This window comes from Crinia signifera, chromosome 8, assembly GCF_055691185.1.
Source record: "Crinia signifera chromosome 8, ASM5569118v1, whole genome shotgun sequence".
In the NCBI taxonomy this organism is placed as follows: domain Eukaryota; kingdom Metazoa; phylum Chordata; class Amphibia; order Anura; family Myobatrachidae; genus Crinia; species Crinia signifera.
This window is the reverse complement of record NC_139224.1, coordinates 55,915,398-55,975,092: the sequence shown is the minus strand read 5'-3', so window position 1 is coordinate 55,975,092 and position 59,695 is coordinate 55,915,398. Positions and strand designations below refer to the sequence as shown.

Genomic DNA, 59,695 nt, shown 5'->3' with positions numbered 1-59,695 from the left:
ATTATTTGCGGCAAAATCCCCAAAATCATGCGTTTTCGGGGTTTAGTCGCAAATAATAAGTATCCCTGTAATGTATCAAAGGGGGACAGCAGCAGAGATCTCCGATCCCTGCAGCTATCCCCCTGCAGCGCCGCCAGAACGCATCCCCCATAGGTTTCTATGGGGGATGCAAAGCTGCCCGATGTATCAACATTGGGCAGTCCAGCTTCACACCCCTAGGCTATCACCATTCTGATATGCCGATAGCCCATTGTGGCCTATGGCTACATATTGCAATGCCCTGTTGGGCAGTGCGAAAGGAGGGGGTCAGCGCATAAGCGCGCATGTTCAGACCCCTTTGCCTTCCGGGTAGGGTATCGCAGGGACGGGCTCCTTTTGGAGCCCTTTCACTGCAGTCCCCGGGATGATACATCACAGGGATATCATCGCATTTTACAATGCGATCCTGGCCGAAAATATTCTGCCCAGATCACATTGTAAATACAATCCATGATAATTGCGACCCACAGTGTACATGTGCTCTGGCATTGCGGATTTTGCGGTATAAATGGCAGCAATTTATATTAATGCATCCAACCCATTGGTAGATGATGGAGGCCCCCCCCCCCCCTTAACACACCAGAGTACTGGTATCACAGGGGGGCTATGTCACGGCACCGCAATGCCAGCAACATATGTTTGTTCATATGCACTGGTATCGCGGTGCTTCAGCTGCGAAAAGTGGCGATGTATATAAATACATCCCGCCCTCAGATTTTATAAAAGATAATTATAGATGTAAATATGTATATATCTCCATATGTTATCCACCACTCGCAGTGTAAATGCTATTAACCTGCTCCAGGTGCCCTCCAAGGGCCTGTCTGTGGCCAATATGCTGGGGAAATTAGCGGCACTCAGGAGTCCTCTGGAAAGTGTTAATAAAGGAATTGTAAGGGCGCCCATACACGAGACGATTTTGGTCCGATTTTGGCCAGATCCGATGGAGCCAAATCTCCCTGGGAGCTGCAGGAGTGAAGCTCCCATACATTAGGTCCGACTTGTCTGTTCAGACAAGTCGGCTAATGTATGGGCACCGTAACGCTTTACAGAAGACTGCTGAGTGCTGCTAATTTGCTCAGTGTGTGTATTTATATATATATATATATATATATATGTAGCGGGTGTGGGGGGCGGCGGCACTCGGCGGTAAAGAATAGTGACTCAACAACAGGGTAGGTGAGCCAACATTCAAAAGCCACATTGGACTTTTTTATCAAGGCAAAAGTGAGTAGGTACCTTGATAATAAAAGCCATATGATCCATATATGAGTCACTATTCTTTACCGCCGAGTGCCGCCGCCCCCCACACCCGCTACATATGCAGACCTTTCACCAGGTACACACAGGAAGGCAGCAGCCTAACCGATCTCTGCACCCCAGCCATCTGGATTGAGCCGCTAACCCACTTCATATATATATATATATATATATATATATGCATATATATATATATATATACATACATCCTCAAAACTATTGTAATTAAAAAAAAATATATACATATATATATATATATATATATATATATATATATCTATCTATGTGGTTGCCCGCACTTGTGCAATGTATATTCCCAGCATGTGTGCCGCACTCCAAAGTTACTTCACTGTCAAGTGTGGCACACACGCTGGGAATATCTATATGTGTATATATATATATATATATATATATATATATAGATAGATACATATATATATATATATAAATATATATATATATATATATAGACACACATATACATATATAAATATGTCTCTATATATATATATCTATTATATATAGATATATATTTATGTCTACATATCTCTCCCTATATATATATATTAATATATATTTATATATATGTATATATATGTATATATATCAATATATATATATATATATATATATATATATATATATATATAGATATATATAAAACACTCACACAACACCAACTAGGGAATATACTTTAAGTTTCAAGACTACACAGTCTATCGCCAGTCTGGGGTGGCGAAAATCACTGTTAACTTGCCCCCTCACGGATGCTCTTGTTACATAAGAGCCCGCGATCTGTGCACTCTTTTATATGGGAGTGACGTGACGAGCATCAATTCTCGCGCTATTTCCCGCGACGAGAAAGATGCGAGTTTTTTTAAACAAAACTTTATTCTTACATACGCGAACAAGAAGCCGCGGCGGAAAATGGCAAACTCCGCCGCGGCAAAGGTTAGTACATCCCGCCCTGTATCTGTCTCTCTCTCTGTTTCTCTCTCTCTCTCTCACAACTTATGTTTGTCTTTGATTCTACATACAGCATCCCGTTCTGCCACCTCAAGGACTCACACCACATCCTCATCCCCTGCCTTTGATGTGACACATGGGGATTTCTTTGATGTGGACATAGGTAAATTGTTGTCCTCTTGAGTGTGGTTGGATGAAAGTGTATATATGTTTGTGTATTTTTGTATCTTATCCAGTGGTCGAAGTGGGGCGGTATACGGGGGTATGGCATACCCCCACTTTAATCTGAAGATAAAAAAAAAAGTTTTTTTTCCCCCTCAGGATGCTCTCTGATCACTCAGCAGCACATATTGTGCTTTTGTAATACCCCTGTACAACGGGGCAGTCTGGCAGGGGACGTTGATGGACAGGGGGGTGTCCGAAGGTGCGCACTATATTCACTCTTTACTTTTCCATACCCCCACTTCAAAATTTCCACTTCGACCACTGATCTTATCTATATATATATATATATATATATATATATATATATATATATACAGGTTGAGTATCCCGTATCCGAGTATCCGTTATCCGGCTTATTCCGAAAACCAATCATTCCTGAAAGTGATTCCCACAATTTTTTTTGGCTTACAACTCACTGGGGACATTTGTAACAGCACTACTGAGGGAATGATATGTAACTAGCACTGTATATGTGCAAGACAATGATTGCTTGCCATTCAAATTCAATATCTGAGATAGTACACAAATAGTGAATCATGTTTTGTAACCTTTTATTTTGAACAAATAAAATCTATTTGCGTGTATTTTCTGTGGTATTACAATTTATTTGTGTGTATTGTATGTGTTTATACAGCATACATGCAAGATACTTCAAAATAGATTATTGACAAATTAAACAATTCCGAAAGACGGAATAATCCATTATCCAAAATTCTCCTTGTCCCCAGCATTTTGGGTACGGGATACTCAACCTGTGTGTATGTGTGTGTGTGTGTGTATATGTATGTATGTATGTATGTATGTGTATGTGTGTGTGTGTGTGTGTGTGTGTATATATATATATATAGATATATATGTGTTGTTTTATTTTTGTAAAACACATGTATGACAATTGCTATTAATTATGCACAGTATCAGGGCCTGCTGCTGGTCGTGGCCATTTCACCAACACATCCGCAACGTCAACGGTGTCGGTGGCCCCTCAGGACACTGATGGTGGTCTAAATACAGGTACATTAAGAAACAGATTTTTGTACAACCAAATGACATGTGGTAACACCGGTATTTTGGGATGATTGATGTTTTGCTATGTTTTTTGCCAATGTAGCAACTGCATGTGAGCCAGACTCGTCCCCTATGCTTGGACCAATGATAATACGGCCACCTGTCCTCACCCCACAACGCCAATGCACTCAACAAGAGTACTCCCACCAAGGTAACAATATATAATGGTGCACATACCACATCACATGACCAGCTCCAGGAGAAACACAATGCTTAATTCCTGCACTCCCATCTCATGTATGTTTAAAAGTGTGTCCCAGTCCAAAACTAATGATCTCCCTACTTCAGCACAGGTGATGGGAGGAGGGAGGGAGCAGCGTGGCAGGGCATGGGAGAACAGCACTGATTTATCGGGTGCTGACCTCCTGCCCAGCGATCGTTGGGGGAAGGTGCTGGTCGCAGGAGCATGCTCCTCTGACCAGCGACCATGAACGGCTGGCCGCGGGAGCACACTCCCAGGCATCTATCAGCAGCTGCACATGAAAACACTGGCAATCAGGTTGCTGGCCGAACATTTTGCCAGCAATTTCATACATAATTGCACCCGTGTGTACGCAACATCAATGTTGAAGTTTTTATTGAACAGCACTTACATCAAACATACCATCTGTAAGTGTGTACAGAACTTATAACACTTTGCTGAAAATAACATAATCTCTGCTCATGGCATAGGGTTAACACCTTTCCCCTTTAATTCCGGACACATATTAATTACACAGGTTCTGTGGAAGTTTAAAACCAGGTGAAATGGAGTCTTGAAGTCACCCAGCCACAGAACCTGTGTAATTAATATGTGTCCTGAATTAAAGGGGAAAGGTGTTAACCCTAGCTCATGGCCTTCACTACTAATTACTGGTTGTTATCACCTAATTTGACACACCCTTGTTTGGCCAGCTCATCAGTGCAGCAGATTACATCATTTATTCATTAGTGTGAAAGTCCAGAAGGTTACTGCTTTTCATCGTGGTTTTAGCCATTAGCCATACAGTGTTGTCAACATTATACCCACTACCTGTAGTTTTTCAGTAACATGTGACCTGCTAATTGAATGTGTATTAATGCTGTGCATCACTGTTATTGGTTTTGAAATCACAGCTTCAATCACATACACTGTGAGTGCTTCATGTGCTCTTTTGCTGCGGCAGCCTTATAAGTGGACATACATGTATATTCTGCTCACAGCAAACCAAAATGTCCCAATCCAAATTGGATAACCCATGTGCAGCGCCGGTGGGGCAGATGTAACATGGATAGCAAGTTGATCACATTTCTATGTTTTAAAACTCCAGTGCAGCCTAAATAATGTGCTTATTTTAAAGAACACAGCACTTGAGATTTCTGCTTCCACATACCCCAGGCAAATTTATCTGTCTCTGCACATGTTACATCTGGCCCAGCTGCACTGCACATGCTTTTAGCCATGTTGTTGTAAAATTTGAACTACCAGCATAACAGAATAATAGGCATACTGCAACGGTAATGCTGTGTACACACGGGGGCAATAGGGTCTGAAATGGCTGGCAATATGGTCGCAGGTGATATACTTTACATCATAGGCTTAATTATGAGTGAAGATTTGAGCACACACCTAAGTTGCCTTACATAATTGATGTATTGGAAAGTGGTCTTGCTAGTGTTAGACTAGAAAATGCAAATGGACTAATAGTAATGATATATGCATCCATTTTTGTAGGTGCTGACGAGCCTGATGTGAGTGCATCAAGAGAAGAGGCGGAACAAATGTGGCCATTGCGTGAAAACACCCCATCTCCCCCACCCAGGCGAATGCCACATAGCCCCCAGCTGACTTTCAGCCCCGAACCGCAAGCTGGTGGTCCTGCTGCAGATTTTTTCAACAATTGGGCTGCCCACCAAGCCCGATGTGAGGCAACCTTTAAGGTGCAAGCAGCACATCTAGAGAGGTTACATTTGGAAACCGGACGCATTGCCAGAACACAAGCACTTCTGCATAAAGACAATCGCACCCTGTTAAAGTGTGTGACGGCAATGCGGGTCGAACAGATGACATTCCAAAATAACACAGAAAAAGGGGGGTGTTAATCGCACAGGTCATAAATCTTTGGTGAATTCTTAGATGGCCCCTTGCATTGGATATTTATTTAGAACATATACCATTACCAAAAGGGTGTGCTACCACTGGACATTAATTGGTTAAAGCAGAACATGATGATTTTTGAAGAGACAAAAAAGCAACTGGAGAATGTCTCTATGTGGTGCACCAAGGAAAAAGAATAAAATGTAACTTTTAATTGGATACTTGATAAAATTTAAGCGAAATAAAAGACACAATACATATAATACATATACACATACACATACATGGACATTGAAATAAAAAGGATAATTAAATCCTCACAACGTGGGACCCCCCCTGTCCCATGCAAGTTTTATAATAAACTTTATTATTTATAAATGTGTTTATTATGATCTGAGGTTCAACTGGTTAATTCAGATACTACCAGTATACACGTGTTAGTGCACAGTTCTTCCTTTATGTAGGCGGTATTATTCTGGTGACAATCACCTAAATGATACTGTTACTGGTGGCTACGTTAGTTGATTTAAATTCAACATTTAATTTTGGGCAAACATAGCAAACAAATTTTGCCAATAAATTGCCCGAATTGGTTGGTGTGTATGACACCCTCAAGAATACACGTGCTGGTACACACTTCTACCTCTATATGGGCGGTGTTGCTATGGTGATAATCACCTATATTATATAGTTGCTAATAGCTGCGTTTATTGATTTAAATTCAAAGCTCAGTATACGCAAACATAGCAGGCAATATTTGCCAGTAAATTGCCCAGATTGGCTAGTGTGTATAGCAGTATTTCATGAGCACGTGGTAATAGTAGCCACAGGTAGCCACGAGTACGGCACCCAGTTTTAATATGTGGGGCCGTGAGTTTTAACAGTATATTGTGCTGCGGCGTAGTTAGCTCGCCGGGAGACAGATAGAAGCTGTGTGGACGTCACATACAGCGTGTGTCTGCCGGGCAGACTCGTAGTGCGGAAAAGCCGCTACCTATACCGCTGAGGAAAGAAAGCAGATCAAAATGCATTCAAGTGGGGTAAGGGGAGCAGGGGGAGAAGCCACGAAGTGTACAGTCGGCGTACGCTTCGCCTAGCAGCTTCGTCAGGGTCCTGACGAAGCTGCTAGGCGAAGCGTACGCCGACTGTACACTTCGTGGCTTCTCCCCCTGCTCCCCTTACCCCACTTGAATGCATTTTGATCTGCTTTCTTTCCTCAGCGGTATAGGTAGCGGCTTTTCCGCACTACGAGTCTGCCCGGCAGACACACGCTGTATGTGACGTCCACACAGCTTCTATCTGTCTCCCGGCGAGCTAACTACGCCGCAGCACAATATACTGTTAAAACTCACGGCCCCACATATTAAAACTGGGTGCCGTACTCGTGGCTACCTGTGGCTACTATTACCACGTGCTCATGAAATACTGCTATACACACTAGCCAATCTGGGCAATTTACTGGCAAATATTGCCTGCTATGTTTGCGTATACTGAGCTTTGAATTTAAATCAATAAACGCAGCTATTAGCAACTATATAATATAGGTGATTATCACCATAGCAACACCGCCCATATAGAGGTAGAAGTGTGTACCAGCACGTGTATTCTTGAGGGTGTCATACACACCAACCAATTCGGGCAATTTATTGGCAAAATTTGTTTGCTATGTTTGCCCAAAATTAAATGTTGAATTTAAATCAACTAACGTAGCCACCAGTAACAGTATCATTTAGGTGATTGTCACCAGAATAATACCGCCTACATAAAGGAAGAACTGTGCACTAACACGTGTATACTGGTAGTATCTGAATTAACCAGTTGAACCTCAGATCATAATAAACACATTTATAAATAATAAAGTTTATTATAAAACTTGCATGGGACAGGGGGGTCCCACGTTGTGAGGATTTAATTATCCTTTTTATTTCAATGTCCATGTATGTGTATGTGTATATGTATTATATGTATTGTGTCTTTTATTTCGCTTAAATTTTATCAAGTATCCAATTAAAAGTTACATTTTATTCTTTTTCCTTGGTGCACCACATAGAGACATTCTCCAGTTGCTTTTTTGTCTCTTCAAAAATCATCATGTTCTGCGACATTCCAAAATAGAATGGTCTCGCTGATGGAGTCCCTATGCCAGCAACACAGTAGCCATACCAGGCTCTTTGAAGACATATCTGGGTCATTACGTGAACGAAATATTATGGCGGCCCAACAAAGCACCACATCGCAGAGCACCACATCGCAGAGCACCACATCGCAGAGCACCAGCGCTATGCCCCTGTCTACTCCCCTCCCTTCACCAACACGCCGGTCAAGCCGGCAAACTCAGAAACAAACACAAAATGTAAAGGGGGCAAGGCCTTCAAAGCGGGGGGGTAAATAATGTTGCTTGTGTACATTTTTGCATGATGTTAATGCAAGAGTAAATTTTTTTTGGTTACCACATGTTCTGCTTGGTATTACCTTTTATTGACCCACAGCACATCATCTGACATAAGGTTGAAATATTTATTGCACTACACAACCGTATGGACATCTCTTCACAGTACACATAGGAAAAAACTACAATGTATGTGGTCACCCACATACACACACAACCAAAAATCTGTGGGACCAGAAGTGGTGGGCTTTTTTAGATGTAACCATGCCAGATGCCTCACTTGTGATTACGTTTGCAATAAGAGACAGACTGTTGAGGCCTCAGTCTCAAAGAAACCTTTTGAAATAGAATCGTTCATCAATTGTGCCACAAGCTATGTGGTGTACCTTTTAATATGTCCCTGTCAGAAATATTATGTTGGACGGACCACACGCCAATTGAAGAATAGAGTAACAGAACACAGGAGAAATATCCTTAATAAGCAAATGAATCACAGTGTGCCTAGGCACTACTTTGAAATGCATAACAGCAACCCTAAAGGAATGCAGGTGATTGGGCTTGAGCAGGTCAAAGTAACGAATCGTGGCGGGGACCGCTTTAGGACCCTGTGCAGACAAGAGGCAGCATGGATTCTTAAACTGCAGTCACTTAGGCCTCAGGGCTTAAATGACAACATAGATTTGGAATTCATTTAAGTCAAAAAAATCAAGAAGAACAACCTTTTAAGCTGATTCTTCCTGCACCGTAGAGTACATTCAAGGTTAAGTCTGCTTTACCCAATCGTATCCCCTCCTCTCTCTTTTTCTTCCTTTTTTCCTATACTCCATTACCCCCATGAAATGATTTCCTATGAGAGCAATCGGCTAAACAGACCCAATGGTGTTCTGTATATGTGCCTTGCTCCCATGGGAAACCCCATTATTCCTGTTCTAAAATATATGCTACAAGGTTCTTTATATATGGGATTCAGAAGTACTGTTTCCCTTGTGCTCATATGCACACATATGTATTAAAATAGAAATTCTCCTTTTCCCGAAGATTCCATTTATTCCCAAATACTACATATTGTTGAATAGTAACATCATTAGTGATATTGATATTATGCACAGATATCATCCTGTAGTTATCACTGAATAACGAATACTGAATCTATTTGAAGAAAAACTGTTTGAAAGTTAATAACACTATTATTAATATCACTATTTTCCTATGTAAAGCTTAAATGGCCCTATAACTGATTAACTATTGATTCTTCCCTATTGGTATGTTTTTTTATTAACTCTGATTATTTATAGGTTCTCTGTATACCTGTTTATTGACCATCGCTGATTGATCAAGCAATTTCCCCTCTACATTCTTGTATCAAGCATTATTATCACTATTCGCAATATTGGGTCATCTTGGATGGTTTGCTGGCGATAATAGCTATGCACCTGTTCCTTGATATTTTCCAGTCGATTGGGCTATCATGAATTCCTAATTGTAGGAATTTAATGATATTTTATTATTTGTACATACGGATGTGAGGGCAATGGTTATAGCCACACAAGAAAACGTTATGGCTATTGAATTCAGAAACAGCGATATATGCCCTCCACACAAACGCCATACAGGCGCTGCGACTAGGCTTAATGGTCATGATAAGATATTATATGCCCGTATAGCACACTATCCAGAAATGTGCCTGTTACGTGTCCACCCAGTCATGTGTCGACCATATCATGTGTATCAACCAGCCAGCATGAGTCTATCCGCTGTAGCAATACGAGTTTTTTTCCTTTTATTATACATGTGTTTTTTATGTAGATTAATTACATGCAGCTATTAGGTTTTTATTTTATTTTATTTTATTTGTTTTTTAATATGCAATGCTTAATGAAATTAAAACGGAAACGAAAGAGAAATGTTTATATTCCCATAAGAATATACCACAAAATGGGAAACTACAAGTGAGACCTACAGGGTTGTGCAGGTGTCTAATCAACGAGGGACACCTGGGTTAATTAATGAGACCAGCATTTAAAGCCGGTCAGGAAGGATGCCTCCATATTCCGGTTGAGAAAGCCGCCCTGTGTGCGGAGAAACGCGTTCCGAAGGACACTAAAGGAAGACACCCCGCTGCCGACTCACATCTATCTGTAGAGCTGACTCTGTTCCATCCATCAGCGGCAGACGCATACCGCCCATACGGACGAAGTGACAGAGTGCCGTGCAAAGCCAATTCAGCCTGGTAACCTGCATTTAAAGGAGGCGGCTGCTGTCAGGATATTCCCTAACACTGACTGAGGGAATCAGTCGAGACAACTGAGCGGCATCAAGGGGTGAGCTAGCGCTGTGGCGCAGATTTAAACAAATATTGACTGTACTTATGGTGTATTGTGCCGTGCAAACAGCATACAGTGGGGGCAGGACGGACACTGTCAAACAGTCATCTGACAGAAGTCCTTGCCCTCCACGTGCACGGGCACCCACAAAACAGCGCTACACGCTACAGAACCCTATGTACCCTACAGTTCTGAACTGTCAATCTGGACGTTTACAGCTATAAATTGTGCATTGTGCCGTGCAAACAGCACACAGTGGAGGCAGGACGGACACTGTCAAATAGTCATCCGACAGAAGTCCTTGCCCTCCACGTGCACGGGCACCCACAAAACAGCGCTACATGCTACAGAACCCCATGTACCCTACAGTTCTGAACTGTCAGTCTGGACGTTTACAGCTATAAACCAGGAGTCACACTGGGACTCAATTTCATTGCTTTTTGAGAACTAATCCCCGACCTCTGGTCGTTAACATTTCTCAGAGTTAGGTATAAATGGTGCACCATTGATGTGTTTTTAAATGCATTGTATGTTTTTTCGTTATTAATTATCAGTTTCTTTATTGTGTTGTTTTTAATAAAATTTTCTATTTCTTGTTCACCCTTGAGCGCCCCGCATATTTCTTTGAACCAAAAATCTGTGTTTGCAGATGTAACATTTACATCATCAACATTCCTGAGGAAGCCGAAGAAAATGGACATGTGTATTGACACCATAGAACACCTATTAGGAATAAAAAAAATACATTAACACATGTAAAAAACCAACACACATATAAATATAGCATTCACTTAAGCCGCGTACAGACGGGGGAGATAGATAGCTCAGCCATATATTGCTAGCAATATATGGCAGCACACTATTTTGCTCGGTTTCTCCTTTTCATCATGGACCAGAGATGGTCGATGATGAAAGGGAATCTCTGGTGGAAAATGCCGCAGCCGTCATCAGCTGGTTGCAAGAGCAAGGTCCTGCCACCAGCGATGTTTATTTTGTGGGAAACCCACCTGGCAAATGATCGCCGGGGCACACACCCATCACTGCCAATATGGTTGGCTGCAAACCCATTTCAAGATATTTCTGGCCCTATTGCCCCCGTGTGTACACAGCTTTACTTCTACACAGTATAGTGCATGCAAACACATCTCGCAATATAGCCATGTCATCATTATGTGAACTATTTGGACATTGTAGACACAAATCTGTTAGGCCAGCTCTTTATAACAATTCGCCCTAGCTGTGTGTGAAGAATCCCGGGAGGCTGCAGGAGAGAAAGACAGGTAGGTGTAACATGCAAACTACTTCATGGTGATGATGCCTGTGAAAGATGACAACAATTAGCATGGCATTTCACCATTGCAATGTACAATCCAGACCCACATTAGTTAACACTTTGACATATAGGAAGGACATAATGTACACACATGATTTGGGCAAAACTTACCATCCACATGTAGCCAAGCAGAAGTGAGGCAGACATCCATGGCAACAGCAGCACAGAAATCCGCACCCAAGCTGTGTGTGAAGGTGGTTGTGATCAACATCAGCATATGATGTTGGTTCATGCATGATGCTTTCAGCAGTGAACAATGTACACCAAAATGGAAAAAAAATGAAAAATAAATCTTCAAAAACTCATGTCAACCTTTTTCATTGTCGACCATAGCCATGTCAGTGTTTTGCAGTTGCCATTTAATCCTGGGGCTGCTGCGAATTGCGGGGGGGGGTGCCGTGAATCGCGGGAGGGGGGTGGCAGGGGGGGTGCCGCCAATCGTGCAAGGGGGGATTGCGGGGGGGTTCTTTTTGCCGCGAATCACGGGAGGGAGGTCGCGGGGGGGTGTTTTTTCCGCAAATGGGGGGGGGGGGTCACAGGGGAGGGTTTGCTGCGATTCGTGGGAGGGGGGGGTCGCGGGGTGGTGGTTATGCCGCGAATTGCGGGAGGGGTCGTGGGGGGGTTCTTTTTGCAGCGAATCGCGGGAGGGGGGGTCGCGGGGGGTGTTTTTGCTGTGAATCGCGGTAGGGGGGGTCACGGGGGAGCGGGTGTTTTTGCCGCGAATCACGGGAGGGGGGGGGCGCGCGGGGGGGGGAGGTTTTGCCGCAAATCGCGGGAGGGGGGCGCTCATCTGGTGGCTGTGGAGTAGCAGTGCTGGGCAACATGGGAAGGCAGTGGGTGTCTGGCACTGTCTGTGGGCTCACTGGACTGGTTCTCTGTCACATACCTCCCAACATGACCCTCTCCAGGAGGGACACAATGCTCTGTTTCTAGACTTCCCCTTAATGTATGATTGCCATCACCTGTTTTAAACAGGTTAATTTCTCAGAAAGGTGTTCAGCACAGATGAAGGCAATCACACATTAAGAGGAAAGTCCAGGAACAGAGCGTTATAGACACAGACACCCACTTTGAGTGACAGATGTAGCCAAATATATAGGAGATATATCGAGAGAGAGAGAGAGAGAGAGAGAGAGAGAGAGAGAGAGAACCAGAGACTGAGAGAGAGCCAGAGACATTTTCAAATGTATATATGCATACACACACACACACATTGCCAGAGAGATAAACACACATGTGTAATCAATTCCCTATATATCACAGACTACAGTTTATACACTATTAGACACTTACCCAGTAGCCAGCCCTCTGCCATTGATCCGGCTTCAAACTCATCAAAGAGGACTGACTGGCCGAGGATGTAGGAGTCATGACATGAGCCAGGGTAGCCTGCAAACACACTCATGATCTTAAGATTTGCATCACAGACCACCTGCACGTTGGTACTTGTGCTTCCATGTCGATTATAATAGGAACGGGCAGTATCCCGAGGTGGTCTCAGCTGAATGTGGGTGCAGTCAATTGCACCAAGCACATTTGGCATGCGTGCAATCCGATGGAATGCTACCCTAACATCATGCCACTCTGTCTCCTGGCTTGGGAAGCAGATTGAGGCATCTATATGTGGCTGAAGGGCTTCAAGCACCTGGGTCAGGTACCTGGACAGTGTGGGCTGAGACATGCCAATGCCTTGGGCAGTGACATGTTGAAAACTACCAGACGCCAGAAAGTACAACACAGCCAGCAGTTTGTGCAGGCCTGAGACAGCGCATGAGCGTCCTGTCACAGGATCTAGCTCCAGTCTAATGAGGCCATACAGACGGAGAATGTTGGTACGATTAAGCCGGAACATCTGTATAACCACATCATCCGGCAATGCGTCAAAACATAAACGCAGCCTAAATAAACGAGGCCGACGCAGCCTCTGTGATACCTGCTGGACCTGCTGGTCATGCTCAGTTTCATGATGCCGGCGTCTTCTTCCTTGACACAGCCAAGACATCAGCTGTCTCAAAGCCCACACTGAAGCACCCTGAAATAGCATATAGTCTGCCATGCTATAAGTCAGGAAGTGTTTGTAGGTGGATATTAGGCTTTTATAAGGCACACATTTGTGATTACAAAGGTCTGTGATGTGTTGTTAAAATGATAACACATGTGTTCCATTGAACCAGGTGAAATACACTTCAAAATACACCTTGTCAAGGAGGGTGTATTTTGTTTCACAATTTTTTTTTACGATTCGTAGTGGTTTACGAATACGAATTTTCAAAATCACGAATACGAATTTTTAGTACATGATGAAAAGACGGCTTGGCAATGCAAAAATCATTCGTATTCTATCGATGGTGTAGACTTTTCGTACACATGCGTAGTCGTATTTTTAAATACGAATACGAACGCGATATTACAAGTTTACGCCTAGAAACATTTCACGATTCTACGATTTTTCCACTTGTTAACTTGGCATTTCACGAATACGACAGAAATTCACGCCATTTTGCCTACGAATACGACTTTTTACATTTTTAAAATACGAATCCATTTTGGTAAATGTCCCCCTAAATGGCTTCACCCAAACCACTAACCATGAGTGAAAGAAAAATGTGTGTGTTATCATTCATATTCTCTGACAAACGGCCAGAAAATCACAAATTCTGATAGGGTATGTAAACTTATGAGCACAATTGTAGTACCAGTAGAAATAATGCACACAACCTTTTATAAGGGGGATCATTTATTACTAGTATAAAATATATGTAATGTATAAATAAAAATATATATATACACAGCAATAACGCGGTAAGGGGGTGTGACCTAATACCGGTATACTGGACAAGCATACAAGCACACACAAAACATAAAACATAATAAATAAAATCCCTCAATGAGGTAAAAAGTACTGCTTTTCCTGACGAAGCCTGGGAATAGTATACCGGTATTAGGTCACACTCCCTTACCGCATTATTGCTGTGTATATATATATTTGCAAGTGTGTCCAAGTTAAAATACTAAGTTTTACTGCAGAAAAAACAAGCTACAGTATAACCATTTTATGAAAAAATGGATCCGATATGGCTGTCATACATTTTACAATTTAATACTGTAAATATGGCCCTAGTACCTCTGGTATCCGGACTCATGACAGATTGACTCTAGTTCGACAGTCATAATTTCAACCACTATTGGTTGACAGTCAAAAGGTTGACGGGGTCAAAGGTCGACATGGTCAAAAGGTATACGTGGTCAAAAGGTCAACATGCATTTTATAACAAAATTTGGGCCGACATGTGTCGGCAGGCGGTATTTCATACTGTACCATACACTACGGCATGGAGGGAGAATATAATAGTGTACCAATCGCAGAGAGGCATGCGAGGTGACACGGTACACTTACATAGCGTCCATGTTGACATAGACACAAAGAAAACATGAAAAACTCATGTCGATCTTTTGGCTCTGTAGTCCTTTTGACTGTCGACACTCGGACCCATTGGCCTTTTGACCGTCGACCTTCGGACCCATTGGCCTTTTGAATGTCGACCTTTGGAACCTGTCGACGTTTTGACTGTCAATCATTAGTGGTCGACCATATGACTGTAGACCTATACATTGTAGATCTAATATACCAAACCATACCTCCATACTTGGTGTTTTTGGGAGAAGTACAATAAAAAAGTTAGGTACAGCCTAGTGCTTCACAGGAGCTATCAGGGGCTGGCTGGCAACTTTTAGCCTGGGGGGATAACATAAGAGAGTGGCCCTGGAGTGATAGAGGGCAGGATGCACCAAGCAGTAATGGTACATCCTGCCGCCCATCGTCACAATGCTCATCGCATATGTACTGACATATGTGATAAGCAACACAAAAGGCAACTCTCCTGATAAGAGCTGCCCATTGCGATCTCCGACATTACTTGGACTTACGGGTTTCTTACATGATAGGCCCCTGCACATGCGTATAGACCCAGGCGGCCACAGGGCTTCCTGGGAGGGATCCATTTTGAATCCTGTGGGAGGAGCCCACTCGAAAGGGAAATGCACATGTGGGAGAGAGAGGGGAAAGAGATAGCCAGAGAGAACACAGTGGAGGGGGAGATAGCAAGAGTGAGATAGTGAGAGAGAGCACAGGGGAGAATGCAATAGCAAGAGACAGAGTGCAGGAGAGAGATAGCACAGGGAGGGAGTGATTGCATGAGAGGGGAGAGAGAAATAGAGAGAAAAAGCACAGGGTGGAAGATAGTGAGAGAGACAACGGGGAAAGAGTGAAAGAGACAGCAGGGGAGAGAATGAGAGACCACAGGAGAGAAAGTAAAAGAGACAGCAGGGAAGAGAGAGAGACAGACCGCAGGGGAGTTTGTGAAAGAGACCACTAGATATATAGTTAAAGAGACAGCACGGGAGAGAGAGAGAGACCACAGGGGAGTTAGTGAGAGACAGCAGGAGAGATAGTGAAAGAGACAGCAGAGTGGGAGAGAGAGAGAGAGACCACAGGGGAGTATTAGTGAGAGACAGCAGGGAAGATGGAGACAGTTGTAGGGACCGCAGGGGAGATATTGAAAAAGACTGCAGCAGAGGAAAGGTAGAGATAGACCAGGGGTCAGGGACTACCTTGCTATGATGATCCCAAGTTGAGGCCGTCCAGCCTTCTCCATCCTGTGCGGTGTAGGAGGAAGCAGGGAACGGAGATAAGTACAGTCAGACAGGAAGAGAGTTGGGGGCGGGGCTACTGCAGAGCCCGGCCAGGACGCTGAGCTGGGGGCCTTAGGAGGGAACTTATCTGGCTGTCAGAAGGTGAACTGAACTGTACTTGTCTGACAGTCGATGCTGCTGCTGGGTGCACTTGTTTGGAATTTGTGAGCCCTGCTCTGACACACAGAGCTGAGCACAGGCTTACACAACGGAGACACACAGTATGGTCAGGCTGCCTATGCGCGGCCGTATCACAGCTTGGTAATAACTGGCTTCCGTAGGCCGTAGCCCTGAAGATCCACAGTTACCAGCAGTCTGTAATACGGCCGCACATTGGCAGCCTTAACACACTGCATAGCCCTGCATGGTGGATTATGCCTCCGGCTGCTGACGGTGACAGTCCGATCGCAGCCGCAGGTAAAGAAACCGCTGGACCACCAGGGTACTTATTATTAAAGAGGTGGCCCACTGGCCCTTTACAACAGATGGCAGAGTGGCCCGGGGGGCATATGGCATCCTGCCCCCCGGCCCAGCCCGCCCCTGGGAGCTATGCACCCCCCATGTTTCATGTGGTTCTGCCTTTCCCACCTCTGCTGTGTCAGTCTAGGGGGGCATACACACGTAGAGATGTGTGATAAGCAATTTTGCTAAGCTATTTAGGGTAGGCGATATCGCCTGGATATGACTTGGTGACTTCTTATTTTTTACAGTATGATAATGAACAGAGGAAAGCAGTAGTACATTGGTGATATCTAGCATCCCCATGCAAAGTATAGGGAAGTTACTCAATTACCATTGTATAAATCACTGGTTTAATGGCCTAATTCAGAACATATGCAGAGCGGGTCTGGAAATATATCGCTCACAGCTTCCTTTTAGTTGGCACTATAATGGAAACCAGCATGATTCTTGTAAATGGAGTAGTGTTAACCCAAGTTTTGCAGGTGTGATCGGTCCATGGTCTGCATCTTTGGAAAGAGACTTACTGGACCTGGGTGTCCAGATCCGATGGGCAGAATGACCAAGCTCCGGTTTATGCAGACTAAATGGGAAAAAAAGAGTGGTATGCAGCGCTCATTTAATGATGACACAAATATATTGTACAATACAAATTTATTAATGCTAAAATATATGTAAAAAAGGGAATATTGACGTTAAAAACACTTAATGGCAATTGTGAGAAATAAAACCAATGAATGGACCTGCCAAGAAGGGGATAATTGATATAACCTGCTCTGGTCTTTCAGATTAGTCCCAGCATGATTGGAGAGAGATATGATGTAGGAGTCCAATTGTATTGATCCTTAAGCGCTGCTGGAGGTGTCCCGGTCCTGGGTAGGAATGGTGCAAACTGGTAGGGATACTCTCTAAAGTGCGGCTGTGCTTGTTTAAGGTGGTATGCTCCAATCTACGATCTCCAAAAAGTGGCAGAGGTATCCCAGTCTGTAAGGACTGGATGGATATGGGGATCCTCTGTAAAGTGCATTCGTGCTTGGGATGGAAGTAAGTCCCAATTGGGGATGGGTGAGAAGTAAGTCCAGATAATTGAGCAGGAAAACAAGGTGGGCAGGTCTCAGTCAGGTCCCTGGATTTAAAACACCAACGCGTTTCACTGTACTAGGACAGCTTTATCAAGGTGACTGCCATGCATTCAAGTCCAGGTATAAATACCCTACCCAATTAATGTTGGTTCACCTCATTGGTGAAGGAGGGTATCCCTTAAATAAACAATATACAATAAAAAATAAGATGAAAAACTCGGAGACAGACACTAACATAAACAATTCATGACGCAATCAAATTTCATTTGAATAAATAGTTGTGGAAGACAGTATTATTAGCAGTTAGAAAAACGTAAACATGACCCCCATAACCTGACATAGGAATCACTTCCGGGTCAAAATGGTTAAATAAAAGTAAATACTAAATATATGTTGATATAGGTACATAGAATGTAGTATGAAATTAGCCAAATCCAAGTAGAGAGCAGTCAAAACATTCCATTAGTGGTACAACACAATATTTAATAAACAAGTACTTAGAACAAGCGCCCAGTCCGGAAATGTTGCTCTGGAACGCATATTACAGAATAGACCAATCGGATTGTGTCACTTCCGTCTGGTGACCCGCATAATGCGGAAGTGTTTCACGCATTGTGATTACATGATCGCCCGATCAAATGACTTCGGGCAGTGGATTGTATGGGCGTGGATTGTATGGGCGATCAGACTCAACCTCGACCCGCGGTCCAGCGGGGGGGGGGGGGGGTTGTGATGCCCATAACAAGTATCCACGGGCGTCTTTCCACTGCCCGAAGTCATTTGATCGGGCGTTCATGTATTCACAATGCGTGAAACACTTCCGCATTATGCGGGTCACCAGACGGAAGTGACAGGATCCGATTGGTCTATTCTGTAATATGCGTTCCAGAGCAACATTTCCGGACTGGGCGCTTGTTCTAAGTACTTGTTTATTAAATATTGTGTTGTACCACTAATAGAATGTTTTGACTGCTCTCTACTTGGATTTGGCTAATTTCATACTACATTCTATGTACCTATATCAACATATATTGAGTATTTACGTTATTTAACCATTTTGACCCGGAAGTGATTCCTATGTCAGGTTATGGGGGTCATGTTTACGTTTTTCTAACTGCTAATAATACTGTCTTCCACAACTATTTATTCAAATGAAATTTGATTGCGTCATGAATTGTTTATGTTAGTGTCTGTCTCCGAGTTTTTCATCTTATTTTTTATTGTATATTGTTTATTTAAGGGATACCCTCCTCCACCAATGAGGTGAACCAACATTAATTGGGTAGGGTATTTATACCTGGACTTGAATGCATGGCAGTCACCTTGATAAAGCTGTCCTAGTACAGTGAAATGCGTTGGTGTTTCAAATCCAGGGACCTGACTGAGACCTGCCCACCTTGTTTTCCTGCTCAATTATCTGGACTTACTTCTCACCCATCCCCAATTGGGACTTACTTCCATCCCAAGCACGAATGTACTTTACAGAGGATCCCCATATCCATCCAGTCCTCACAGACTGGGATACCTCTGCCACTTTTTGGAGATCGTAGATTGGAGCATACCACCTTAAACAAGCACAGCCGCACTTTAGAGAGGATCCCTACCAGTTTGCACCATTCCTACCCAGGACCGGGACACCTCCAGAAGCGCTTAAGGATCAATACAATTGGACTCCTACATCATATCTCTCTCCAATCATGCTGGGACTAATCTGAGAGACCAGAGCAGGTTATATCAATTATCCCCTTCTTGGCAGGTCCATTCATCGGTTTTATTTCTCACAATTGCCATTAAGTGTTTTTAACGTCAATATTCCCTTTTTTACATATATTTTAGCATTAATAAATTTGTATTGTACAATATATTTGTGTCATCATTAAATGAGCGCTGCATACCCCTCTTTTTTTCCCATTTCTTTGAAGGGATCTGACTAATCCCCCCTGCAGCAGCTCACTTTGAGAAAACAGCCTTGACAAGCGCTCTATACAGTTTACTGTCCTTTCCTTTATGCAGACTAAACACTGCCAGAAAACATAACGAATCACAACAAATGCTGGCAATGGTCCCCTGAGGCTGCATCCTCAAATGCAGCACTCAGATCTTGCAAATGCATGAAGGAGGTGTCTAGCACCTATGGATGCCTTCTGCTTCATTAACATTTGCCTTAGTGGGTAACAGTGGGTATCAGGGGGAAAGGACACTGGGGTTGGGGCTACTAGGATAGCGGTAGTGAAATACTGATGCTAATAGGATACCCAACTAAGTCTATGGTTTAACAGTACTATGGGCCTTATTTCACTCTTTCTGACAAAATCCTTCTTAGATGGACAAAACCATGTGCACTGCAGGTGGGGCAGATGTTACTTGTGCAGAGAGAGTTAAATAACTCACTCAACTCTTTTCTCTGCACATTTTACATTTGCCCCCCTGCAGTGCACATGGTTTTGTCCATCTAAGAAGGATTTTGTCAGAAAGAGAGAACTAGAATAAGGCCCTATGTTGCAAACAACACATGAATTTAACCACTGTTTTTATGCGTTGCAGTATTTTGGAAGAGAGAGAGGGAGCCATCTGTGGAACTGGTTTACTGTTAAGTTCAAGTCAAAACAAAGAGCAAAAAAGGAGCAATTTGCACTAAAAAAGTTAGTGGTTTTACATGTCAATAATAATAATACAAACAGCTTCCAAATATGAACAGTGGCCTTCAACTATGAATCAATAAAAAGCAGTTCAAATGTCAATATGTTCTTACGTGTGTACCCAAAGTTTAGATTATCTCTTGTCAATGTAATGTTTATAGTTATTGGTGAAGCGTTGACCTTAATGTTAACAACAAATATTCTTCTGATGCTCCTGCAGGCAGCCTAGAACTTTATAGCAAGGGCTTTATTACTTTGACTTGTGACTCTCAGTGTAAGCGATTTTGTGTCGATAGATAGGGGTGAGCGCCACGCGACAGGCCAGTCTCCTGGACAATTGAACCACATAAGACATCAAAATAAGGACCACCACAGCAAACCCAATCAAATAAAGATCCCGAACAAAGAACCGTCTACACTGAATAGGCCATGGTCTTTGGCACCCAAAGATTTCATTCCCAGTCAAGTTTTGGAAGGGCCTCATTGATGCTGATGTCGGGGTTGCGCACCTCACATTTGCAAGGTTTATCTGCACAGGTTGGGACTCAAGCCAGTTTTTCAGATAGAGAATTTTACAGTCACAATCCCAAGGATTTCCAGACACATCAACTTCCTGTAGACTGACCAAGTGATCAAAGGCTCCTGCAGGAACAGAGGTCATCAAGTTGTGTTGCAAATAAAGCCTAATAGTGTTCTCTGGGAGTTCCGGCACTACTGTAAGGTGTTGCGAACTACAGTTGACTATAAGCCCCTTTGTGTTCATTGCAGAGCAGCTGCAAGAGGATGGACATACATCTATGCTGCAGTTACAAAGTTGAACCATCAGAAGGAGCCTCGGAATAATTGCCATCTTTTTGTTGCTGATTTATGCCTAAAGGAAAAAAATAAATATAAAAGGTGTATATTGTTTGTCTTTTATACATATATTTAATACAAATGCAAAATAATAAGCATACCAAGATACAATATAATCATATAGCCCTCATGGAATTCCACAGTGACTGCTAATATCCTTATATTTCACACTTTTCAGTAGATTATTGATTTTGAACTTTTGGTCTTTGAGATTTCAACATGTCATGTACCATAAAAGCACTATTCATGCTGTAGCCAAAAATAAAATGGACATTCTATTGTAAGCTACATAGATAGCTTTCGTTTGATCATGGGTGCCTCATTTCTATCCTTTTCATTAGCGTTACCTGTCTATTTGTAGAGACATACTGTATGTACAAGTATGTAAATCTAACTCTCTGCACATGTTACATCTGCCCCACGTGCAGTGCAGCATAGTTTTGTCCATCTGCAAAAATTACAGCCTTTCCATCAGGTCTGAATGAAGCAGGATATGTCTGTTTCGTCCTGCGTTACCGCTATGAATTCATAGTGACTGCTGCCGAGGATAATCCACAATAGGTTCAGAACCCACCATGAAGACTGGATTTGTGATGGACTTCCTATCCAAATGGATGAATCTGCATCTTGTGAATGTGCAGTTCCTTCTTTCACCTTTTGTAGTAGACTCTTAGATAATGCAAACAATGTTTTGTTTTCCCTTGTGTGTGTTAAGTGTCGGACGGGAATGAAGGACCCACTGGAAGAATGCAGCAGTAAAGGCCCATGCTTAGGGTTGTGGAAAGCCTCCAGATGAGGTGTGACCAGGCAACACAGAGGGCGGTATTCAATGAGGCTGATTCCCCATGTTTTTATGGCGATTTTGTGCTGTAAGGCAAATTTTTGACTAAAACAGTGAATTACCCTATTCAATGACCAGATGGCGAATACATTTCAAGGTTTTTTTCGCCATGATTCACAGAGTAGCAATCCCTATCTTTTTATGGTGAAGTGGAATGTGAACTTTTAAAATAAAGTGTTTTGTTTTTTACATTTGGTGTCAAAAAATCAGGAATTTTATTCTGAGGAGGGGCATGCTATTTTTATTCATGTGCTGTAAGCACATGAATATATATTTAATTTAAAAAATATATATATATTTTTTTACACAGACCAGCCAGCAGGGGGCCGGAGCCGAGCCGCTCATTAGATATTCATATATTCACTGCACCCGATCATTACATATGCATGATCGGGTGTAGTGAATATACCCGGTCCCCTGCTGGCACCCCCGGGGGGCAGCCTGAGCTGCCTGGCACCCGGGGAGCCCACCTCTCCCCCACAAACGTTCTGGGGCAGGCAGGGTGACTTCCATCTCCCTGCCTGCCGCCATCCTCGGGCTCCCTGCGGCATCGCGTTAAAAAAGTGAGCCCCTGACTCGTTGAATACTGGAGCCGGCGAGGCTCCGGAACGCAGCGAGCAGTGGCGAATGTGCAGCGAATCCTAAACAGGATTCGCTGCACGTCGTCAGTATTCTCATTGAATACTGCCCAGAGACTTAACTAGCCATTTGAGCATGCAGGGTCTGGGCCCCTGCATAAATATAGTCCATGAATTATATTTTACCAGATTAATTGCAATAATGCACTGTAGATAATACACCATAGTCCTGTGTAGTAGTAAGCATGTCTATAATATATAATTAAAGTGCACAGTCTGGAATCTGATGTCCAGAGGAGGGTGGGCCTTCAAGCAATGGTGCCCATCGGAGGTTACTCCTATTTCCCTGTGGGCCAGTCTGCTACTGTATGTGTTTTGGATAGGGATTGCCATCGGTGTGCCACTATCAATGGTTGCCATCAATGATGAAATGGTGGGTGACCATGGATGGTCACTGCCTATGTTATTGGAGACCATCCATGGTTTTACCCATCAATGGTCACCTTCAGTGAAAGGTCCATGGGCCAATCAAAGCCTGGGGGCGGGGCTTCCTTGGTGTCTGGGGCAGAGCTATGCTCCATGTCCCAGCACCTTGCAAAAAAACTTTGCAGAAATATTTGTTTATTCTGGGCCAATGAGGGAAGCCATCTAGTTCTCTTTCATTGATGGTAAAACCATTTGACATCGGACATAAACCTACGATAATTGTGAATATATATATATATATGTATACACATATATGTATATATAGAGGACAGACCCTTGTTTCGCGCCACACAATTAATAATTGTTATGTCTGGGCTGCCTAACTTACAAAATCCCCTTTTAGCTGGGGGAAAGGAAGGATATGGATAGCAAATGTAAGATGGCGCCCTTTATTGTGACCTTTGCAATTAGATCAGTATAGCCTTGTAATCGTTTTTAGAACAAGCAAAGTAAACGTTTGAAATTGATGGACTTTATTTTGCTTGTTCTAAAAATGATTGCAAGGCTATACCGATCTAATTACAAAGGTCAGGGGCGCCATCTTACAATTGCTATCCATATATTTATATATATATTACAATAAAAGAACAGAGAAGTGCTCCATAGTGTAAAACCACACGTTTATTGCAGAATAAAAGCAAGTAGGTTGGGCCAGGTACCCAGTAAAAAACAGCTTTGGGCTGGTTACCACAAGATACAATATGTTAGCCCAGGTGCACTCCTACCACCTACTGGAGTGCTGGCCGAAGTAACGATCCCCCGCCGCAGGCAGCTGTCAGAGACTCCGTCAGGAACAGACGCCAGTAAGGGGAGCTGGGCACCATAGCAGCTAACGTCACCAGGCTCCGCTCTAATGCGTTTCATCTACAACTTCGTTAGAGGGCAATAAACATGTGGTTTTACACTATGGAGCGCTCCTCTGTTCTTGTATTTTAACAGATCCATTTTCCCTGAGAGTCCCAGGAATTCCTTTGGAGGCAGCTGCAGTCCACAATACACAGACTTAGTGATACTCCCATTAAAGATATAAATTCTCTTGGGACCTTTTGCTGGTATTATCCAGCACCTAATCAGCGCTAATTGGTTCACCTGCTTGTTGAAAAAAACACACATATATATATATATATATATATATATATATATATATAATTGATAAGTGCTGTCACACGGACACACTCACACATACAGTACAGCCTGCCCTGTACTGTAAAGGAGCCATGGGGCAGGAGGACACTGCCAAGAAACAGCACACTCACTGTCAATGGGTCAGACATGTTTTGGAAGCCATGCTCTTCCTGAAGATGTCACACATGATGACTGGAACCGGGTTCTCCTGCTGGTTGCTCTCTTCCTCCAGCTCTGCTGCCTTCTCCTCCTCCCTGCCCAGCTGGCTGACCAGGTTGCTGAGCAAAGTGTTCTTCCTGAGCTTGAGCTTGTTTAGGAAGCTGCATATATTCCTAAACAAGATAGATTCCTAAAATGCATAGATTCCTAAAATGCACTGCGGGCGGCACCGGACCATCGGTGGCTCTCAGTGGAGACTGAGCACGTTCTCTGATCGGAAATAGATATCCGATCTGCGGCAGGTGGGGGCATTTCAGACAGGGTAGAATGGGCCGGCATGGGCCCCTAGGACTATGGGGCCCTTGGGAAACTGCCCACTAAGCCCATGTGAAAAGACGGCCCTGACTGGAGCTGAGTTCTGCATGTAATGATACAGTGAAGCACCATCTATACCCAGACAGTATATGTGGCCACACTCACATATGTAGCACTGACCACACCCAGACAGCTCTGGTCACAGCTTGTTCACTTCTCACAATTGGCCCTTTTTTTTGTGTTGTCTAAGTAATCAAGTCTTTGTGTGTTATTTTGTGTGGCAAGTGAATAATAACGTGTTATTTGTAATACAGTCATTTGTCCAATTGAGGAGCCTCTGACTGATTCCTGTGAATGAGACCCATCTATCCAGAGCCTGTGGTGCTGATACTCACAAAGGATGTAATGTCTCTGATGCAATATAACAGCCCATTTATCAGTCCCGTCGCAACTCAGCTCTGGGATCAGCAACTCCTTTCAATGGCTCCATATTTCCTTGTACTTCCTGTCACATAATTCCAATTGCTGTTCTCCTGGGCAGTGAATTATCCCCGATACATTATTTTCCAAACACCTTGCAGCAAAACATTATTGCTATAGATTATATTTTAGTTGCTGAGTTGTATCTTGTATTAATTCATTTTCAACTTCAGTATCAATTTTTCATCCGAGGGACCTAATTTATCTATCTGCCTATATAGTTTATCTGCACTTTGTACTAGGCCAACAGTTCTGCTGTTGCAGGGAAACTGCCTGGAAATTCGAAAATATATAGTTTATTTCTTCCCACTGCCAACATGTTGCCGTTAGACAGGTCTTTTTACCATCGAGTATATACAAAAGGCCTGAGATGTGTTATGAAATGTTGGCAATAACCTCACAAGGTCACCTTGAACTAAAGGAAGAAATGATTTGTGTTGCTTAGTTTATCTTCACAATAGGCAATCGCACAAGGCAGAAAATCTGAAGCTAAAACATACAGTATTTTTGAAATGTCGTAGCACAAGGTGGATGTCTTTTCTCTGGATGTCATAACAATTCTGCTTATACCACAAGAATATATTAATTGCTCTGCTTGGGGTAGCATCATCTACATCCACCAAGATGGAATCAGTATACTCTCTTGTCATGACAATAATTGTTGGCTCGGTCTCTGACAATCTGATCTAACTGAAGACCTTGCTCTTCAGATCATGCCTTATCCGAGAGATGTTCTTTGGTGACAGCCATAAGGAAATTCATATTGGGTTGAGCAATATTTAATGGTACTTGTTACAATGAGGTTGGGACTAAAAACATTGGCATATTGGGAGATGTTTGATAAACAAGGAAGCAGATGCATAGGTTGAGTCTCCCTTATCCGTATATATTCCAAAAACCGAAATATTCCAAAAACTGTGGTTTTTAAGAATATTTCAGGGTTTCTTTGTTGTTTCTTTCCCCCACAGCCACTTTTTCATACTTACCTCATGTTCCGGTGTCCATGGCGGCCTTCGGAATCCTCTTCAGTGGCATCTCCAGTCCCAGAGGTGCATTGTGTGAGTGCGCCGCGTGGGCGCGCCAGTGACACCACCGGCACGCCCGCACTCTCGTGCAATGCACCACTGGGTCTGAAAATGCCGCTGAAGATGCCAGGGGACACGGTAGGCCGCCCTCTCTCCTTTATGCATACCATCAGCCCTGTGTACAGACTCTACTCTTAGCAGAAATTCTCTATCTATATTATCCAATGGGAATATCAGCCTAAGCCATTAAATACTATAAAAAAAAACTTTTACATTTTTCTAATTAAACAAATTGCAATAAAAGGCGATTCATAGTCACAGCATACATGCGGAACAGTTATGTGTCCAGCATACATTTAGTTAACAAGAAAAGGTTTTTATAGTCAGGGAGTATGATCATTCCGGTAAATTAAAATCAGTAACTAAGTAACATTAATGCCATATCTAGTTAAGTTAATTTCCATTGGGAAGCAAGGCTGAGAAATGAAATATTAAAACAGAAACTTAATTGTGGAAATGTCTCCAGGAATTGCAAATTAGGTTTATGCACCTCACACAGATTGCAGCTAAATTAGCATTTTACCTTGAGTTGAGAGATCACAGCTTAACGGGGGTTTCTAATTGTACTGTGGTTGTCCTGATGTGGGCAATATCCTCAAATTAACACCATTTTATGGGTTTAAACATTTTATTATACTGAATATCTTACTGTGTTAAAGTTGCTAAACTTACAGAGTAAAGCTAAGGAGGGTTCTGGGTAGGGTTGGACTGCCCTATGGGGAAATGCCCCAATGGGCCCCACTGCCGGGGGCCCCACCTATAATTGAATCATACATTATACATATGTTACCGTATACTGCCCTATGTATTGTCTACAGTGCATTGTTGTTATTAATCTGCTACAATATCATGCATATACTATCACTATATATATGGTATATATATATATATATATATATATGCGCGGCCTGGCACTCTCCCAGCTGGAGCAATGTGCCCCGGTGCCTTCTGGAATTAATGGGTATCCATGCAGTATAAACAAACAGCGGCACTCTGAGGTCTAGTAGAGAAAATTCTGTATTTAAGGCAATATCAAATAATGCTGTGCTCACTACAAGACCTCAGAGTGCCGCTGTTTGTTTATACTGAATGGATATATATATATATATATATATATATATATATATATATATAATTATACATATATATCTATAAATTATCAAGGGGCCCAGCCAAAGTTATCTCTTGTAGTTAGACAGACCAATGAGGGAGCTGGCCACACAGCTAAAGATGGGCCCCTCCTGCTGCATTCTCTTGATGATGCACTAGACCGTCATTCCTTCTGGGTTTCTAGATAATTTTGCTAGAGATCCACATCCATCCACCTATGGTTATACTATTGATAAGAAGAAGGAATGTTAGTTACTGATACGCATAATGTGTAGTGGAGTTATAGGGGGAAATTTACTAAAATGTGTATTCTACTTCACATGTGATGTTGCTGTGGGCAACCAATTAGATCCTGTCTACTATCTCCTAGAGGGTGCTAAATAGAAAATAAGTATATTTTGATTGGTTGTCTATAGCAACATCACATCTTAGTAAATTCCCCCCATAGAATCTATTAGTAGAAAATAAACAAATGTAAACCAAGGTCCCAATTCAGAGATGGCATAAAGTAGTTGCATCTGCTGTGCAAAAATATGTATGTATCTTGAGTAAATAGACACCGCATGCATTGTATTACTTGGGCGACACAGCATTGGATTACTTGGATGACACAGCATTGGATTACTTGGACGACACAGCATTGGATTACTTGGATGAGACAGCATTGGATTACTTGGACAACACAGCATTGGATTACTTGGACGACACAGCATTGGATTACTTGGATGACACAGCATTGGATTACTTCGACTACACAGCATTGGATTACTTGGATGAGATAGCATTGGATTACTTGCATGAACATCGGCAATCTGAGTGTTTTATCAGAGGAGGGGGGCTGTGTGTAGACTCTGGGTGGGTCTCCTCCTCTTCACTGCGCAATAGAGTTTGAAATGTGTTAGAGCCTACTGCAAAAGTGCAAGTCTCCAGCATTGTGCCAGAGCCGACTGCGTATGCGCAAGTCTCCGTAAACATGGCACCCCCTATATTCCGGAGACAAGATTCCTACTGCAAATGGGCTGCGCCCATTTTCTGCCACTCTGGAATGGGACTCCGGAAAGGTGATAACAAAATATGTGTGCAGTATGTGCGGTGTGGACCTCCCTGGACCCAGAGGCCCGCATTACACCCATTATAGAAACGCCTATGCCCCAGGATATGCAGGATGGCTAGGCTGTTCATGCTGCCGAAGTCAGGAAATCTGCATTTTAAGGTGCAGACCCGGCCTTATCACTGCTAGGAAAAGGGGGTGAGAGGATATAATTTCAGGAACACTGCCCACCTCCTTCCATCCCATGCCCCTAAATGTCTGACAATCAGGCTGGAACTTGGGGGCACTGCAAGCAAGGACGCAGCACATGTTTTGCACATGTGTAGAACAGTTCATGTGAATCGCAGATATACGCAAGCCATCGGGTTTATGTACATATCTTCTGAATGAACAATATTTTAGCATTGACAAACATTGTTTCATTTGGATTTAAAATATGTTTGTTAAAAAATCAAAATGCAGATGTTACTGTACATGGCACAGTTATTGTTTCTGAAGCTTTGTCAGACTCAGAGCTATATCTTTTCTAGGTGTAAAGCAATGGTATATGATCTTAAATCAACCCGACATTGGAAGAAATGTCATATATTAACCCTACCGAGCCATAACCTGACCAACCAACACAACCAAGTTAACATTTAATTGAAACAAACAATAAAACATAGGCGCTGAGAAAAACAGTTTGTGTACCAGCAGCTGCTAGTAGATGGCTTTTACTGTTGGAAAATAAAAGGAATAAAGAAAATGAAAAAAAAAATATCACCAGCGCTGAGTCATAGCAAGTACAATAGTGAGTATAAAGTAGCAATTGACGCTTAATATGACCAATTACACAGAAAAAAACAGACATAAAATACAACACTAAAAAGCTTATATAATAATAAAAAGAATAATTTATAAAATGAGGGTAAGATGCCCGGTCTATATGGAATCCATCAGGGTACATATGTAGAGGTTTTGGGTCTGATGCCAATCACTGCCCTAACTGTGTGGAGTTTGTATATTCTCTCCTTGCCGAAATGGCATTGTTTAAATATTGAAAATAAATCCTCTGCCAAGACCTACAAGTGCCTGAAAGGCCACTAAACCGCTAACTTAACCTATACATTATTGCCAAATGTACCATGGCAAGGGGCATGGATCAGACTCCACCCTCACATCAGGAGCAGTTAGATGGGCACCAGACTTGCCCTAAGGATGTGTCTTGATTGAGCCTTGAGTCTTTGTTGTGCAGTTTCTCTATGCCTTCATGTGTATTTTAGGCTGCCTTCATTGGCACAATGCAGCTATTTAAGGCAGATTGCAGCCACTACTACGCAGCATCCCTAAGATGTTGCGGGCAGTGCTTTACTTACCGGGGCCAGCTGTGTCAGTGACTCCACTCTTTGCAATGACATAACTATGTAGTAGATGGGGCTGCCCTTGTTACATCACAGGTGCACACATTTGCCTTTTTAATGATGATTTCGGTAAAACCCATTCTTTCACAATAAGAACAATGGAGTAGATGTATTAATTGTGGTGATGGGGGAAAAGTGGCATCAGCGCACATTATGCTCTGACTGACTGACACTGTGTGCTGACTGTTCTGACACCTGCAGCTATTGATTTCCACAGCTTCAGGTGTCCCTGCCCTATATCCATTGCAAGGACAGCGCATGCCGGCTTCGGGTTGTGCTGGAGATATTGCATTAGTAGTGTGAGGTCTTGCACATGTGCACTGGAACCAGCTGTGCAGGATAACACAGGGCATCGGCATTAGGCTGATGCTCTGTGTGCTCAAGAAGGGAGGAGTTTTCACTCTCCCACATACACAATGATCATACATCTTGATGTAGCTCCCTGCTTCACCCCTGTAATGGTACCTCTATAAAACATCTACCCCAGGTTTTCAAATACCCTTTTATTTGGTGGTAGGACAGAGAAACCACATTAATTTACAATGTGAGCAATTATTAAATTCAATGGAAGCTCTGGAGCTAATGAATACCTGATAAGCCGGGCCCAGCTGATTTATATGAATTAATAAGATTGCCCCTCCAGTGACGCATCTCCCAAAGTACAGCAGGTAATTTTATGGGATTTGTCAGCGATGAAAGCAGGCCCCCTACATCCAGGAGACTGGAACCAGATTGCAGAAATTGATGCGGATGCCAGGGTTTCAATTTCGACTGCCGGCTCCCCGAACGTAAGTATGTGGGGAGTGGTAGCATTAGGCTGGGAGGGGGAGGGGGGGTAGGTGTAGGCAGTAGGGGAGGACTAAGAGTTAAGCTGTGGGGAGGGTCCAAGGTTAGGCTTAGGCTGCGGGGAGTGAGGTTAGAGTTATGCACTTAGAGGGGTGGGGTGGGTTAGTTAAAAGCAGTGGAGTATAAGGGTTAGGCCTGGGCAGGAGGAAGGTGAGTATTCTTATATGACCCCAGTTGGGGGAAGGGTGTATTGTCAGCGGCAGCCTGGGGGGGGGGGGGCAGTGGTGGTCGCTGTGTACAGTGCCACTCTGTACACAGCCACCGCAGACATCACTGCTAGAAAAGTGGCATTCGCAAACCCTAGTATCAATAATTATAATATAATTGATTTAGAAGCCTCTTAGTAATAAGCACTATCACAACTGAATGCACAACTGAACTATATGCATTCAAAGACGTAAGAACAGTTTTAAAAATTAAGGCAAACTCCCATAAAATGTCAATTATCTCAGTGGCTCAGTGAAATACAGCATATAATAAATTCTACTCATGCAAAATTGTGGTCATTATAGATTTATACAATTATAGCAGTAGTTAATTCTCAAATAGTCACTTTGGGTCAAATATATAACTCTTGAAAGTCACATTTTAATGCGCCAGTTAATGGACTTAACAATAATAAAAACAAGGTTAAAGGAGAATGTTGTAGATTATATACTATCTGCTTCATATCGCTCTAGTTCCTGTCTGATTAAACAATGCAACTCTGGAAAAATTCTGCAACACATAAAACCAATATGAAATTAATTGTCTGTGAGTTAAATTTGTCCCATAAAACTGATATTGTCAACTTCATTAAGAACAGTTATTGAGACATAGCTGAAATGAAAGGTCCTTCCTAAATTGACTTACTCTTTTCCATGATAAAATCAAATTTTAATTTGTAATCCTTTTAAATCTTCTAAGAATCCTATTTATTAAAGTCAGACTTGTCAGTATGATTTACTATTATCTTATCACTTAGCTGCCATGGTAACTTATCATTCCAATGCCTCAAATCCTGTACGCAACAGGAGCAAAGAATCAATGCATGCTTTTATACAATGTAAGTTTATATATATATATATATATATATATATAATATATATATACAATATTGGTAATAATATAAAATAAGGTATACATATTATATTAATAGTCAATAGCTTATTCCAGTGTTTCCTAAACTTTTTTGAATCATGGAACCCTAGAGTATCAGATTTTTTTCACAGCACCCCTAGGCCAAAAGAAACATAGTAGATTGTGTTTATACAGTTACACTAAGTATGTCATTCTTAGGTTCAGTTATGTGGTAAGGAACAGGATTTGCTTCTATTTTTACACATATTTTATGATTGGTAGTCACCAGTACTAGTTTTGTCTATTACATTGACCATAAATCATTTTAATTGGTCCTGGACCGCCAACCCGAGGCACATCTACAAGTGTCCCGAGGCACTGGCTTATTCCATTTGAAAAGTTCCAGCTTGTAAAAATCTACAATTTCTGTTAGAGAAATAGCGTCTACAAAACAGATATCCATCGTGCACCTATGCTGTTTAATAAACAGGCTTTTCTATATTGTTTTAAGAATGTTATCACCAGTAATAATAATGTATTAGGGAGAACCAGAAAAGGTGCCAGTGTATACAGGTTGAGTATCCCTTATCCAAAATGCTTGGGATCAGAAGAATTTGGGATGACAGATTATTCCGTATTTCACAATATTTTTATATTTCAATTAGGTATCTTGTATCTATGTTGTATAAACACATCAAACACATGAAATACACACAAATATATTTTATTTATTAAGGTTTCACAAGATGAAACAAAGTTTGTGAACAATCACAGGCACTGAATTTGAATGGCAAGCAATCATTATCTTGCATATATTTAGTGCCAGTTACATATCATGTTCTCAGTAGTGCCGTTACAGATGTCCCCAGTAGTGCCAGATACATATCATGTCCTCAGTAGTGCTGTTACATATCATGTCCCCAGTACTGGCAGTTACATATCATGTCCTCAGTAGTGCCGTTACAGATGTCCCCAGTAGTGCCAGTTACATATCATGTCCTCAGTAGTGCTGTTACATATCATGTCCCCAGTACTGGCAGTTACATATCATGTCCTCAGTAGTGCCGTTACAGATGTCCCCAGTAGTGCCAGTTACATATCATGTCCTCAGTAGTGCTGTTACATATCATGTCCCCAGTGGTGGCAGTTACATATCATGTCCTCAGTAATGCCATTACAGATGTCCCTAGTAGTGCCAGTTACATATCATGTCCCCAATAGTGCTGTTACATATCATGTCCCAAGTTATGGCAGTTACATATCATGTCCTCAGTAGTGCCATTACAGATGTCCCCAGTAGTGCTTTTATAATATTTCAATTTCACTTTCTGCAATTTATGGTTTTTGGAATAATTTGGATAACGGATATTTGGATAAGGGATACTCAACCTGTACCAAGATTTGTCAAATCAGCCTTGCAAATTCCCATTTGGTTCTTAAGTAACCATAATCACAGTCTAAACCTAACCCTAACTTCAGCCTCACCCTAACATCACCCAATCATAATCACAGCCTAACCTTTACCTCAACTGCAGGCTAACCACAGCCTAACTTAAATCATAACTTTAGCCTAACCTCACTCACTTCAATCCTAACTCTAACCTTACCAAAAATTAACTGTAGCCTAACCTTCACCCTAACCACAGCCTAACCCTAACCGCAGCCTAACTTTAACCCTTATTGTAGCCTAACCCTATACCTAATTGCAACCTAATGATAACTCCAGCCTAACCCTAACTGCAACTTAATCCTAACCACCGCCTAATAGTAATTGTAGCCTAACCCTAACTACAACCAAATCCTAACCTCTGCCTAACCTTAATCATAAGCACAGCCTGACCTAAACCCTTACTGCAGTCTATGATTAACCTTAATCCTAAAATCAGCAACAATCCCAATATAGACATGTTTACAATTATGTCATGTCTTATGTCATGTCAAAATTGTGTGCACTATGAATGTTGACATATTCAGTGCTGACCTCCCATCAATGTTGACAATATGAAAGTTTACCATATAGATTATAGACACATTAGAGAATACAAAGTACTAGTAAGCCCGCTTGAAGCAAAAGCTTCGAAAGCTAGTCTGCTACCTTCTGTGTTTGTGCAAAACAGATGTAGTTTAATTCTCTGCCAGCAAATGGCAGTGTTTAGGTATGTGTATATATATCGAAGACAGGCAGCGGCACTCAATCCTCTCAAACACTCAGCGACCATCTTCATCCACATATTCATCTCTATCTTTGGCCACCAGCCCCTAGTAGCACATTGATCAAGTCCTCACTACTTACATTTAAGCTGTAATGTGTATTGAACTGTGGCATTAAATTTACCTGTAATCTATTTTTGTTATCCATTTACTGTAATGTTAAGTCTTGTCTCCCTGTACTGTTCCTTTGTACGGCGCTGCGAAACACTTGTGGTGCCTTATAAATATAATTATAATAATAATAATGAAGTCATGTGCTGACGTCCCAGAAGCTATTACAGAACCTATCCATTCTCTTACCTTGGCTGTTTCTAGAGCTCAGCAAAGATGCAAGGCTCTCTCTCAGCTGTTCCTCACTGACCAAATGCTCAGAACTTATCTAGTTTTGACAAGAGCCAGGAAGGAAATTCATTCACACACAAGTGCATCAGAATGTCCTTCTTTCATTTGTCACAGGCTGATAATGCACATTCATGTGGTAAACTGACAGAAGATGACCTTTAGATTCAATGTATTTTATTGTATATAGAAATATTTTTAGCAACAACCTTCTTTAGGAAACATCACAATTCTATCAGTCCCCTACACCCGCTCCTCTACATCCCCCCCCTCTTTTCTAAAAAAAAAGTGCACTGCTGTTGTACATGGAAGGACCATGTTAAAAATGTAAAACCTGTTAAAATAAAAAAAATGTTTGTACTATACTGAAAAACAGGGCCAAAAAGAGCAGTGTTAGCTACCAATGCTCCTGCCTGGGCTCAATGCTAAGGAAAGTAGGAACGGAGGAGGGGAAGGGGGCGGAGGGGAGGGGGTGACACCAGCACTGCAGTGGTGGCACTTGTCTCCACCTTGTGAGGTGCCTGGAAGGATAACCTGCTTCCTGCAAAAGGGTTCTTAAAAAGCACTGTGGCCCAGTTTTCTACTCCAGACCCCTCTCTTATGTGCTAAGGCATGAGCCAGCCTGGGGTGCATGGGACTGCTGAATTTAACATTTTACCATACTTCCCCTGTTAAAATTATTGTCCCCATCCCACTAATCACTATTCTGATAACATACTAATATTAGTTTTTGAATAAAATAGGTACATAAAGAAGTGTCTACAATAACAGAAAGGCTTCTTAAAAAAATAACAAGACAATAAAGTTTTGACGCATTTTGATATCTGATGTTTGGGTAAATATTTGGGCACAAAAATGCAGCCATAAGATGTGTACACAATTAAATTTGGCATCTGCAGATATTGATTCGAGGGAAGGAGGGGTGGCACAGGGAGAGAGCAGAGGCCATGCTGCATTGAGCAGCATGGCAATCATTCCAAGATAGTAAAAATAGACTGTACTGCACAATCTGTGTTTACATTGGAGTCTCTGAGTGCCACCTCTGTTACAGCGTCTACATTGGGAGTGAGGATCACTCTGAGGGAGGCACCGGTGCAAAATAAGAGGGACCAGAGTGCTGGGCATTTTGGAATATATATATATATATATATTCCAAAATTTTATATATATATATATAGGGCTGGATCACGGTGGCACTCGTCTCAAGCTATAAAGAATGACCAGAAGACTGGATGAATTCCCCAACATTTCGAGGCGCTGTCCTCTTTATCAAGGTGCAGAAAGACAGGTACAAAGTAATAAAACACATACCTTTATCCCCTTCCGTTTCGCTCAGCGTCCACGCCGGCACCTCCTCCCGGCGCCGCGACATGACATCATCGTTCCGGTATGGAGGGGCGGGCGTGTGGCTAGCATCACACAGTGGGCGTGATAAAAAAATACATAGTATTTAGATATCATGATGTAAGAGCATGTCACTATGCATGCATTAATAAATGTGATAAATCAAATGCTTCACATACTAATACATGTGTACAATCAAGTGCAAAAAAACTGTATATCATCAAAAAATAGTGATTGGTGCAAAACTAAACTTAATACACATAATATGTATACTAAAGCAAAATCAATATATATATATATATATATATATAAATATATATATACATAGACAATAAAAAATAAACAAATCTATACATACAGACATATAAAGTTGCAGAACGAATACACACGATACAGAAATTGTTAAAACAAGGCATGTTATATGTGCAATGTCATTCACTGGTCGACATGTCATGTTGACTTTCAGAATTATTCTTGGACAAATACCTGTTTGGCTTATTATTAGTTGTTAGGTGTGTAACTATATGGATTTTTCCCATCTACCTGTATATGGGTGGACATTCTCTTTACAGATTATTTTACAGATTATTTTAATACATCGTTAGCAACCCCGTACTTGAATTCCACCTAGCAGATCTTATTATTTATTTGAATGGCTAGATGGATCATAGATCAATGTATATTGTAAGGGATGCTGTTATAAAAAATATGAAAACTCATTCAGCCCTTTCGGGGCCAGGGTGTCGAGTCTATATATCCATCTGCTCTCGGTCTGACACAGCTGGAGGCCCCTGTCGCCTCCTCTTTTGGGCTTCGGAATTTGTTCTTTAATTCGATACTTTAATGATGTTAGGGGATGTTTAGCCTCAAAAAAGTGGCGAGCCACCGGTTGCTCACTCACTCCAGTAGCGATGGCGCTTTTAATGGCAGATCTATGGGCTGCTGCTCTTTCTCGGAATGATCTGATAGTTTTGCCGACATAGGCCCTTATTCAGATCGGTGCGGATATTCCCGCATTCTTACGGAGCGGTCCGCACGCCACGGTGTTTTGCCGCATGCGGCCATCGTCCGTAGAAACGCCCACGTGTCCTCCGCATTCGGACGGACTCACTCTTTAAGAACAGGGCGTGTTTACGGACGACATACAAACCATTGCGTGTGCGGGAGAAACACTCCGATTCTGCACGGTATTACAGAGTATTACAGAGTATGCACGGGAATACCGCATCCGAACGGGAGCCAAGCGGTGCTACCGCCCGTAAGCGGAGTATTTACGCCAAACAACCCACTATGAAGTATCTTCTGCAATACATCACATGACCCACTTATTCAATTACCTATCCTCATAAAAAACAGCTTATTTGGAATTGGAATCAATTAGATGCCAATATATCCTTACAAGCATGCCTAACACATGCATTGCACACATTAACCCTTACAGCAATTGAAGTGCAATGGTTTGTATTACACCCTGTGTAAAAGATTATAAACAATCTACACATATACTGTTCCAAGTGCAAATAAAACCAACAACTGTGAACTTGCATAAAGAATTTATTTCAAAACACCATTAACATATAACAAAAAAAATATAAAATAATAAATTAAATCAGCAGATCTCTGATGTCCTGCAGGTCTGCTAGAAGGAGCCTCAAATGGTGCTCCGCTCGCAGGATGGCCCCATGCACCCCCTCATCTGCCGGTGTGGTGTCATCTGTGGGCATGTCAAAGGGGCAAAAATTAGTCATGTTATTCATGCATACATTTCACATACTGCGACATAAATTGCACAAATGCTAGGTGACATGTGTGTATATATATATATATATATCTATCTATGTAGAGAGATAGAGACACACATAGATAAATAGATATGACACATACATATATACATACATGCAAACTTATTTACTACATACTGTCTTTTTTGGCCTCTACCCTTTACTCTGCAGAAGACATAACAGTCATATTGTTTCTTCTCAGTCACAACCCACCCATGACTAACCAATGACAAGCATGTCATGGCCTCCGTCAATAAGAACTTGTCACAATCTGCTCAGTCTAAGTTCAGTGATGGTTCGTGGCATGGGAGTTATGCAAATGTCAGGAATGCACAGTACACATCCTCAAAATCATAATTCTGTCTAAACCAACCTACAATTCTGTGAGGTCAAAAAAACAATCTGAACTACAGGGGGTGTTTAGGTAGAGGAGGCTCCTGGGACACTGGCAACTTGTGACTCCATTCCAAGGTAGGCCGGCCCCTACTCCATTTATAGCATACATCCTAGAGTTTATAAATAACATTCACCAACAATATAGATTCCACTATTTGATGGGTCATAATCTACGCTTGCAGCAGGTGATTTTAATTCACAAATGATCCACTCATCCCTTTACTCCTGGATCCTGTTTAACTACAACGGTTATGTGGCAGTCAAAATGGACCTCCAACCCATCCCACAAACCTGTGTAATTGAGAGGTGTCCTGGATGAAAGGGATGCCTTGGACACCCCATCTAACCCGTACCTGTATCTGTAGCTACCCACTTTGGGGTCTATATGAATAGGATGGGGCCAAAATTTTTTATCAACAGTGCTACATAACAAATACCAGTACAACTACTTCATGAATGATGCATTATGTTAACATACCGATCTGCTGGGACTCCGGGGCCTGGCACGCCTCCTCCCCCTCGTAATCAGAATCCTCCGGGGCAACCGTGGCCTCCTCAGCCCCCTCCTCCGCCAGCTCCTCTGCCACAAGAACCTCCTCCTCCAACTCCTCCTCCACCTCCACCTCCTCCTCCTCCTCCTCCTCCTCCACCTCCTCCTCCTCCTCCTCCTCCTCCTCCACCACCACCACCTCCTCCTCCACCTCCTCCTCCGCCACCAACACCTCCTCCTCCGCCACCAACTCCGCTTCCACATCCTCCTCCACCACCTCCTCACGCACCTCCTCCTCCTCCACCACCTCCTCCACCATCTCCTCCAACATTTGCTCCTCCTCCACTTCCTCCTCCTCCACCCTTGCCGCCACCTCCTCCTCCGGGTCTTGGGCCTCCTCCTGGGCCAGGGCTGCCTCCGCCTCTTCACGGGCCTGTCGGGCTCGGGCTCGTGCTGTGTGGTAGAAAAAAACATCATGGTCAATGTCGGGTCATTGGGGCACATGTATTAATCCATAACAAGACATACATGGAAGGGTGATAATGATGGCAAACGATGCAGGAAAGTAGCTCCTTACTGTTAATGGACTCCAAATTGTGACATTTAAATTATTATGTGATTGTTAGTAATTTGTTCACACATTACAACCCAGGCATTTATCAATGTGTAACACATATTAGATCTGGCACATTGTATGCATCAGAATCCTCAATGCTATGGCATTACATATTAAAGCCACATGACTGCATGTTAACCAGGAAGAAGCACACATAACAGTCTATGGACTTTTAAACCCATGGACACCAACTTATCATGAGACACATTTTATTCTTTATATATGCTATGTTGTAAGTGCGAAATTTCATAGCTAAAATACTCACAATCCGCAATTTCGCCCCTGATTTGCTGGAGCAGCTGGGGCTGGCGCCTGCGGAGGTCCGACCACCGCCTCTCGAGCTGCCCGAGGGACCTCCGCACCCGAGTGCGGGCGTAAATACGGCGCCCTGCCGCAGCATATGCCCTCCGCTTATGGCGGTTTGTGATAAAGGGCCCCGCACGGCCCAGCCTTGTCTCCATGACGGAGACAAGAACCCTCAGCTCCGCATGTGTAAAGGGTTCTGCCCTTCGTGTCTCCGCCATGTTGACAATGGCATCTATCAACCAATCAGGTGGTGGCATTGGTTGATCACAGTTATTTGTGTTAATAACTTTATTGTTCATCTTTACATGAACAGCGTCTCTGCGCCAACACAAATGGTGACAAATTCGCATGCCTTAAAAACAGTAGTGTTGATGTATGGCAATGAACAAATCTGATATATATAAAACACAGTGTGTATGCACTTAGCAAATCCAATGACGCCTCGCTCCGCCAAGCAACGCGTGCTATAGCTTAGCAACGCATAGCTGTAGTTAGCATTATTTACTCTATGCATCTATGTGTATGCGTACATTTATGTGTAAAAGACACATACACACACTTGCAGGTATCCTGAGACCAGCATTATACACCAGCCCTGCCTGCCTGCCTGCCTGCCTGGGTGCCTGCCTGCCTGCCTGCCTGCCTGGCTGGCTGCTCCTTGAAATGTTGAAACATGTGAATAAATTCAAATATCATATATATAGATATATATATATATATATATATATATATATATATATATATATATATATATATATCTGCAAACAAATCATACATCAACACATGAAAAAATCCCCAACACATTAGAGAATAAATCAATGTACTCACCAGTCATCAGGGATAGTATCAACTACAATAATGAAGATATAACAAACACATAAGATCCCTTGAACAAGGTATAATAATTAGCACCTATATTGAACTTCCCCCAAAACTAAGCACATATGATAAATATCTCCTATTTCTTTGCCATTAGGAGGGCAGGCTGGCTAATTTTCGTGTTGTAACACTGACAACTAACACACTGTACTTATTTGAAGGGGTGATTTTTACAATAATTGGTGTGTTCTGTCAACTCGATAACATGTACCTGAAGTATCTTTGCGCCACAGAGTCCCGCAGCTGGTATCCCCTCCGGCATTCAGGGGCGCGGGATGGGCGCATGGGCGAATCTTGCGGCTCAGATGGTACCTCCCACTCATCAAAGGGTATCTCACGCCGCACAGCAATGTTGTGGAAAAATATACACAGGCCCACGATCCTCGACACCATTTCAGGCGCATATTGTAAGTCACCACCAGTGCGGTGGAGCACTCTAAATCGACCTTTTAAAAGGCCAATTGAGCGCTCCACCACTTGCCTGGTGGCAACATGCGCCCGATTGAATGCCTCCTGTGGGCCCGGTGCTGGGTAGCTGTACGGCGTAAGTAGCCAGGGCGTACATGGGTAACCGGAGTCACCCAGAACCCACGCATCACGGCCTTCCAGCTCTTGTAGTCTTTGCCATATCCCGGTTTGTCGGATGACATGAGAGTCATGGGCACTTCCGGGAAACTTCGAGTTGAAGGCGAGAATCTCCATGGATGGGCCACATACCACCATCACGTTCAGTGAGTGGAACAATTTGCGGTTCCTATATATCTTCTCACTTCGAGATGGAGGCACAAATGGTACATGGGTGCCATCCACAGCCCCTATCACATTAGGGAAGCCAGCAATTTGATGGAAGGCCTGCTGGCTTCTGCGCAGGGTCTCGGTGGCAAATGTCATGGCCATGAAGTGCCCCTTGCGCCTGATTATGGCCGACGTCACACGCCTCAGGATTCGGCAGAAGGCCGGCTGAGATATTCCAGCAAGTACTGCCACTACTTGTTGGAATGATCCTGAGGCGCAGAAATGCAACACCGCCAGCAGCTGTGTGTGAGGCGGAATTGCTGTCGTGATCCCGTGTAGAGGTTCCAGATCGCTCTGAATTAAGGTGAGCAGATCCAGAATGACATGTGGCGGTAACCGGTACCTAGTAAGTACCTCATCATCGGGCATAGCAAACAGAGTCACCCGTGTGCGATAGATTCTAGCACGTCCTGGCCTCCTTGGCCGACGAGTGGGGAGAGCCGCAAGTGCCCTTAGCCTCCTCTCCATGTAGCGCATCATTGCTTCAGCAACCTATAAAGAAATGAACATAAATACTGATGCACCTATGCACATAATGGCCATATCCCACTACAAATAGATTTGTAGCCTTCAATACGTACAATAGATGGCCGCCCCGTGAAATCCCGCAGATCCATTTGACTCTCTAATGATGACACAATAATATGAACTCAATACACACCGTCCAAAACACACAGATAAAGGTGTCAGCATTTTTTGCCGACATCATGTACTATGAGACATTTCATCTATTGCTGGGACATGTTGTCCTGCAATAGATGAACCCACACAGGTTTAAGACCTGTGAGTGAAATAGTGAACATGTGACATGTTGCAATAATGATACATGCACTTTGCTGGCCCAACAATCTGTAGTCAGTGAGGCAATGGTGCATACATTCATACACTTACATTGTTAATGGATATCATATCTACAAGGAGCATGGAAGAGCTTACCTTAGACCCTGACAAGTCCAGATCTGGAGACAAATGATTCTAGCAGCAAGTCACTATTTATAGGGCTCTCACATGTGTGGTCTATAACAGTAGAGATGAGTATTGCATGACTTGTGGCCTGGATTATCTAAGGGATTGGGCTACTTTTAGCTTGCAATCAAACGCCACAATACCACAGTAGTCATGAATCAAATGTCATGTCATGCTAGCAAATAGCATGTGTATTGTGCAATAGTCACAGGTGTATCAGAAGATTCTATGCAATGTTAGCATTGGTGACCAGTATTTCATGTCGAACTTTCGCCAGGTTTTACACAATGGAATTTCAGCCACCGTATGCGGCGCGAAAAAACAGCGACGTACGCTCACGCACGGAACGCAGCTGCCGCTGATGTCCGCCAAACAGGATACACAAACAGTATATAAAGGTGTATTAGAAGGTGACCATGTTGTTGCTAACATGTCTGGATCACAACCAGAGGTGGACCCAGATCTGCAGCAACTATTTGACCAGATGGACTCCAGCACCACCTATGTGCCACTGCACATGCGGGCAGTGGGTAATGAGGAGGCTGCTGGCCCTTCTACAGCAGGGCAACCTGCACCTGACCATTCTACAGAAGGGCAACCTACACCTGGCCCTTCTGCAGCAGGCCAACCTGCAGCTGGCTCATATGCACCATCTGCAGAATTGTTTGGAACACAACAGGGGACTTCACAAGGTAGTACCATGGCCAGCACTTCAAGTGCAGCGACACGTGACAGGGGGCGTGGCCAAGGACGTGGCAAGGGGAGAGCCAGGGCAACAGAGGAAGCACCCAAAAAAAATAAGGCATATGAAGCACAGGAGCTTGCCATCCTGGTTCCCCGAGCACGTGATTGGATTGAGTGTCCATCGGAGAAGCTGACACACACACGCAGATGGAAGATTTGGGAACAGATAACGGCAGAGATTAATGAAGTGGCGCCACAAGTTCGTGAGACGGACCATGTGAAGAAAAGGCAAGTTGTTTTGTGATACATGTGCCCAGTAATAGCCAAGTAATGATTGAATTGATGCTTAGATGGATTTTGCTAATGGCCCGTGAGGTTGTTACTATACACAGACATTATTGGCATGTTATTTCGGTGAGAGTTAGAGTAGGGTGATTGTGAATGTGTATTGTAACGGTTGATATCATAGTTGCATGTAATATTATATTTTGGACATTAATCACATGTCGTAATATGTAGCACAGAGCAATGGCTGCAACAGCTAACATCTGGAGTGACATGTATTAATATGTCAACTTACATTGCAGGTGGCAGGACTTCAAAACCAACCTGAAGAGGAAGATGACCAAGCGGTGGGAACACAGCCAGACATCTGGGGCCGGGCCCATGCCATCAGGGCTAGAGCTCACCCCCCTGGAGTTGATGGCCGAGAGCTGTATATCAGTTGAGGAGATCAGGGGGGTGAGCACGATGGATAGCGAGGCCCCAGCTGAAGTGTTTGCGTCTTTTCTGGAAGGTAAATATTGGTCATGCCATAAACTTGTGCAAGTAATTATCGTAGAATGTCTCCTAATTGTGTTTATCTTTTCCCACAGACACCCCACCGCTTGGTGACGACTCTGCTCAGGAGGTGGAGGAGTCCGTGCCACCTGGCCCCAGAGGTAGGCCTGTGCAGCAGCAGCCATCGGCCCAAGCCGATTTGGCCGCCTTGGCCCAGATGCTTGGGGACATCAACCAGCAGGGAGACTTGGCATCAGAACGGATGCATAGGACCGAGGAGATCCTGGCGAGCTTGGTCAGCACCCAGCAGTCCATGGCTGCGAGCATGCAGGCCATGGCTGAGTCACATCAGGCCATGGCTGCAAGTGCTCAGGTGCTGGCCGAGCAAGCCACCCGCCAAAATGATCTCCTCCTCCACCATAATGAGCTTATGGTGGAGCTGGTTACCAGCAACAGGGTCCTAATGTCATCCGTTTCTGGTGCATTACCACCGGCAACACTCCCTGCTGGCAGGAGGGGTAGACCAGCCAACCCCTCCACATCATCTGCTCCACCTGCCCCAGCATCTGGCCGTCCCCGAAGAGCTGCTGCACAGGCCAAGGAGCCTACCAAGGCCAAACGTGGTCGCCAATGAACTTGTGGCTGCATTAATCTCCACCGTTATGTGTTCCCAAATCTTCCATTGTGCTGTGTGTGTCAGCTTCTTGTGTCCAATCACGTGCTGAGGGTAACCAGATGAGCCCTTGCTTCATATGTCCTTTGTGGTTCCCCTGTTGCCCTCTTTTGCCTGCCATTACTGTCAGCTGTACTTGAAGTGATGGCCATGGTACTATCTTGTGAAGTCCCCGGTTGTGTTCCAAATGATTCTGCTGATGGTGCATATGAGCCAGCTGCAGGTTGGCCTGCTGCAGAAGGGCCAGGTGTAGGGTGCCCTGCTGTTGAATGGTCAGGTGCAGCTTGCCCTGCTGTAGAAGGGCCAGCAGCCTCCTCATTTCCCACTGGCTGCATGTGCAGTGGCACATAGGAGGTGCTGGAGTCCATCTGTGTGCAATTATATTTGTTTTGTATTATTATTTATTTTGCTGCATTCCTGCCATGTTGTTTATTGTTTGTATGTATTATTTTATGGTCATTGCATCACAGTGGCATTGACTGTGACATGAATATAAATAAATGTGTTTACTTTACCCAAAATGTGTGGTTTCATGAGTACATGTCGAATACACATGTGTATTGATAGTATTAATATTCTGTCATGTCCATTGTTAGCAGTTTGAAAGTGTCTGACAAGTACAGCATATGTGGGGGACTAGTAAGGTTTCCTTGAAGCAGCAATGGTTTCAATTAAAGCACTGACAAGCGGCCTATTAGTCAGTAATGAGTAAAGGAGTAGATTCTATTGGGTTCAGGTGTTAATGGTTGTAGTCATTAGGCAGTCCGTTCGCCTACCGCATGAACGAGTGGTGTCCGCAAAGCAATAGTACACTTGTGGACACCGCACATTTCTGCCCTTTTTGATCGCGTGCATTCGGAGTGGTTTCCGAATGTACGCCCCCCAACATAAGTGTACTCCCCCGTGTCCGCCCATGTTTCCGCCCCGTTTTGCCCACTTTGAAACTACGCCCATGTGTCATTCCGCATGACGCCCATAATACGCCCCTATTTCCCGACTGATAGCGGTGAACAGTTCTGGACGGGATTTGGCCGAACTGGTACCGAGTCAAGGCGTGGCACATGCGCGTAGCGTTCTCCACGCATGCGCAGACGCCGTAAAGACGCGATCCGAAAGTATGCGGTAAAGTCCGCGTCAATCAGAATAAGGGCCATAATGTCGACCACATTGGCAGCTGATCAGATACACGACGTAGTCAGACGTGCACGTCACCCACTGTCTCATTTTGATGGGTCGCCCACAGTATGGGTGATAAAACGTGTTACCTACAGTCATAAATTTCCAAGTAGTACACCCGCTGCATTTGTAGCACCCGTTTTTTTGGGGTGCCTAGAAAGGTGGGGCGTTGGATGGTTGGTGTGGTGATGTCGTTTTTAACTAGGAAATTTCATTTCATCCCGCAAGCTCAGATATTAACAAAATAACTAAAAAACACTGGCCTATAGTAAATAGTGATCCTACATTACATGCTCTACAACACAAGAAACTTACGTGTGCATACACACGAGGAAAGAATCTAAAAAATGTCCTAGTTAAAAACCACGTCACCACACCAACCATCCAACACCCCAACTTTCTAGGCACCCCAAAAAACGGGTGCTACAAATGCAGCGGGTGTACTACTTGCAAATTTATGACTGTAGGTGACACGTTTTATCACCCATACTCTGGGTGACCCATCAAAATTAGACAGCGAGTGACGTGCACGTCTGAATACGTTGTGTATCTGATCAGCTGCCAATGTGGTCGACATTATGTCGGCAAAACTATCAGATCATTCCGAGAAAGAGCAGCAGCCCATAGATCTGCCATTAAAAGCGCCATCGCTACTGGAGTGAGTGAGCAACCGGTGGCTCGCCACTTATTTGAGGCTAAACATCCCCTAACATCATTAAAGTATCGAATTATAGAACAAATTCTGAAACCCAAAAGAGGAGGCGACAGGGGCCTCCAGCTGTGTCAGACCGAGAGCAGATGGATATATAGACTCGACACCCTGGCCCCGAAAGGGCTGAATGAATATTCGGGTCTTTCATATTTTTTATAACAGCATCCCTTACAATATACATTGATCTATGATCCATCTAGCCATTCAAATGAATAATAAGATCCGCTAGGTGGAATTCAAGTACGGGGTTGCTAACGATGTATTAAAATAATCTGTAAAATAATCTGTAAAGAGAATGTCCACCCATATACAGGTAGATGGGAAAAATCCATATAGTTACACACCTAACAACTAATAATAAGCCAAACAGGTATTTGTCCAAGAATAATTCTGAAAGTCGACATGACATGTCGACCAGTGAATGACATTGCACATATAACATGACTTGTTTTAACAATTTCTGTATTGTGTGTATTCGTTCTGCAACTTTATATGTCTGTATGTATAGATTTGTTTATTTTTTATTGTCTATGTATATATATATATATATATATATATATATTGATTTTGCTTTAGTATACATATTATGTGTGTTAAGTTTAGTTTTGCACCAATCACTATTTTTTGATGATATACACTGAGTTTTTTTGCACTTGATTGTACACATGTTTTAGTATGTGAAGCATTTGATTTATCACATTTATTAATGCAAAATCTATAGTAGTGTCCCGATGTTTGACACACATCTAATTGAATTGATCCCAATGTGTCAAAAGCATGTACGGTACATACAGTCTATAAGTATAATATATTAATTATTTATTAACAGTTTCTTATATACAGTAGTGCATACATATTCTGCAGCACTTTTCTGAGAAAATTAGAAAATTCTCATCAGTCCTTGCCCCAGTGGAGCTTCCAATCTATGGCCCTTATTCTGATCTGTGCGGATATTCCCGCATTCTTACGGAGCGGTCCGCACGCCACGGTGTTTTGCCGCATGCGGCCGTCGTCCGTAGAAACGCCCACGTGTCCTCCGCATTCGGACGGACTCACTCTTTAAGAACAGGGCGTGTTTACGGACGACATACAAACCATGCGTGTGCGGGAGAAACACTCCGATTCTGCACGGTATTACCGAGTATTACAGAGTATGCTCGGAAATACCGCATCCAAACGGGAGGCAAGCGGTGCTACCGCCCGTAAGCGGAGTATTTACGCCAAAAAACTCACTATGAAGTATCTTCTGCAATACATCACATGACCCACTTATTCAATTACCTATCCTCATAAAAAACAGCTTATTTGGAATTGGAATCAATTAGATTCCAATATATCCTTACAAGCATGCCTAACACATGCATTGCACACATTAACCCTTACAGCAATGTAAGTGCAATGGTTTGTATTACACCCTGGGTAAAAGGTTATAAACAATCTACACATATACTATTTAAAGTGCAAATAAAACCAACAACTGTGAACTTGCATAAAGATTTTATTTACAAACACCATTAACATATAAAAATAAAAAAGTCAAATAATAATTTAAAGCAGGAGATCACGGATGTCCTGCAGGTCTGCTTGAAGGAGCCGCAAATGGTGCTCCGCTCGCAGGACGGCCCCACGCACCCCCTCATCTGCCGGTGTGGTGTCATCTGTGGGCATGTCAAAGGGGCAAAAATTAGTCATGTTATTCATGCATACATTTCACATACTGCGACATAAATTGCACAAATGCTAGGTGACATGTGTGTATATATATATATATCTATCTATGTAGAGAGATAGAGACACACATAGATAAATAGATATGACACATACATATATACATACATGCTAACTTATTTACTACATACTGTCTTTTTTGGCCTCTACCCTTTACTCTGCAGAAGACATAACAGTCATATTGTTTCTTCTCAGTCACAACCCACCCATGACTAACCAATGACAAGCATGTCATGGCCTCCGTCAATAAGAACTTGTCACAATCTGCTCAGTCTAAGTTCAGTGATGGTTCGTGGCATGGGAGTTATGCAAATGTCAGGAATGCACAGTACACATCCTCAAAATCATAATTCTGTCTAAACCAACCTACAATTCTGTGAGGGCAAAAAAACAATCTGAACTACAGGGGGTGTTTAGGTAGAGGAGGCTCCTGGGACACTGGCAACTTCTGACTCCATTCCAAGGTAGGCCGGCCCATACTCCATTTATAGCATACATCCTATAGTTTAGAAATAACATTCACCAACAATATAGATTCCACTATTTGATGGGTCATAATCAACACTTGCAGCAGGTGAATTTAATCCACAAATGATCCACTCATCCCTTTACTCCAGGATCCTGTTTAACTACAACGGTTATGTGGCAGTCAAAATGGAGCTCCAACCCATCCCACAAACCTGTGTAATTCAGAGGTGTCCTGGATGAAAGGGATGCCTTGGACACCCCATCTAAGCCGTACCTGTATCTGTAGCTACCCACTTTGGGGTCTATATGAATAGTATGGGCCAAAAATTTGTTATCACCAGTGCTACATAACAAATACCAGTACAACTACTTCATGAATGATGCATTATGTTAACATACCGATCTGCTGGTACTCCGGGGCCTGGCACGCCTCCTCCCCCTCGTCATCAGACTCCTCCGGGGCAACCGTGGCCTCCTCAGCCCCCTCCTCCGGCACCTCCTCTGCCACAATAACCTCCTCCTCCAACTCCTCCTCCACCTCCTCCTCCACCTCCACCTCCTCCTCCTCCTCCTCCTCCTCCTCCTCCTCCACCACCACCACCACCTCCTCCTCCACCTCCTCCTCCGCCACCAACACCTCCTCCTCCGCAACCAACTCCGCTTCCACATCCTCCTCCACCACCTCCTCACGCACCTCCTCCTCCTCCACCACCATCTCCTCCTCCTCCACTTCCTCCTCCTCCACCCTTGCCGCCACCTCCTCCTCCGGGTCTTGGGCCTCCTCCTGGCCCAGGGCTGCCTCCGCCTCTTCACGGGCCTGTCGGGCTCGGGCTCGTGCTGTGTGGTAGAAAAAAACATCATGGTCAATGTCGGGTCATTGGGGCACATGTATTAATCCATAACAATACATACATGGAAGGGTGATAATGATGGCAAACGATGCAGGAAAGTAGCTCCTTACTGTTAATGGATTCCAAATTGTGACATGTAAATTATTATGTGATTGTTAGTAATTTGTTCACACATTACAACCCAGGCATTTATCAATGTGTAACACATATTAGATCTGGCACATTGTATGCATCAGAATCCTCAATGCTATGGCATTACATATAAAAGCCACATGACTGCATGTTAACCAGGAAGAAGCACACATAACAGTCTATGGACTTTTAAACCCATGGACACCCACTTATATAAACAATAAAATGTGTTTCATGATATGCTATGTTGTAAGTGCGAAATTTCATAGCTAAAATACTCACAATCAGCAATTTCGCTCCTGAGTTGATGGAGCAGCTGGGGCTGGCGCCTGCGGAGGTCCGACCACCGCCTCTCAAGCTGCCCGAGGGACCTCCGCACCCGAGTGCGGGCGTAAATTCGGCGCCCTGCCGCAGCATAGGCCCTTCGCTTATGGCGGTTTGTGATAAACGGCCCCGCACGGCCCAGCCTTGTCTCCATGACGGAGACAAGAACCCTCAGCTCCGCATGTGTGAAGGGTTCTGCCCTTCGTGTCTCCGCCATGTTGACAATGGCATCTATCAACCAATCAGGTGGTGGCATTGGTTGATCACAGTTATTTGTGTTAATAACTTTATTGTTCATCTTTACATGAACAGCGTCTCTGCGCCAACACAAATGGTGACAAATTCGCATGCCTTCAAAACAGTAGTGTTGATGTATGGCAATGAACAAATCTGATATATATAAAACACAGTGTGTATGCACTTAGCAAATCCAATGACGCCTCGCTCCGCCAAGCAACGCGTGCTATAGCTTAGCAACGCCTAGCTGTACTTAGCATTATTTACTCTATGCATCTATGTGTATGCGTACATTTATGTGTAAAAGACACATACACACACTTGCAGGTATCCTGAGACCAGCATTATACACCAGCCCTGCCTGCCTGCCTGCCTGCCTGGCTGCCTGCTCCTTGAAATGTTGAAACATGTGAATGAATTCTTTTTTTTAATAACGTTTTTATTTCATTTCACATTTTCAAAGACGTAAACAAGACAGTATAACAATATCCATACACCACTTACATATACGAGACAAAAAGAAAATTAATACAATGACATTAATAAAACACTACGCACAAACATATATAGTCATAGCTGCTCTTCATAGTTCTACCTTCCTAGGGCAACCATTCTCATAGTTTAATCCTCCATTTGTAGACCTGCCCAGACCTTTAGATATAAATTACCTACCTCCCAGTTCCCCTGCCCCCCCCTTACCCCCATACTCTCTCCTCGTTTCCCACTGAAACCAGATACCACCCGCTCACCTCCACAGTTTACAAATGACATAAGGGGGAGATGGAGCGGGAAAGAGACATAGAGGTCAAACTCAGGGATAACAAAACAAAAAAAAAAAAAAAAAAAAAAGAGAGAAACAAAACAAAACCGGGAGACTCCTAATATAATCCCTGTGTATGGAGGGTGCCTAGTGAAAGACCCCATTACTGATACCTCCCCATCAAGTAAGGGGATTAGTGTCTTTTTTCTTGGAGTTAAAGATAATTGAAACCCTACCCCCGCTCAAGATAACCTACCCCCCTCCCCACCTCCCCCCCCTGTTGCTTCCCTTGTGTATAGACAAAGTCGGTGCCCGCCAATACTAGTGACTCCGTCCTGTGCTTCCCTACTAAACCAGCTATACCTAAAGGACGGACTATGTGCTCGTGTAACATATATGTGAACGGGCCTGATAGTGTAGGTCAAATGTATGTATAAGGGGCTCTGCCTCCGACCGCAAAGCATTCCGAGGTTGCCCCGTGCCCTTTCCCTACCTCTTGTAGTTCCAATCACCAAAACGGAGAAAAAAAAAAAAAAAAAAAATTCCCTGCATAGAGTGACCTCCCCTCCCCCCCCGCTCCCACCCCCCCCTCTACATACTAAACCCCTCACTGTTACTAACTTTATGTAGTCCTGAACTATTCCAGGGGCCCCATATTCTCTGATACTTATCGAGCGTCCCTCTAGATGCAAGCAGGTACTTTTCATGTTCACTGGTCTGATTTGTCAGGTTAACCCATTCCCGATGGCAAGGAGCCAGTGGGGACAGCCACCGTCGGGCTATTATCACTTTGGCGAGGGCCGCTAGACTTCTTACCAAATACTTCAACTCCCCATTAATTGCGACATCTTTCCAGATCCCTAAAATCAAATTACTTTTACTTAACCCTACTCTCGGTACCCCCATTGCCACGAGGGAGTCCTTAATTTCCCCCCAGAACCCACACAGCTCCCTACAGCTCCATATTAAATGATCAAATGTAGCCGGTCTACCCCTACATTTAGGACAAACGTCTGATGCGGACTCAGAGAATTTCTTTATTTTTACCGGAGTAATATAAATCCTGTGGAGGATATTGAACTGGACCTGTTGAGTCCTCATTAGATTGGTCGAGTGCCGGGGGCTTGCCAACGCCACCCTCCACCCAGTATCATCCAGCTGGGGAATATCCTCCAACCATTTAGCACGGAGGGCCCCCAAATCCCCCGATTGAGAGAAGGACAGTAAATACCGATACACCTTAGACAATCGCTTCCCTTTAGTGATTTGCTTAATAAAGACCTTGCATGGAGCCTCCTCCAGTACCCACCCAGCTGATCTACCACCCTGTGACATCGCGCTTCTTACTTGCAAGTACCTGAAAAAAACCTCTTTGGGTATGCTAAACTCTGACTGCAACTGAGAAAAGGATTTTAAAGTCCCATCCTGGCACCATTGTCCCACATTAGTAATTCCAAATAACCGCCATACTTTCCCACCTTGTTGTTCTTTAAGTTCCCTCATTCCTGGCAGAGAAAGGATAGGGGTGTCTGGGTCCATACCCGCTGTATTTGTTAGTTTACTGGTCCATCTCCAGACCCTAACCGCCTGGCTAATCAGAGGAGGGAGATCCCGACGAAGCCCTCTTACAAATAGTCTTTGTAGAGGCGAGTAATCTGGATCCGCCCCCTCCACCAGGCTTCGTAGCTCGTCAGGGACTTCCTCCTCTTTGACCCAAGCGCAGATCTGAACCAACTGGGCGGCCATATAATAAAGTTTAAAATCTGGGAGAGCCAGACCGCCCCTTTCCCTATCCCGGGACATAGTTTCTAGTCTAATTCTTGGACGTTTTTCTCTCCATATGAAGGAAGAAACAATACTCTTAATTTTTCTAAAGTATTCATCCTTTATAAAGACAGGAGCGTGTTGAACAATGTACAGAAACTTAGGCAGTATAGCCATCTTGACCAGATTCACCCGGCCAATTTGTGAAATCTGGAGCCGTGTCCAGCTTCTGCACTTTATTTTGAAATCACGGATAAAGGGGATGAGGTTATCCGAGATAAAGTCAGCTGAGTTGCTCGCTACCACTATTCCCAAATATCTAAATTTCTCCACCTGCTTTAACTGTACATCTAACATTGGCCTTGACACTCCTTTTTTCCCTATCCACATAAAATTAGATTTCCCCCAGTTCATAGTGAGGCCAGAATATCCCCCGTAGTCCTGAATTAAGTTAATCACCCCCGGCAGATCACCAGGGTCCGCCAGCCCCACCAAAAGATCGTCCGCATATAGCGAAACTAAATTCCTGCAGGGCCCAACACCCCCATTCCCACCCCCCAGGGCCGCCCGAAGGGCGCAGGCCAGGGGCTCCACCACCACTGCAAACAGCAGAGGGGATAAAGGACACCCCTGGCGCGTACCCCTGGAGAGAGAGAAGAGGGGAGAAGTATACCCATTAATGGACACTCTGGCTTTAGGATCCTGATAAAGCAATGATATCCGTTTAATAAATCTTTCACCAAACCCCAGCGCCCGCAGCACCGCCCACAGGAATGGCCATTCGACTGAGTCGAACGCCTTGTTCGCATCAAAAGACGCGAGCAAGGCGTCCGACCCCCCCAGCTCCACCCCCTGAAGATAAGTATATGCCCTTCTAAGATTAATCATAGTGGACTTTCCTACCATAAACCCAGTCTGATCCGGGTGGACCACTTGGTGTATTACTGTCTGGAGTCTGGTTGCCAAAATCTTGGCATATATCTTTGCATCCGCCGTTATTAACGATATAGGCCTGTAAGAGTCCACCCGGTTAGGATTTTTCCCACTTTTAGGGATCATAATAATTGCTGCCTCAGTCATTGACTGGGGGATACTTTCCTCTTGTTCCATCTGTTGGAATACTTTCAGGAGGCGCGGGCCTAGGTTATTTATAAACTTTTGATACACCTCCCCGGGGAGACCATCCAGGCCGGGGGCTTTACCCCCTGGGAAAGAATTAACCGCCAATTTAACCTCCTCTAGTAACAGAGGTGCCTCCAGACTGTCACGTGAGGCCGGCTCCAATCTGGGAAGGACTATACGGGCCAAATAGCCCTGAATTTCCCCGATGCTCCGATTAAGTTTGGACCTATAAACCTCCTCCAGATGTGAGGAGAATATTTCCGTAATGCCAGGGGTTTTAGTTACTTTATCACCATTTCCTAATTCAATCATGGAGATAATATTATGGGGGTTCTCCTGCTTCATTAAATGGGCCAGGAATTTCCCAGTACGGTCAGAGTTTGCATACCACTTATATGCCCCAAACCCCAGCCTACGACACGTCACCTCTTGGAGATGTTCTACCCAATCTTTCTGGGCCACAAGCCACTCAGACCTGGCAACATCTGTTTTCGCCTGCAAAAATGCATTCTCACGATGGATCATTTTGGCCTCTAGTTCTTTTGCCAATTTACGATTTGATGTTTTTAAAAAGGCTATTTTTTTTATCACAACCCCTCTCAAATAGGCTTTAAAGGCATCCCAGACACAATTATTAGAGGCGGACCCGTCGTTACCCTCAAAGTACTCCTCAATTATGGTCTCAAACCCACCCATGTCACCCATTTGCTCAAGCCAATAGGCCTGTAATTTCCAGTACTTGAACCCTAACGGGGTCTCTAAATCCAATTCCATTATCACCGGGGAATGGTCGGATATCCCACGAGCTCTATAATCAATATGCCTGATCTTAATAAGGGCTTGATCTGACACGAGAATCAGATCAATCCGGGAAAACGATCTGTGGGAGGGGGAGTAACACGAAAACTGCTGGGCCTCGGGATTCCTCATCCGCCAGGGATCTTTCCACCCTATTTCCTCGATGAACTCAAAAAACCTGTTACCTTCTCTATCTATATCCTTCTCGGACCTATTCCATCTATCCAGCCGGGGCTGGAGGACCTTATTAAAGTCCCCTAAGCAAATCACTAAGTTTTCTGGGAAGGAAGTCGCAAATTCCACCGCCATTCTTACCACATCGTAGGAGAATGGGGGTGGGATGTACACAGTCAAAATACAAAACCGCACGTGCTCAATAGCACACTCCAAAAATATAAATCTTCCCCCCTGATCAATCTTAACGCAACCTACTTCAAATACCACAGTTTTTTTAATGAGGATCGCTACCCCACGGGAAGAAGAGGAAAAGGGGGCTTGAAAGATATGTCCAATCAATGGACGTTTTATGGATCCCGCCCGTTCCTTCGTCAAGTGGGTCTCTTGTAAGCATATTATGTCAGCCTCTAGGCCCTTGCACTGCTTCATCACAAGAGCTCTTTTAATCTTGCAATTCAGGCCCCTGACATTCCAGGTCAAGAATTTAACCATTTAGAACACATCGTACATGGCAATCCACAATTTACCCTTATCAAATCCACTACAACCAGAACCCGTTACCCCACTAGGCCCGGCCCGCAAAACCTGGCACCGTAAGACCCACTTAACGAAGGGTACGTTCTTAAAGCTGCTATGACTAAAGACATAAAGAAGAAGCAAAAAACACTTACACAAACACAAATACACAAAAAACCCCCCCATCCCCCCCCCGCCTCCCTGTATACCCAACCCCCCTGGTATACCTAAATCCCTGCTCCCCATCCACACAATATCCCAACCCTACCACAAATACATGCGCCCCAGGGGCAATTTACTAATGACCACCAAAGAAGCCCGCCCCCCCCCCTTACCACTCCACTCCACAACACTCAGGATTTATATATAGCGGCGGACGAGAGCTATCAAAGAAACACACAAAGAAATGATTAACAGTAATACTAATAGCTCTCCACCGCACATCCGTTACCCTGTTTTTCCCACAGGAAACGCTCCTCAAAAATATTTAATCAAGGCATAATTCACGGTGCCCATACGGAATGTGCTCAGGGCCTAACTCTCTCTACCATAATGCCACGCCCACATTCCGCAGAGCCCGCTATACAGGTCTAGGCGTAAAAAAAAAAAAAAAAAAAAAGATATATATAGCGATAACTATATAAGAATATAAATGTAACAAAACACTAAAAACATGTTATCAACTTGCTAAGACCTGTTTCTTTCCAGGATAGGTGACATCAAGCCACCTAGCCGCCTCCCCGGGAGTGAAGAAAAATTTCGTAGCCCCGTCCGCCAAAACTCTCAATTTGGACGGATAGAGCATAGAATATTTCAATTCCAACTCCCGCAGACGAATTTTTACGTCCCTAAATTTTGCCCGGTCCTTCTGGATTTCTAAAGGAAAATCCGGGAAGGCAGCAATCCTACTGCCATTGTATGCAAAGTCCTCCTTGTCCCTGGACAACCTTAAGACCGTATCCCGGTCTTTGAAATTTAAGAATTTGGCAATTAGAGTCCTATGTGGACCTCCCGGAGGGGGAGCCCGCCCGGGAACCCGATGGGCCCTCTCGATGGCAAACTGGGCTGAGAAGACCTTGTTCCCAAATATCTGTAACAGCCAGTCAGTCAGGAATTTCTCTGGAGCTGCCCCCTCAACCCTCTCTTCAAACCCCAGGAATCGAATATTGTTCCGTCGAAGACGGCCTTCCATGTCCGACATTTTATACCGTATTTCAGAGATTTGACCACACATGGCTTTGACCTGAGACTGTAATGGGCCAACCAGATCCTCTACAACTGAGATTCTAGTCTCAGCTTCAGTTACTCTCTCCCGCAGTAGTTGAGCATCGCTCCTCAGCAAGGAAATATCAGACTGGACCTTGCTAATCTGTTCACCCAGGCGAGTCTCACATGTATTAATTGCCTCAAGCACTTGTTGCAACGTAACTTCAGGGACCACCGGAGTTTTACTCTCTTTAGTAGGGGTAGATAGTGGAGTGCTAGATTGTAACTGAGAACTGTTCCCCGCCTGAGAGCGAGCATATTTCTCCAGCCTCGCTGCAGCGGCAGTCTGGCCCGTTTTCCCCATTTTGGCCCTTAATGCAGTCACTTGTCGTTCTCTCACAGGTGCCCGGACCCCCCCCTTAGAACAGACTGGATGATGTTTTTAATACACTTCAGTTTTGCAGGGGTAAAGTCCCGGCTGGGATAGGGGTATGGCCCCCCTTTTTCCCTTTTCTCTTCTCTTCCTTCCTCACAGTTAACAAACTGAGCTGAGATAAAATGTGGCACTTCACACTTTTACCCCCTTACTCCAGGTGTTATTTGGGGGTTCCTGAACCTGGACCACCCCACTCTCTGCTCCAGCCAGAGGCCCCTTCAGAAAGAAGAAAAAAAAAAAAAAAAAAAAAAAAAAAGAAAACCACCGGCTCAGTCCACCGTCCTCCCCCAGTCCATACAGCAGTCCACAGTGAACTCCAACCCCGCTCCCAGCCAACCTAGTACAGGGCCAGCAATGTCGGGCCCTGCAAGATAATTATAAGCCCAGAGTACCTCGAGACACGGCGGTAGCTGTCACAGCTGTTCTTGGACGGAGAAGTCAAGCTCGCTGCTTCCTCCCAGCTCCTTCTGGAATAATAGTGCGGCGTAGCAGAGGTACTGCTGCAGACAATGGGCTCCGGTGCCTGCGCCTCTCACCCGCAGGCTCCCGGCGTCTCTGGACAGGCAGAGGAGGCAACCCCCGACCACTGCGTCTCGCACCCGCAAGCAGCCGCTGGGCAGCCCTCTCACACCCCTCCGTCTCTGATCACCGGAGAGCTCCCCTTCGGGCAACGATTCAGCCACAGCTCCAAAGCCCCCAGCCACGCGTCACCGCGCGTCACAGCGCCGGGCGCCCGCTCACACCAGGCGTCACAGCCCTTCTGTCCGGCGACCAGGAGGCAGGGAGACAAAACGAGGGGAAACAGCCCGCAGCAGCCCGGACCAGCGTCCTCTCCCCCACAAACGATAAAGTAGGATTTCACCGGGAGGCACAATAGATTCAAGCCTTGGAACCAGCGTTTACAGATGCTAGAACGGAGCGGTCTCCATACACGTGGAGTGGTGTGCCCGGAGGAGGACAGGTACGCGCACTCACTCACGTCCTGCCGTGGTCACGCCCCTCCGAATGAATTCTAATATCATATATATAGATATATATATATATATATATATATATATATATATATATATCTGCAAACAAATCAGACATCAACACATGAAAAAATCCCCAACACATTACAGAATAAATCAATGTACTCACCAGTCATCAGGGATAGTATCAACTACAATAATGAAGATATAACAAACACATAAGATCCCTTGAACAAGGTATAATAATTAGCACCTATATTTAACTTCCCCCAAAACTAAGCACATATGATAAATATCTCCTATTTCTTTGCCATTAGGAGGGCAGGCTGGCTAATTTTCGTGTTGTAACACTGACAACTAACACACTGTACTTATTTGAAGAGGTGATTTTTACAATAATTGGTGTGTTCTGTCAACTCGATAACATGTACCTGAAGTATCTTTGCGCCACAGAGTCCCGCAGCTGGTATCCCCTCCGGCATTCAGGGGCGCGGGATGGGCGCATGGGCGGATCTTGCGGCTCAGATGGTACCTCCCACTCATCAAAGGGTATCTCACGCCGCACAGCAATGTTGTGGAAAAATATACACAGGCCCACGATCCTCGACACCATTTCAGGCGCATATTGTAAGTCACCACCAGTGCGGTGGAGCACTCTAAATCGACCTTTTAAAAGGCCAATTGAGCGCTCCACCACTTGCCTGGTGGCAACATGCGCCCGATTGAATGCCTCCTGTGGGCCCGGTGCTGGGTAGCTGTACGGCGTAAGTAGCCAGGGCGTACATGGGTAACCGGAGTCACCCAGAACCCACGCATCACGGCCTTCCAGCTCTTGGAGTCTTTGCCATATCCCGGTTTGTCGGATGACATGAGAGTCATGGGCACTTCCGGGAAACTTCGAGTTGAAGGCGAGAATCTCCATGGATGGGCCACATACCACCATCACGTTCAGTGAGTGGAACAATTTGCGGTTCCTATATATCTTCTCACTTCGAGATGGAGGCACAAATGGTACATGGGTGCCATCCACAGCCCCTATCACATTAGGGAAGCCAGCAATTTGATGGAAGGCCTGCTGGCTTCTGCGCAGGGTCTCGGTGGCAAATGTCATGGCCATGAAGTGCCCCTTGCGCCTGAACATGGCCGACGTCACACGCCTCAGGATTCGGCAGAAGGCCGGCTGAGATATTCCAGCAAGTACTGCCACTACTTGTTGGAATGATCCTGAGGCGCAGAAATGCAACACCGCCAGCAGCTGTGTGTGAGGCGGAATTGCTGTCGTGATCCCGTGTAGAGGTTCCAGATCGCTCTGAATTAAGGTGAGCAGATCCAGAATTACATGTGGCGGTAACCGGTACCTAGTAAGTACCTCATCATCGGGCATAGCAAACAGAGTCACCCGTGTGCGATAGATTCTAGCACGTCCTGGCCTCCTTGGCCGACGAGTGGGGAGAGCCGCAAGTGCCCTTAGCCTCCTCTCCATGTAGCGCATAATAGCTTCAGCAACCTATAAAGAAATGAACATAAATACTGATGCACCTATGCACATAATGGGCATATCCCACTACAAATAGATTTGTAGCCTTCAATACGTACAATAGATGGCCGCCCCGTGAAATCCCGCAGATCCATTTGACTCTCTAATGATGACACAATAATATGAACTCAATACACACCGTCCAAAACACACAGATAAAGGTGTCAGCATTTTTTGCCGACATCATGTACTATGACACATTTCATCTATTGCTGGGACATGTTGTCCTGCAATAGATGAACCCACACAGGTTTAAGACCTGTGAGTGAAATAGTGAACATGTGACATGTTGCAATAATGATACACCCACTTTGCTGGCCCAACAATCTGTAGTCAGTGAGGCAATGGTGCATACATTCATACACTTACATTGTAATGGATATCATATCTACAAGGAGCATGGAAGAGCTTACCTTAGACCCTGACAAGTCCAGATCTGGAGACAAATGATTCTAGCAGGAAGTCACTATTTATAGGGCTCTCACATGTGTGGTCTATAACAGTAGAGATGAGTATTGCATGACTTGTGGCCTGGATTCTCTAAGGGATTGGGCTACTTTTAGCTTGCACTAAAACGCCACAATACCACAGTAGTCATGAA

At 43.9% G+C, this 59,695-nt stretch overlaps 1 protein-coding gene across 1 annotated transcript; it reads right to left on the bottom strand.

Moving 5' to 3' along the window:
* Positions 1-20,460: 20,460 nt before the first annotated feature.
* Positions 20,461-34,520, bottom strand: GP9 (glycoprotein IX platelet). Its single transcript, XM_083158032.1, has 2 exons — positions 34,431-34,520; positions 20,461-21,400 (listed from the first exon to the last, which is right to left on the bottom strand). The coding sequence occupies exon 2, from the start codon at positions 21,377-21,379 to the stop codon at positions 20,780-20,782; it is 600 nt and encodes a 199-aa protein (XP_083014158.1). The 5' UTR covers positions 21,380-21,400; positions 34,431-34,520; the 3' UTR covers positions 20,461-20,779.
* Between the last annotated feature and the right edge of the window lie 25,175 nt (positions 34,521-59,695).

What these genes read in the sequence shown, in the direction of transcription:
- GP9 (XM_083158032.1), bottom strand. Translation starts at nt 21,379, where the DNA reads ATGGCAATTATTCCGAGGCTCCTTCTGATGGTTCAACTTTGTAACTGC.